This window comes from Pinus tabuliformis, chromosome X (assembly GCF_031772625.1).
Source record: "Pinus tabuliformis cultivar Carrire ecotype Pingquan chromosome X, CPIR1, whole genome shotgun sequence".
NCBI lineage: Eukaryota > Viridiplantae > Streptophyta > Pinopsida > Pinales > Pinaceae > Pinus > Pinus tabuliformis.
This window is the reverse complement of record NC_142308.1, coordinates 155724247-155796335: the sequence shown is the minus strand read 5'-3', so window position 1 is coordinate 155796335 and position 72089 is coordinate 155724247. Positions and strand designations below refer to the sequence as shown.

Sequence of the window (72089 nt, the reverse complement as noted above, 5' to 3'; positions counted from 1 at the left end):
AACAAGAAACAAATTTGTTTAAAACAAGCTAAAATGATGGAATGGATGTCTCTCGAAGACTTTATTAAATGTAATACTGCCACATATGTATGCATATAGACTATAATCAGAGAGAATTGAGTGATTCATGGAGAGGATTGATCGGATCCTTTCAGTGATCCGATTCAATATTCCTTATATATATATATATATATATGAGCCTACGTGTTCGTGTTCAATGAATGGATATAGAAGAATAGACAGTAAACTATGAGATATAGATATAATGTAGTCAAAGTTGAGCTTGTTCTAAGGCTGAAATGCCTTAGGATGTACTCATTCTGTGTATAATATAATACATGTGTGTTTGTGGGTTTCCGCATGCCTGTATATTTCAATTATGTTGTAGATATCCGTGAATGGTTTAAATCCATTTATAAGTGTCTTAATTGACCATCGACCACTGAAATGACCGATGGCAATCCAAATTATCATAGGTAATTATTGCCTGAGTGTTGTGCATGTCATAACAAAGAATGGCGAAGACTGTGGCAAAATTGTGTTTAACACAAAAATCCATCAAAAAACAAGCAAGATTAAGTTAAGGAGGAAGCAGGCAAGAATGCACAGCGACCATTGGATCTCACAGATCAATGGTTCAAATTATGTCACTGAGGAGCAGAGTGAAACATCGCATCGACAAAACCCTTTATGTGATATTAGAACCAACCTTTGAATTGGTGCAATTGTGATTGTGCGATCAAATGAGGACCGTCGGATCAGAACCAAGATCGACAGTCAAGATTTGGTCGTTGATCGCATTTTGACAAAACCAAGTGACAACGGACAGTGATTCAACGATGTTACAATTGCGATGGGCCGATACACCAATAGCGATAAAACACTGATCGACAATCAGAGCAATCACTTATCAAAGGTGGAAGGAGCACAACAATAATGGTTTGAAGTGAGACCCAAACCCGGCAATATTTATGAATGCAATTGTATAGTTTTTGAGTTCCGGCTTATGTGTTTCAAAGCAAGTTTTCTCGTGTTTCCTTTGTATTGCAATAAAGTGATGTAGCTCCAATTTCCAAAAAAAAAACCGAATAAATGTGTGGTCCATGGTTTAAAAGGCTTATGGAATACTCCCGATAACAAAATGTGCTCATAACCCATAGGCCCAAGATAGAATATTTATAATGAAAGGGGATTTTGCCTAACCCCCAAGATCTCTTGTCATCAAGTGATATCAAAGCAAGGAAAGTTTTCCTGCGAGAAAGAAAGAGTGTAAGCAAAAAGAGAAGAGGTACAGTTGATAAACACTAGAGAGTTATGGTCTTTATTGTCGTGCAAATAACAACAATAAAAGGTGAAAAGACTTGCAGTAACCTAGAGCAAGAAGTGCTCAATTGGTTCCAGAGAAGAGAACCAAAAAAATGTCAAAAGACTGAGTGAGGAGAGCTTGATGAAGTATCATGTAGCAAAGGAAGACTGTTATTGCAGAGGTTGATTGCAACTCACAAAAAATCATGAAGGCAATTCCAATGAAGAAGTGAAGTGGGTAGAATTGCTAAAGATAAGGAGAAGCATATGACCAAGAGGTCATAAATTTTTGTATCTTGAGAATCTGATGCAAGAGCATCTAACCCCCCTTAATCAAAAAAGGAATCCAAAGCAGAGAACAAGAAAACGTAGACCATCGAGCTGAACAAGGGACAAATCTGTTTAAAACAAACTAAAATGATGGAATGGATAAATCTCTCGAAGATTTTATTAAATGTAATACTGCCACATATGTATGCACGTAGACTAGAATCAAGAACAGTTGAGTGATTCATGGAGAGGATTGATTGAATCCTTTCAGTGATCCAATCCAATATATATATATATATATGAACCTGCTTGTTCAATGAATGGATATAGAGGAATAGACAATAAATTGTGAGATATAAATATAATGTAGTCAAAAGAAAGCTTGTTCTAAAACTTAAATGCCTTAGGATGTACTCATTCTGTGTATAATATAATACATGTGTGTTTGTGGGTTTCCACATGCCTGTATATTTCAATTATGTTGTAGATATCTGTGAATGGTTTAAATCCATTTAAGTGTCTTGATTGACCATCGACCACTGAAAGGATCAATGGCAATCCAAATTATCATAGTTAAATGTTGTGCGCGTCGGAGACTGAGGCAGAACTATGTTTAACACAGAAATCCATCAAAAAAATAAGCGAGATTAAGTCAAGGATGAAGCGGGCGAGAATGCACAACACCAGTTGGATCTCAGATATCAACAGTTCAAATTATGTCGCTGAGGAGCAAAGCAAAACACCGCATCGGCAAAACCCTTTATGCGATATCAAAACCAACCTTTGAATTAGTGCAATTGCAATTGTGTGATCAAATGAGGACCATCAAATCGGAACCAAGATTGTTGGTCAAGATTTGATCGCTGATCACATTTCAGCAAAGCCAAGTGGCAATGGACAGTGATTTGACAATGTTGCGATTGCAATGAGCTGATACACCAATAGCGATAAAGCGTTGATCGGCAATCGGAGCAATCGTTTATCAAAGGTCTAAAGAGCACAGCGATAATGCTTTGAAGTGAGAGCCGAACCCAACGATATTTATGAATGCAGCTGTATAGTTTTTGAGTTCCAGCTGTATAGTTTTTGAGTTCCAGCTTATGTGTTTCAAAGCGGCTTTTCCCATGTTTCCCTTTGTATAGCGATAAAATGATGTAGCTCCGGTTTTCAAATATGTAATCCATGGTTTAAAAAGTTTAAAGCCTTATGGAATACTCCCAATAACAAAATGGGCTTATAACCCATAGGCCCAAGATCAAATATTTATAGTGAAAGGGGATTTTGCCTAACCCCCAAGATCCCTTTTCATCAAGAACATAGTGAGTTAGGGAAGAACAAGCAGCCAGACAGGTCCAGCACAATCCCTGCAGCATCGAGGAGGAGAAAGCCCATCAAGTGTTCTAAACAGCAATCCAATATGCAGTCGGAGTTAGAGGGAAGATTATACAGAACACCATCATTAAATATTCAGACCAGGTCTTCATTGGCAGATTCAGCAGCACAGAGACCTCCAAAGGTTGGAATCAGCAACCTGGGGAAATAATTTAAGATATGTCCCAAAATTACATATGGGGTCGAGAGGTTTCATCACTTTCCTCTGGGAACTAGGAGGAAAGGGGAACAAGACCAACTGGGTTGCCATAACTTCAATCATGCCTCTTGCTTACATTTTACAGAATGGTAACCAGGTTTCAACCCAGTAAGCTAACAAATTTATTTCAAATATTCTTTATTTCAAAATGATGTAATTTTATCAATATTAAAATAGAATCCTCCTTAACGAAGTGCCAAGTTTTCCATAAAAACTTTAATTTACTATATTTGAGACAGCAAAAGCTTACAAATAGTGTCAAGAAAGCACAGATTTCATACTTTCTTTTGTCAAGGAGGCCATTTCAAGGAGAGGTGGCCAGGAATCAATATAATTGAAATGGAAAACAAATGTAAACCAGAACTATTTTCAACCCCATATTTGCATGGAGAAAACTACAAATAAACCAACTCAAACAAAATGGTGAGTTGGGTACTCCTGTTCATAGCCATTGTAATCATAATACAGTCTCTCTCCCTTCGCAATGTCCCTGATTGCCACAAGGAGAACCCTCGCCTGCCCATCCACGTCATATCTCACACACTTCAAGTTTTGTTTCTTTCTACCTTCCCTGCGTGTTGTTAAAGTAAAACGCACAACTTTAGATTTGGTGGATTCCAAAATCACATAAACAAACATTCCAAATGTACTGAAGCAAGTTGAAATCTGGACTTATTTCTGCCCACCAAGGAAAAATATTTGAACAGGTTAAGTTAAGGAGAGAAAGTTGAATGTTTAAGCAATGAGAAGAAATTCAGAAGCAGGTGTTGAATGAAAGATGAATGATAACAAGGATGCATTGACACTTACGGTGTGTGGTTGTTGATGCCATTGATAAAACGGGCTATATTGCTTCGCTTATCAGGGCAAACAACAAGAGTTGTAGATGGGTCTCCAGTAGAGAGAAGAGTCATCATACTGTCGCCCTCATCCTTTTCCCTATTTTTTAAATAATCCACATCACCCACATACTCGGTGATGATGGTCAAGTCCTTTATGCAGCCATCGGCCTCCACTGTAAATCTGTTATAAAACAAACAGCACTTTAACACCCAAACCCATCACATTGTTCACATCATCGATCCAACCTAAACAAAACCAGTCGAATACACAAATCATTACGAAAAAGATGAAAGAGAATACCCTTCGCAGGAATCAAAAACAACAAGCAATGGAGGCCATTCCCCTGCCTTACACATTGCTTGGCAGAGTTCCAATGAAGTTTTGTCCTCCCTGGACATAATCTGCAGGTAAAGTGCAGAAAAAAGTCAAAAATAGTAAATCATATCGTCATATGGCTCTTCACAGAAAATGCAGAACATTATTATCCTTACGAATTTTTACAAGGTCTCAGACAGCATCTAAATAGGCCCACTGAACTGTCGACAAGCCCAGACCATGTAAAGCCAGGTCTGATACACAATACCTAATCTATTCACTAGCCCATTTTCACATAAACATGGATCTGATATACACATACAGGCTACAAGCCAGGTCTGATACGCAATGCCTAATCTATTCACTAGCCCATTTTCACATAAACATGGATCTGATATACACATACAGGCTACAAAGCTCTAGGATAATATTTGATATGTTAGCCACTCAAAACCTGCATCCAGGTATGCAACCTGGATGGGTCTGGCAAGTATCCATGTTCAAAGCACCTAATGCACCACCTTCATTCAGTGTATCATTACACAAAGAATTGATCTATTAACCAATCCCCGACTAGGCTGTAGAGTATATTTCAGTTCTCTCATTGAAAAAATGCAATGTATTTTCACATACCTGCATGCCTCCTTTCTCCAGAGCAGGCCTGTTAGCAGACCTTGGAGCCATCCCAGGCATGTAAGTAAGTTTATCACTGAACTCCACTCCTGATGTAGTTAGGGCCGTGGCTAGAGAACCCATTTGTTGCAGCCTTCTAGCCTGATCCTTGCTCGGTGTGAAGGGCAATAGCCGTCTCTTTTTCTTCGAAACAATCAGACATGTAGAACGCTTTTTCCTTTTTCTCGACTCTGAAAACATAAATTGCCATCTTTCTTACTAAGTCGAACAAAAACCTAAAACCAAAACGCACATCCTAAAAGTTCAATACTTGACCATGTTTCTTACCAAGGAGGGATGTGTGTGCTGCTTGGGAAGACCTCTGAATGCGAAAGAAGTCGACAATTTTCGTCTGCACAAGAGGGAATTCTGCACCCATATGAAAGAAACAGGTTTAGAGCCATTCCAGACGGAGGATAAATAATGGAAGAAAAGCTTAATAGGAATGGAATGGAGAAATACCTTTGATGGGATCGGCCTTACAATTTGGGCAAAACCAGCTTCCTGCAGGAACTCTAGCAACAATAGGGCGAAGGCAATACATATGGTAACCTCTGTCACATTTGTCGCAGAGCAGCATTTCATTTTCACAATCGCCCAATCCACATTCTTCACAGACTATATTGCTCGTATCAACTCTGGTACAATGCTTGGAGCAGGAAGACTGTTGATCCAGCCGCCTAAGGGCTTGGGTGCGCTTTCTGAGACGATTACTCCGACCCATGGTTTGTTCCGCTGCCATCTTCATCTTACTCTTCTGCTTCAACCCCGGCTTAATCAATATGGAGCAGAAAACATTGAAACGTTACCAGTTACAAAGCCATACAGAACGAGCAGAGGTTTGGTTCGGCCAGTAGAAGAGCCGAACAGATTGAATGGGTGTGGAAAGTTTCGCAGGAACAAATAGCAGGTGAAATTTTGCAAACATTTGGAAGTTTCGCGCGCTTTACTGCGCGGGAAAATTCAGGTCCGCCCTTTCCAAAACTGAAAATGATAAAGATAATAATCATAATATGATGACCAGATAAAAAGTCATTCCTTAATTAAATTAATTTCCGATTCACCACAACAGGCCAACCACTGAAAAAATATTTATTGTCACCGAGGCTTCCGTTAATTGGATAGGTTATCCCTAAGAGAACCTTCACTTTGTTTAAGGATTACATCTAAGCCTTGCATCTTACATACAAGTAGAGAGCAACAATTTCATTGCAAGGGCTCGTTTGGGTATTCACTTTAGCCAAACTCTATTTCACAAACCTAAAGACTTTTGAATGCAACATGATGGAATTTATAAAACATAAACAAAGTATACAAATCCTCTCTGATATTGTTGTGGGGTTGTTGAGGCAATTGTTAGAGATTTCATAAGAATTTAGAATCTAACATACGTGGTCCACTTGTACAGAAAGGACTCTCCACCTTTGAGGAAAATGCATAAGAGGGTTTGGGAGCCTTGCTTTAGCGAGTGATCCTCTACCTTGTCTCTATCCCTATACTCAAGTTTCTATTAATCCTCTACCTTGTCTCTATCCCTATACTCAAGTTTCTATTAATTTAGGTCTTCAATAAATCATAGCTCTACTAATATTTGCTCCATGCCCCTAGCCATAATCAAAATGTGGCCAAAATAATTTCTTGAAAATTCCTTCCAACTCATCTCAAGTTGGTTGCAACGCCTATTCCTCAGTAATGGGGCTCCAACTCTATAATATCTCTAATATAAGTGTCATGGAACATGCCAAATTAGTAAAAGACAAGTTTTCATGTGATAGCAATTTCCCAGGGTTGTTGAACAAGCATTACAATAGAGATCGCAATGGTTGTCTATTGAGTTGGTGCATCATCGTTGAGTACCTAAATTTCAACTTCAACTTGTTTCTTCGTATTGTGGGCAATGGTGAACTGGGTCTACGCTTTCAATGCTAACATTTTGACTAGGTTGCACAGGTGCTTCCTCTAATCTTCGAGCACACCTTATGTTAACATGAGGTTTCAGGCCTCTTACATCTTACTATTGTTATATTCTTCCACAACTTTTGCATGGTCCTAATCATACTTCTCACAAGTGTTTCTCTATATGCTCCTCATTCTACTACATAAGTTCTACAACGAATTTGTTGAGCTTCTAAAACTTGGGCCACAATGTATGACATTTAATGCACAACTACTACAATTTATATAGTGACACGTGTCTGCCACAACTAGTTTGACTATAAAGGTAGTTCTCTTTATGTACCCTTCCATTCATGCCTTCTACTTACGCATCTTATTTGCTTTCTATCACACATCCTTTCTTTCTACTTTTGTTGTTGACTACGGTAATTGGGAGACTTATTTGGCTCACAAATGTGTTAAGTACACTATGCCAATAGGTTGGAGCTATAGTTGTAGAAAAAAATGAGATGTGTAAATGAGTATGATTAAATTCAAGTTTGTTACCTCCTTAATATGCAAAAAATGAAAAAAAATCGAGAGAAACATAAGGAACAAACCTATGAGCTCACCTTTGTTAGACTAGTTAATGTTATGGAGCAAGGAAAAGAGGATCAACTATAAGAAAAACATTTAGACCCCGCACCTAATGACAATCAACAAATCAACTATACAAATCTCTATATATTTTAGTAGGTTAGATTTTGATCTAGTAAAAGAAGATAACAATGCAATTCATATGCACTTCTTTAGTGGCATAGGTGGGGTAGAGGAAGAGAACTTGATATTTTATATTAATGAAAATTGGAAAAGAAGACCATAAACAAGAACAATTTCACCTAGAGGAAGGTGTGTCATTGGCCTTTGAGCTCTCTCATCTTAAGGGTTGTATCCTCTTGAAGGGTCTCCTATGAAATTGATGGAAACTAGAATAAACTTAATCATCGATGATGAAGAACATGAGCAATATCAACTCCTTTGAAATGCGATGAACTAATTGTAGCAAATGATTTAATCTCGTAATGGGGAGGGGAAGAGAACTTGATACTTTATATTGATGAAAAATGGAAAAGAAGTTCATAAACAAGAATAGTGTCACCTAGGAAAAAGGTGTCTTGGTGGTCTTTCAGCTTTGCCATCTAGATGGTCTTATCCTCTTCAAGGATTTCTCTCTAAACTTCATGGAAGTTAGAATAAACTCAATCATTTGTGAATGGGGGAATCAATAATTGTAGATGAGATAAACTAAGGATAGATCTAGTGAAATAATTGTAGCAAATGATTAATATCATGATGTAGTTGTGCAACATAACATTCCTTTTGTTATACTCATTTACCCCATGAGAGGCACTTGTATTTATAGGTTTTTATGTGGAGAATGTTATGTGTGGAAAGTGAAGTTCTTTCTCAAGATAAGCCATGCAATTTCCTCAGTAACTTTAGTACTTCATCACAACTCGTAAAAAATGTGATCTATTGAACTTTTCCTAGCATGAACTATACATGGAAATAATTTGTTTGCATAATTTAAAGAACTAATGATATACAAGAAGACTATGTGAGTATCAATTGTATCCTTGCACAACCTGTGTGACCTATAGAATTGATGTGCCACACAACCATAATTTTTTCCAATTGCATGATTTGATTTTGAATCTATATATAACTAAGAAAAATCTTTTTATTAGATTTTAAGCACAAGCACGGGATCTAGTTGTGACAAAAAAACTACATTAACAATTGCAAGACAAAAGAGAGAGAGAGAGAGAGAAACTAAGTAGTTGAAAGACCTATTTGAATTCACTTGTGTTAACTTGTTTAACTTGAGTATGATTAGATTTCAATCCCATAGAGAGGATCAATGCACAATGAATGTAGTTCCTTGTGCATGCACAGCCAATAGAAAAGCAATTATGCCTTTGTTTGAATTGATTGGGTCAAAATTAGAATTGGGGGATCTAAACTATAGTCAGTGTCAACAATATAGTTGACTAAGGATAGGATGAGCCATAAATAAGTGAGAACTGAAGAAAGAACTCACACATGCAACTCCTAACTTAGGAAATCAAGGAAAACTCCAAGAATGTTACTGAAAGTAAAAGGATAAGGTTTCCTAAAATAAAGGAATAAGTGGATAGGGTTTTGGATAAGGTTTATCCCCATGAATAGGAAGGAAGTTTGTGCTTGTGGATAGGGTGGCTAGGGATAAGGAAATGTGCATCAATGAATAAGAAATGATAATGTCATTACCTAATCACTTCCACGTGTCATCCTACATGGAAACCCTTTTTGAGAATAAGCATATTATGAATAGTAATTGCTAAAAGTAAAAGGACAACCTAAAGGGTAGGAAATATGTAAGGTTAAGTAGTGTGCATGTACCAGCACTTTTGTGGCATTGGTGAATGGTCATGATTGATATCTTTAGCAAAAAACATTTTCATTTACATGAGTGGATAGAATTGGTACAATAATAATAATCCTTTCCTATTCACAATAACCTATATTAAGGGTTGCGGCCACCTTATTAATGGTAATAACGATTGTTGGGTTATCTCAAATGCTTTCTACAATTGGGAGAGAACCTTCTTGAACCATGTTATGACCTCTTGTTGTATATTCCTACCTCTTCATGAATTGCAACCTTTGTCCCAAGCATCTAGGGCTTGTTTCCTCATGCTCTCCTATGTAGCCTTGGTTTCTTATGCTTGTGTCTTCTATCAAACTTCATTCTTCTAGGTTCAATCAAAATTGATCTGCAAGGATTCATTCTCTTCATTTAGTTTCTTCATATCTTCTTTGAACTTCAAGTTTTGCATGTACAATTCAACAATGTAATAGTCTCAATTGCTAAACCTCAATGATAGTTCATGATTGGAGTTTACTATAATATTAACTAATTCAGGAAGATTGAACCTCCTTAATTCCATCACATGTAAGGCGTGGACATGGTCCCCCTCTTACCTATACCAATGAATATGTTTCGCATAAAGTTTGAAAAGGTTTTGGCCTAATTCTCGCTTGACTTGTTGACTTAGTAGTCAACGTAAACATGAATCTATATCGTATTCCATAAAGCATGGTTATAGGTTTGTGCATTTTCCATGTTAATGATTTCTTTGTGGGCGGGCCCAATTCTAAGGTTGTTATCTTCATATTCATGCCAACTTATGGGTGGAGATGTAGATATTCATCCACCACTTCTCGTTTGGTCTCATCCATGACTGTAGCCCAACCAAACTTATTTCGTAGTGAAGCAATCAAGTTCTTGTCCTCTTTTATGATCATCTCTTTGTCCATTGTGCTAGCCTCATTAGCAAATCCAATAAGGGTTATTATTAAATTTAGAGCTTTATGTCATAATGGAGAAGTAAGGGTATGGGTTAACACTTCCTCAATTGTGGCCTTTGAATATGCTTCTTCAAGCAAGTCCCTCCTTGCATAAATTGATAAAGAAGGTGTTTGTAGGTAGGTTTACCTCCCTCTATTTACCTAACTATTCCAAGCATCAACTAAAGATGTCAAATCCCAACTCCTCAGTGGTCCTTTGTACAAGAATAATGACTATCTTGACCACTAGAGTAGCATGTGGCGAGGTTTGTAGTAGCACCCGCGGTTTCAATTTTGTGCAATGGTGTGTGGGAAGTTGTGCTACTCTTGTCTCCACTCATTGATAACTCGCTATTTTAATGTGTTTTCCATAGCAACATCAAAGATGACTATATTTCCACACTCATTTACAAGGAAAATTTAATGGCTTACTCATAAGAAGTTAAAGAATTTTCTCGTGGTGAAGTTGAGGTGTCAGGAAGCACCCAATTATTGAAGATGTCAACCATCAAGGTGGACATGGGGGTGTTATTCCCATTACTAGGTTAAATTCCATAGGAAAGATGAAAATAGACCCTGCCCTCTTCCTTATTTTTGAACCCTCCGTCTTTGAGGGTGTGATTGCCTCCTTTCCTTTCATAATGTCATGTGGTAATTTTCATAAACCTTTGTGAGAATTTCTTGATCTATACCAACATGTGGCATTTTTCTCTTCAAGTTTCCCTAGCTAGAATTTTAACGAGTTGTGCCTTTTCCGCACCTCTTTTGTAGCTCATTAGCTTCTTTAGCCCATGTTTTCGAAGTTATGTTCACTAGCTTGGGGCTTAGCATAAAGTTGAGGGAATCAAGTCCATATCCTTTTCCACACTTTTATCACATCTACATGACCACATATAACACAATATATCTCAATTTGGTACCATTGTTATATCTATTACCATGCCATTGATCTTGTGAGTCTTTTGGACTACATCCCACATGATGAAGTATTGGGCCTTAAAAATGTTGTCAAACATTACTTGTGTGGTCTTGTTCATGGGACAAGCTAATCCCTCACACTTTAGTCCAACAAACTTGTCTTCTAAGTCTATTGACCACATAGCTATTCATGTTGGATCACCCCACTATGAGAAAACTAGTAGAAGTATGAAGCTTCCATGTTCAAAAATCTTAGTTTTTCTCTTGCACATGTATGCATCTCTTGGTAATCTCATTAGTTAGGTAGGATACCCAAATCAACTTGATCCCATTTATGCACAAGCTTGTGACATGCATGGCCTACTTTGATATCTATTCTTCACAAGAATTTCATAACACTAGTTGTGTCATCATACACATTGGTAATCTATGATGGGGATCTTATACAACGACAAGCTTTTTTTTCTCATATTTTAGGTACATATATGTTTGAACCTCCTCAAAAACTAGTCTAGATGTGAACACCTATGTGACAACATACCCTTCTTGTAATGATCCCATGATAACTTAGATGTCATCTCAGTTTATGAAAATTATGTTGTTGAGTGAGATGTTGATCCAGGTGGATCTCTAAAAAGTACCAATGGCATGGTAGAAGACTCAAAACTCAAAGTGGCAGAAACTCTATAAAATTAGCATTAGATAGAAGTGCTTGTCATCCTGATTCCAACAGTGTGAACGACACTCAAATCCGAGTTCATATGAAGAAGATAGAGCAAGTCAAAGATTGAGTTTGACTTGGACAGGTGGCAGGAGGAAGATGGTGTGGCAAACACTCTCAACGAATGGGGAAATGCCAAGTGGTAGGCCGCCATTGGTTCTGCATATCACAGATCGCAGAAGGAAGTGGTCGGAGTTAAAGAAAATCAGCCCCAAGCAAGTCAGGGTTGCGATGTGATATATCGTAATCGCAGAGTCAGGTTGCGATGTGTGATATCACAATCACACATCACAAAAAGGGAAAGATTAAAAGAATCAGTCTGTGTTGGGATTTGAGATATTGCAATCGCAGTTTGCAAAGGGGAAACAATTGCGTATTGTACCAACCTTGGTTCCCGCTGATTGTGATATGAGCTTACGGACCTGATATCTTATATGTTGTGTTTAATACCCCGTTGGGTCCGCGGTCATTACAGGGTGCCTATTGTAAAGGCTTGGGTTTGTACGTCGATGGAAAACGTCGATTGTGATTTGGGATGGGTTATCAACGCCGATAAAGCCGTCAATTAAGGAGTGATCAGGTGCTCAGTATTTAGCTCAAAATTCAAAGTTCTCATATTGGCTCGAAAATTGTATGGTTGTGTCCATCTCGTCAAGACGATGGCAACACAATTCATTTCATTGAAAACAGAGTCCGGATGAAGGAGAAAAGGCCTGTTGTTTGTTTTCTTAAACAGTTAAAAAAATTGCAGAATAGGACAAAATGATGACATGGCAGTCCAGTCAACAAAGGGAATCTTCTTAAGTTTTTTTCCCAATGGAGTTGTGACAAGTGTCACCTCTAAATTCACCAATTTGGTTATGTGAAGGTGAAATTGCTTAAGTAATCTTAAAGTGAAATTTAAAATTAATTGTATTTAAATATTATTATATTATATATATAATTATTGTTTATATTATATAGTTTTTTTTATTAACTATACATTAGATTTAATATATATATTTTAAATACATTAAATTTAATTTAAACATTAATACCAAATCTGCATTTAAATATCACCAATTTGGTTATGTGAAGGTGAAATTGCTTAAGTAATCTTAAAGTGAAATTTAAAATTAATGGTATTTAAATATTATTATATTATATATATAATTATTGTTTATATTATTAGTTTTTTATTAACTATATATTTTATTTAATATATATATTATATATGTTTTAAATACATTTAATTTAATTTAAACATAATACCATTTAAATATCGTATGGATAAAGCCCAAAATATATCAAACTATATTCAAAGGCGAAAATGGATATGGTATAGAAAAGTTTTGTATGGGATGGGAGGGTTTGAAACTGCGACCTCCCCCTTCCAAAATTCCAGGAATTACCAATGTACCACGACGAATTCTTTGTAAAAGTTGGCCACGTTATTGCATTTAAAGAGATTGCGGAACTGACGGCGGGTTGCAGCGCCCACCCTATGCGACCATGCGCCCGAACCAGGAGCTAGGGGCCAACGTTAAGTGTGATTAGTGCGCCACTAATCACGATTAAATTTAATTAATTCGTTGATTAAGTTCGTAGAGTTTATGGCGGAGCCACCAAATCTGGAACCACCACCAAACTTGGTGGACTTAACTGGAGTTTCTCCAGATTTAGCGGGTTTTCCTAGGAAAAATTGAATGAGGCATAACTTACTCAATTTTCGACCAAATTAATATAAAAAAGAAGTTTTTTAGTTAATTTGGACCTTCTGAACAGATTGGTACAGGTATCAGGAGCCATAGAGCTTTGTAAATATCATTTTGGCTACATTGAGCTAATATAGAGGCCTAAGCCATGGGAGTTGAACCAAGGAGATGTAGCCCAGGAGGGGTGAACTCCTTCATCAAAACATTGTGTTAATGTGTCTCTTTGATGGTTTTCTACACTGTACATGTTTTTTGTTCATTATTAGTTTCTGGAGTTATTTTTCTCATGAATGTTTTGTTTAACTTAAGGAAATTTACCTGTTTGTAAGCACCAACAACTAAGGAAACCTCAACACAAAAAGAAAGAAGCAAGCACATGTTTATAAATCTGTAATTGTTATTAGCACAAAAAAACTAATCATACAAAAACATATCAAGTTGGTATCGGAGCACAAGGTTGAATTGCTTGAGTTTGTGCAATTAAGATTTTAATGGTTGCAAAATTGTGATGCTTACAAGGTTAAAGTTGCAAAGAGGAGAATGGAAGCTATTGGTTGCAAATTCAGAGTTAATGCCCAGAAGAAAGAGAGCCACAAGGCCACAATATCCACAACCCAAAGTTATAATTCCAGCTGCACTTGAAGCTTCTCAAATTTTGCCTTCAACTGAGATTGAAGAGGTATAATCAGTACAAATTTCTGAGCTTGAATCCATAGCCATTATGTCTGGAGAAAGAGAACCTGAAGATCCCTCTTCAGAAGAGGAAGAATTCAAGAAAGATTTCCATAATTTCACTGAGATAGTTAAAGTACTTTATGAAGAGAGGAACACTAGAATGGTTGGAGAGAGTTCTAAACCTCCACATGGAGAAGGAAGCTCAAAGGACAAAAAAGATGAGAAAAAGGATTCCAAAGGGAATGGTGGAAATCCACCTCCATCTCCACCATCCTCATCATCTTCCTCATCGTCTCCATCATCTCGCACAACATCATCTTCCACTACCACCACTAAAACTGCCCATACTCATTCCAAAAGCCGAAAAGGAAAAACTCCATTACTGAAATTGGACATAAAATTCGAACTTCCCATGTACAATGGAGAGGTGAATGCAAAAAAGTTGGACAATTGGATTCGATAGTTGGAGGTATACTGCAGAATTCATAACCTTCAAGAAGACAATATAAAGATCTAATTGCCTTCACTGAGGCTAGAAGGAGCGGCACTAGTTTGGTGGGAAGCAAAGACTCAAGAGGAAATGAGAATCCATGGTAAGATATCCATTACTTGGGTTGAATTCGTTTCTGCAATTAAAATATAGTTTTATCCTTTATCCTATATGCAAAAAGCCATTATGAGTTGGCAAAATTTTAGGCAGCTTAAAGGTCAAGCAGTCCAAGATTATAGATAGGAGTTTAGGAAAAGGGCTTTGTTATTAGGAGTGAATTTGAATTCTCAAGATACACTATTGAAATAAATTGGGGGTTTATATTCCTATCTGAAACATACTATTCTTATGTTCAATCCAACTAATTTAGATAAAGTATGTGTGCAAACCACACATCTTGAATCTAGAGGAAAGAACACTTGTGAAGAGAATAGTAATATAAAGCCACCTAAGGGTAAGGAGAAAGAAAAGTGTGGAAAATGGAAAGGGAAGAAAAATGCAAGTGTGAAGAAAGAAGGGGATAAAATCACATGTAAACATTGTTCCAAAGAGGGCATGATGAAGCCCACTGTCGGAAATTGCATCCAGAAATGAGACCAAATAAGTTCAAAAATAAAGGGAAATAGAAAACCATTGCTATCACTCAAGAAGATTTAGGTTCTGAATCAAGTGATGAAAACAAAATCACTATCATGGGAATCAAAGGAAAACAAGATATTGCAAGCACTAGTTCACAAAATTGTAACACTACTACTACTCCAGATGAAAAGAGACGAATTGAGTTATTTCATGTTAGGGTCATATCTAAACACACCAAGATTGACACACTCTTCGATAGTGGGTCACAAGCGAATCTAATCTCTGAAGACTTAGTCAACATATTGAATCTTGAAACTGTACCTCACCATAAACCATACCCTTTGGGATGGATAACAAGAGACACCAGTTTATAGGTTACAAGAAAATGTTTGTTTAAGTTTGCAATCACTGCAAATTTTGTTGACGAAGTAGAGTTAGATGTGGTACCGCTTGATATTTCAGGTGTGGTGTTGGGTAGTCCATATTTGTATGACCGGAAAGTAGTCTTTTATCACCATGAAAACAAGTATCACTTGTTCAAGGATGGTGCGGAGTACATAGTGAAAGCCCATCTCAAAACACTGAACTTTTCTTTGGTTAATGAAGGGGAGGCAAAAAGACTAGTGAATTCAAGTAAAAGTTTAGTACTTCTCATGTCCAAGCCAAATGATAATATTGTTTATGAAAAAATTGTTGCATGTAATGCAAGTTTCAATTCTAATTTGGTTGGTTCGGTTCATCAGAGTGATGAAGTATTTCAGGTTGTTAAAGAATCGTCCTTCAAGGAGAAAGAAATTTCACATGAAATATCTTTGCAGCAAGAGGTTTCTCTTTGTGATGTTAGCATGCAAGGGTTGACAATATTTCAAATTGTAGAGACAACAATGCAATGCAAAAGTTTGTTGAACAATGGACTCATTCAATCATCCCTTACGCCATGTTGTGCGCCAATGGTTATGGTGGCAAAGAGAAATGGTAAGTATTTCAAAAAAGAGGACAAAAGGAGTAGTTTTCGCCAAAGCAAAGTTGTAAAAAGAGGTTAGTGCAAGAATATACATAACACCAAACAAAAATGGTTTGTATGGCTTTTAATGTTGTATGTTCTTTGTAGCACTTCTACTACATACATGTATTTGAATTATGGCAAAAAAGAGTCATTTCTTGAAGAAATTGTCCACTTGGGTGACATAAACATGTTTAGAAAGTTTTCTTATGCACATGTCATCTATGAAGGAAAATTGTTTGATGTTTTGAAGATATCAAAGTACAAGTTGGGTTTCACTTCTTTGATGCATTTGGGCCATGATATTGGAGGAGGTAAGTTGAAGGCAAGCCTCTCCAAGTTGGATGCCATTGTTGATTGGTCAACGCCCAAGATTGTCATTTTGATAAGAGGTTTGTTGGGAGCAACCCAATGTTGGAGGAGAGTTGTTGTTGACATTTCTTCTTTCGAAGCTCCTTGGCATGCATTGTCATGTGTGTGCAAAGTCTTCTAGTGGGGAGGCAAACAACAAGAGGCATGTGTTTCTTCAAACCAAAAGATCAGTTCAATTCTTTTTTATGCTCTTTCAAACTTGAAAGGTTCATTTGAGTTTTAGGTTTATGCAAGCAACTTCACCATCTTATTTCATTAAGAAGATTTCAATGGTGTAAAAATCAAGTTGCAGTGATACATGCACTTTCATTGGATGAATACTTGTCAAAGAGTTCACTTGGTTCGAAGGTACAAAATAGATATAAGTAGCAAGTTCATTGTTATGCCTTTTAGGCCTATTGGTTATGTAGTTGTTGTATTCAAGCGTCATTATGTTTTACATGAAAGTTATGTTCAGAAAATTTCATACTTTCAAGATGTACAATCAGCTTGAGTCAAAAAAACGAAGTAGTGAAATTTGTCATCCATTTGCATTATATTTTGTTATGTCATCTTGGTAAGAATGATGTTTCTTTTGATGGTGACATGGACAAAACCATGAGTTTCTATGAACGACTGAAAATGGTGCAACAAACAGTGCAAGATCAACTTGAAAAGGGCAAAGACAAGTACAGGTATTATGTCAATCACAGGTTTCAAGTCGACGGTGCAAGATGGTGTCAGTTTTGCAAAAAGAGGCTTCAAGTTGTTGAACAAAGAGAGAATGTTCAGATTTCACATTCTGAATGCATTCCTACAGAATTTCTGAATCAGTTTCAACAAGATGCCATCCGTGACAGAAGAATGGGGTCCTCAAGGCAAGTGAATGTTGATTTCCTTAGAGAGGAGCTCAAGGAAACAAATTCATCAAAAGCCAATTGGATCGAGCTTGGAAAGGTGAGGGGGTTGTACCCTCATCTACTTGTCAGATAATAGTATCTTTTGGGGTCCAAAAGGCTTCTAGTGGGGAGGAATCATCAGATGCTCAAGATTTAGCTCAAAATTCAAAGTTCTCATATTGGCTCGAAAACTATATGGTTACATCCATCTCATCAAGACGATCACAACGCGATTCGTTTCACTGAAAACGGAGTCCAGATGAAGGAGAAAAGCCATATTGTTCGTTTTTATTAAATAGCTAAAAAAATTGCAGGATAAGACAGAATGATAACATGGCAGTCCAGTTAGCAAGAGGAATCTTCTTCAGTTTTTGCCCAATGGGGTTGTGACAAGTGTCACCTCTGGATTTTCCAATTTGGTTATGTGAAGGTGAAATTTCTTAGGTGGTCTTAAGGTGAAATTTGAAATTATATATATATATATATATATATAATTTAATTTAAACATTAATACCAAATCTACATTTAAATATCGTATGGATAAAGCCCGAAATATATCAAACTATATTCAAAGGTGAAAATCTATTTGATATAGCAAAACTTTGTATGAGATGGGCAGGTTTGAACCGATGACCTCCCTCTCCCAAACTCCATTTAAATATCATATGGATAAAGCCCGAAATATATCAAACTATATTCAAAGGTGAAAATCTATTTGATATAGCAAAACTTTGTATGAGATGGGCAGGTTTGAACCGATGACCTCCCTCTCCCAAACTCCATGAGTTACCAATGTACCATGAAAAATTCTTTGTAAATGTTGGCCATGTTGTTGCATTTAAGCGATTGTGGAACTAATGGCGGGGGTGGTGGGAGCCAGCCCTGCGGGCCCGCCCCCACCCCATGTGACCATGCGCCTAAACCAAGAGTTAGGGGCCAACGCTAAGTGTAATTAGTGTGCCACTAATCACGATTAAATTTAATTAATATGTTGATTAATTTGGCGGAATTTATGGCGAAGCCACCAAATCTAGAACCACCACCAAACTTGGCGGACTTAACTGGAGTTTCTCCAGATTTAGCGGGGTTTCCTAGGAAAAATTGAATGAGGCATAAGTTATTTAATTTTCGACCAAATTGAGATCAGAAAAAACAGTGTTTTGAGCTAATTTGGACCATCTGAACACATTGGTGCAGGTATCAGGAGCCATAGAGCCTTGTAAACAACATTTTTTCCACATTGAGCTAATATAGAGGCCCAATCCATGGAAGATGGACCAAGGAGATGTAGCCCAAGAGGGGTGAACTCCTTAATCAAAACATTGTGTTAATGTGTCTCTTTGATAGTTTGTCGCACTGTACATGTTTGTTGTTCATTATTAGTTTCTGAAGCTATTTTATTCATGAATGTTTTGTTTAACTTAAGAAAATTTATCTGTTTGTAAGCACCAACAACTAAGGAAACCTCAACACAAAAAGCAAAAACCAAGCACATGTTTATAAATCTATAATTGTTATTAGTACAACAAAACTAATCACACAAAAACAGATCAAGGAGTAAGTGTCGTTCCTTCGTAGTCATCCATCGTTTGCGGTTTAATGCGGTAAACAATCCATGGACTGTTCTTCCATGTTTGAAAGGGTTGTTGCCACATACTATTCAGGGGTCGAAGAATCTCTACATGAAACAAACTTGCCATCTAAAACTTGTCATATATTTGGAATTGTCGAGAAATTAAGGAGTTAGCCACCATCATATATATATTGGATTGTCCGCATAGGAAAAGGAGGAGGAGACTAGCTGATAGTTCAGAACATTGTACGCAACAGTAACCCGACCTGGTAGGAGGGGTCAGAACCTCGCCTTAAGGAGCAGGGAGGTTCCGAGAGGGTGCATAAATCCAGATTATTCGAATTGGGTGTTCGGATATGCGCTTTTGCATGATTTTTCGCCAGGATTTCGGTGGTATTTTCTGTTTCTGAAGTTGGGCTCTCCATTCTTCGTCCATAATCCAACTTGGAGGTATAAGGATTGTAATTGAATGTTACTTGTACTTTTATCACTTTTCATGCCACTTAATGAAAGAAGGCCTCCCCACTATTGAGCAGGGACCAAATACGTAGTCTAAATTAGACGAACTCCGTAATCAAATCTTTGGGTCATGGTTTCTTGCTTATCATGTTATTTCCACTTTGTTTTATGTGATTTTTAAGTTCGCTAGTTTATAAGCTTCGTTTCATTCAATTCTGATGCATCTATAAGTAAAAGATCTTGGATCAAGTTTGGTATCAGAGTATATGCTAACTCGGAACAAGTTGTGAAAAGGTGAAGGAAAGCTTGAGTCCTTTGATCCCGAAGCAGGACGTGCACAACGAAGAAGAAACATGGAAAATTAAGAAGTTCGTTGGGAAGAGGAACAAAATTTCCACAAGGTATTCTACAATATGGCAAAGAAAGTGGACAAGTTGTTTTTAGAGTATGAGGAGGCACTTGGGCACAAGAAGGAAGATGTTGATGACAATTGATCAAAAAATCATGAAGGTGGTGGAGAAGAGCCTCCTCCCTCTCCTTCTTCAAGTGATAGTTCTCATCACTCTAATCACGATTCTAAACATACATCTAAGAAATCGTTCTTCAAGCTAGATTTAAAGTTTGACCTACCCATGTATAATGGCGAGTGTAGTGCAGAAAAACTTAATATTTGGATAAGGCAGATAGAGGTCTATTGCCGGATTCAATAGATCTAAGAAGATGAGGCAAAGGTCTAGTTAGCATCTCTTCAGCTGAGTGGCACTGCTCTTGTTTGGTGGGAAAGTAAGTTGCAGAAGCACAACAAAAAGTCGGGTAACCTTCTTTCCTCTTGGTCCAATTTTATTTTTGCATTGAAAGACCAATTTTACCCTTTGGGTTATAAACAAAATGAATTAATGGAATGAAAATATTTAAGACAAGGTAAAGGCCAAAATGTGCAAAACTTCACTAAAGAATTTCAGAAACAAACATTGAATTTGGGCATCTCATTAGATTCGCCCAAGACTGTAACTAAGTATGTTGGTGTGCTACATAGTTACATAAGACACTCACTGTTATTGTTTGAGCCTATTACAATTGATGTGGCTAGCGTAAAGGCGATTCATCTTGAAAGCCGAGGCAAGAATGACAGAGATGATCAAGCCAAGAAAACACCGTTCAACCCTTAGCATGGAAAATTCCATAAGAAAGGAAAGGGGAAGACTAAGAAGACCTTTGCAACCAAGAAAGAGGACGAAGCAACACCATCTTGCACACATTGCAAGAGAGAAGGTCATGACGAGGACCATTGTTGGAAGCTACATCCGAAGCTGAGACCAAAGACCAACTCTATTAATTAAGGGTAACACAAGCTAGACATACACGAAGACCTTATAAATTGCTCCAAAATTTTAATTCATAAGACTTTTAGAGGTACTCAAATTTGACTTTTCAAAACCCTTCACAATAGTCAAGCAAGGCCTTTCATGACAAATTAGACAAAGCAAGTCAACATGGAAACACATAATATAAAAGAGATGACCAAATCGACAAAGTAAGTTGACATGGAAGAAATTATGGAAAAGACCTTACTTATAGATTCTACTTTTGCTCGAAGTAAAGAATATTTATATTCATACAATGAATATATATGTTGCTATCCTTGAGGACTGATCAAAAGAATTATAAAAACATTCATAGATTGAGTAGCTTACCATGCAAGCTTTCCTACCAATTCTTAACAAACTTATGTAGTCTTCCTTAAAGAAGATCAAGCACCTATTGTTATAAAAAGCATAGTATGGATTGTCTACACTATAGACACAAGCTTTAACATTTAGTCTTATCATCATTCATACAACTTTACAAAAATTACATATATCATGCTTTCATATTATTTCATAAGCTTAGGCTAGAAATGAAGTTCCATGACTCCTTGTTGCACTCCATCTCAAAACTTGCAAAAAACAAAGAACCCTTCTACCAAAATGAGAACTTGTTCTAACAATTTGTTAAGCTCCCTATAGACATGAGAAAAGGAGGTCCATTCAAAAGTTGAGAGTGATGATTTCCCGAAAAAGATGCTTCATACCAGCTATCACAATGTTGTTTTTTTTAATAGCCTAGTCAATGACTACTTTAGAGTGTCCCATCACATGCATTAATGTTATATTTGGTTGGAAGAAATAAAAATACGTATATGATAAAATGGTTCATTAAATTTTATATAAAAATACATATATACATGTTCAAACCTTAAAAATATCCAATTCAAAAAATATAGCTAAATAAATAAAATGAAAATAATAAATTTAATACCAGTAAAAAAAAGAACTTAAAAATCAATCTCCTAAAAATACATTATAATTATAATATAATTATTTGTACTTTAATATATAGTATAGCAATTTTTTTTTATAACATTCAATTATTGTATCATGTAACTTAATTAACTCTCAACCTAATTTAATATTATACATTCAAAATAACGTTAAAAAATAATAAAAATACAAATTAATATACTCTCATTTAAAATAATATAATAAAAATATAATTTCAGAACATCATTACATAACTTCCCAATGAATAAAAAGGTTCACAAACAATTTGAAAAAATAAAACATTTCATTCCAAACATATAAGCTTTGCTCTCCCATTGCAAATTGAAGGTCAAATGCACTATCCATGAGAGGTTGAACTCAACCTCTATCGTAGACCCATTTTGATTTATTCATTTGGAAAATTATGATACAAGTCATTTATATATATATATATATATATATAAATAAAGCTTTTATTAATAGAATTATATTTTGTATAAAAATTTTATTAAAAAAATAAAATGCAATATTTGAAATTAGAATTGAATTTAAGAGTTAAGAATGTGTGTTTCTTCTCAGTAAGTTATAAATTCAAATTCAAAGTAAAGAAGAATATGTATATTTTTATAGACTTCAACAACAAATTTGAGTGGATTTGGGTTGGCCATGACCTTCCATGCATTAACAAGTAACGTTCAAATCTGATGGTTATATATGAAAAGGTGTTAATAATGAAAATCCACCTTATATACAATATTAATAATAAGTATATGTGTGTAGAGAGAAAGAGAATCAACATGGATCCATTTTAATTCTAGATTTATTGATTTATAATATATCAAGAGGAATCAAATATATCAAGGTGCAAAGCTCTTTTTAAAATGCAAAACTTAAAGAAAGATTTCCAACTCGAAAGCTTTGATCTCTCTATGCACATGATAAATCCAAAATTGAAATGGACCTATACTAATTAATTTGAAAAAAATTATTATCTATCAAGAAGAATCAAATATATCAAGGTGCAAACCTCTTTTTAAAATGCAAGAAAGATTTCCAACTCCAAAGCTTTGATCCCTCTATGCACATGATAAATCCAAAATTGAAATGAACCTATATTAATTAAATTGAAAAAATAATAAACATTAGCATCATAATATACCCAAACCAAATTAACTATCAAATTTTACTTACTTCCACTAATATTTATTATCATTATATGATAATAGCTCATAATGATTGTCTTCAGAGTTTTTGTTCCATTACATGAAAGCAATTTTAAGTGAAATATTTTACTCATCATCAAAGTTAACAATAAAGAGTAATGAACAATATTGCTAGTGATAAAACAAACTACATATAATACAGTGTTGGAAGAAAGAACCAAAGTTAAACCTTGTATTTATGGTAAGTTGTGGCAGGTTGATTGGTATCTCCTTTTTTATGTTTCTATTGCATATATGTTGGCTTTTACATAAAAATTACAATTTTTATTCTCAGAAAATTATAATTAAAAAATTTGAAAACAGTTGCAATTATTAAGCTAAAGTCATGTTTACAACTTTTCTAATAAAAGATATAACTACTCTGCTAGAATGAAGCATAATAATCTTTATCTAAGAGTCAAGTCAACCATAATTATACAAAGCCAAGAATAAATTTAACTATATATAACATTCATTAAAAATAATACAATATTTAAGTTACAACATTTTAAAAATTTTATAATAAAAAATGTCAAAACTGAAATTAACAAAGATTATACTAAGCCAATGATACATCTTATTGGCATTATTTTCGTAGGTAAATGACACATAACAAAACACATGGTATTGTTCATGTTCATCCAAAAAGCACAAAATCATTATCCTTGGTTAAAAATGCCTCCTACAGACTGTCATCTTATTTAATTCGTATTTTTAATCCAGGTTAACCAATTTATACGTACATCCAAAAAACACAAAATCATTATCCTTACTTAAAGATACCTCCTACTTACTGTAATCTTATTTGACTCACATTTTTAATCCAAGTCAACCCATTTATACCTATCATGATGATTAGATGCTAAAAGCTAAGTAATTTTGAAAGAAAAAAAACTTCAACGACAAAACATGAACATATTATAAAAACTCGATACTAAAAAACTCTGCCTCAAATATTTGATGTCCATGACCAAAATCAAGTTGTGACAAATAGTGCCATGGACATTGACATTTGATATTCATATTCTACAGTTAACTTCAAAATATTTAGTGAATTCTTGAAAGGGTTTTATCCCAACATTTAAAAATCATGGTCATAGATGATGCTAAGTAAAGCAACACACTTCATATTGTTTGTTTTACATGTAAAATTTCAAATTTCAAATGTTGTTGAGAAATTGTGAAGCTTCATAGATTGTGAAAGAAAATTAAATTTCACTGAGATGCTTTATAGATTGTAAAAGAAAATTAAATTTCACAGAGATACCAAGTTTAGTCGTAAATTTTAAAAAACACTCGTATTATTTATTAAAATGACTTTACTTTTTCAAATAAAAATTTATAGTAAAATATTAAATTCTTTTATTTATAAATTTGTTCATAACATAACTTCTAATTAAATTAAAGTCTCAATGGTTGCCTCAGTTGATCGAGTTTCTGTTGCTAAGTACTTCACCAGTTGGGAGGTCACGGGGCAAATTTTCTTGACACCCTTGGAGTTAGGCCCTGCTTGTTTGGCCAGTGGATAGATCCCTTCGAGTTGATCAGTTGGATTTTTCCCATAAATGTAGTGGCCACCCAGCTTCCATAAACCACTCTTAAAAAACATCTAATTGAGTTATTGAGAAATATGTTTTGTAGATATGTTTTTGCAAAATGAAAAGACTTAAAAAAAAGACACACACTACATATACATTGACTTCAGCGTAGGACAGCAATCAATTTGCGATTCCATATTCATGTGTAAGTTCGCCCTGTAAAAGTATTGATATAGATAATTCTTCATATGTATTTCACAACCATAAAGCAAATTTTCAACAATTTAGCGCTCTGTTCTTGCATTTGATCTTAAATATTTAACTTTTCAGAGCCTAATGTCATAGTCCGTCTTCAGGAATAAGCAAAGATCTGAACGGCAATTAACAGCCTAATCACTTTTATCCACAGCAAATTTGTTTTCGGAGAGAGATTCATAAATTTATTTTTTCCCTGTCTCAACGTGGAAGAGACAGAGATAAGTTTTTGCAAAATGAAAAGACTTAAAAAAAAGACACACACTACATATACATTGACTTCAGCGTAGGACAGCAATCAATTTGCGATTCCATATTCATGTGTAAGTTCGCCCTGTAAAAGTATTGATATAGATAATTCTTCATATGTATTTCACAACCATAAAGCAAATTTTCAACAATTTAGCGCTCTGTTCTTGCATTTGATCTTAAATATTTAACTTTTCAGAGCCTAATGTCATAGTCCGTCTTCAGGAATAAGCAAAGATCTGAACGGCAATTAACAGCCTAATCACTTTTATCCACAGCAAATTTGTTTTCGGAGAGAGATTCATAAATTTATTTTTTCCCTGTCTCAACGTGGAAGAGACAGAGATAAGTAACATTACATAAAAAAAATTTCCCCATGGAAGACAAAGAGATGGAGTAACATTCAATGCATGAAAGGTGCCACTTTGAGATTTATAAATTAAAGAAAATATTATAAAGGAGGTCTATAAAGAAATCAAGTCAAGCATCCAATGCACGTAAGGCTAGAAATATTGAAATTTAAAGATTAAAGGACATCAATTAAAATAAACCTATCGTAAAGGCCAGAAATATTGAACTTTAAAATAAAATAACATCACTCATCCTAAAGTAAAGTAAAGATTACGATTCTTCTATGTCATGGTTTGCTATCATAAAACTCATTTACTGGTAGTAAGATTATTTCTGCCATACAATTCACATAGATCCATCTTAACCTGGATCTTTTCAACACCAAGAAGGATAAAAAATACCAAGTGCAAACCTCTAAACATTTACAAGAGACATTGTTAAAACGATAATTTAATTAAAAAGAAATAAAATGTGAATCATGATCCGTGCATTTTCTTTTCTTTTTTTACAAACTTGCCAACTTATTTTTCATTTTAGTTTTGATGGTACACGACATATCTCTTCAATGGCAACGCTGTGAAAGCACCTTGCTTCTTTCCAAATTATTATTTTATTATAAAATAAATTTTTAAAACTTGCTTCAAGAAACACACCCCAGAATCGAGTGTTGCACCAAATAACCCAGATTTCTTCAGCTGAAGTTCAAAGTCTACGGGTATGTATTCCACCAAATTCACCTAGAACTTGCAGTTGATCTCATCCTTTTTTACATGCCGATACGGCAGCAGAGACGAAAACAAAAATTGAACCCTGATGTACAACTTGATTCTTCAACAACCTAACCAGTAAACCAAAATCCAAAATCCCATTGGCAACCATACCATTATCTTTTCAAATATTCTATGACTCATCATTTTCTTTGTCCAATACAAAAAATATATGCTGAAATGGCTAAAGGAGTCTCCCAAAATGAACCCAATACTTGCAACACTAACAAGTTGCAACATATCACTAAAATAGTGTAACACAATCAGCAGTGAGAATTGACTGTCCTAAACACTGATCGAAATATAGTATATCAACCATGGGAGGTGTTGCCAGCAAAGCAAGCATCATTTGCAGTGTGTACACACCAATCTAGAACATGTGTTTCCTTGTAAGAGGTCACAGACTCAAATCCAAAGGTGGGTAGAGTATGTACACCTCCATAGACTTTAGCAGTCAAAATCACTGTGAGGTGAGGGTCCCTTGTCCCACAAACAAGAGGGTTCCATATACCAATTTGGTGTCTCGCTTAGATTATTATTATTATTATAATAATGCATTCCGTTTCATTATAAACTAGCTGCCAACTGATTTTGATATAAAGCTCCTGAATGTTTATCTAGGACTGTCCCGGACACCCATCATCTGAGTCTGGACTATATATCTAATTTGCTGCAGCAACGTTGTCATGTAACCTGCACAAGTTGAAGGGATTGAGCCAGGGTACCTCCACTTAAAGTTCTTTCCATTAAACTCGAGATAAAAAAGCTGTACAATACAAAGACTGACTAGACCATCATTTTGGAAGATATATATTATAAACAAGAGGTACCATAAAGTTGACAAGTAGAGCAATTGATTTAACAGGAATGGGATGCCTACATATAAAAAAAAATTGCAGATTCAGCATCATTTAATTATGTGCTCACATGTCTGCAATTACTTCCAAATCTGGGTCAACATTCCACTGGCCGATATAAACTAGTAAACCCTGACTCAGCTTAAATGACACTAATTCCTTTCAGCTTACTGTTTAAAGGAGGAGAATGAAGATTACACTGCTGAATCCAGTTATTTTTTAAACAAATAAAAGAAATTTTAATTCTAGCCTGTTTTATGCTTGCATTTTTGGAGAGTTCGATCTAACAGAATGCTTGACAAGATTCCAAGTCTAAAAGCAGAAAATTTAACACGGTCCGTGATCATGAACGATGTTGTCCTTTCAATCATGAAATTGGATTCCTTACAAAGACGTTAAATACAAATTCAGGTTCAAAATGATGTTCATATTTGATGCTTGGTTACACTTTGAATTAAGAAAATATAAAGCAAGAGTTTACAGGTTCAAAAATTTTCAATTGATTGCAACTACAACTATCGTTGGTTTTATCCGTTAATATGTACAGGATTGGTTGGTGCCTGGTATCCACCTGGGCCTTTCGTATAGAAATTGAATAACTTCAATCTTTGAAAACTTGTTGAACTTCAAAATGTGAAATCAAGCTTGCTTGATTTTCTCTTTTGCAGCCAAAATATACCTCCTAAGTCCGACCATCACAACCCAAGTGCTGCGAGATGTTTTCTCTTTGATCATCAATAATAAAGCTGCACTCAAGACTGTCTTCAAAATTTGGGCATGTACCCCCTTGTAGAAACCTAAAGGGCCCTCGTTTTTCCAAATGATTTTCAAAGCGTCTGCCATTTGTCTAGGTGGTTTATCTCGATTTTCACCATTCATTATTAATGCGTCATCTTTATCTGGTTCTGCAGCTTGAATCATAACCTTGCATCTGCATAAAGAAATTGCTCAGATTCTTTGTTATAAAATAGGAACCTTACTGATTTAATTGGTAAAAACATCAAACTGACTCAAAGATCGGACACTAGAAAACGGATATCATGCTGAGCTTCATATATGAAAGCTTTCAGTTGAATACTAAGTTAATAATTACATCTCTATGCTAACCATTGAAAATCCACTACATAGACCTATATTGTTTCTACTCCGTTCTCACATGTAGTGATACGAAAAGAGATATGAAAACACCTTATTGCAGGATATGTCAGGACTGTTGCTATTGTCTTTGAAAATGCACCCAACAAGAATGCAGCAAACGCTGAGATGACAATTGGAGAGGACTCTGCCGTAACTGAATCATTTCTATTTCTCTTTTGTCGCCTCAACAACCTCTGTTTCAACTGCTCAAATACTGTATACTGAAATAAAACATCACATGTGCCAGATTAGGGCAAAAAAATATCAACACCATCATCCATGATGCAATAACTGCAGGAAAAAGGAGAAAGATGCAGCCTACAGAAGCGTTGTTTCTAAATATACTACGAGATCATTCAAAGCATTTGTTGAATTTTTTGACACTTATTTCCATGTCAATCATGAGTAAAACAATTTTCCAACCATGAAATAATAGAAGAAGCTACTAATTGGTAATAGGTCAGGTAGTGTGCTAGAAACACAGAACCTAGAAGAAGATATTGAACAAACCAATCATTAAGTTGTTTATTATAGGTTTTTCTTGGATTTTGCACCAAGATCAGATAATATCATTTTGTTAATGTCCAACAACGGACCAACTGGAAGGTCGATGGGACTTGAAAAAACAATCAGTGAAACCAATCTGTCTACCGCAAAAACAGAAGAAAAATATAACATGATCAACAAGCAAACATGAACTAAATACTAAATATTACAGACAAGTTTGACACGTTTAGCATCTGGCCAGCATCAAATACTCAACTAAAAACGACTTTCAAAACAACAAATGAAGAAAGATAAATTTCATACAACCGTGATTAAAAGAGAAGTTTAGGCTGTAATTGAAGAACAAAAATAGAGATAACCCTCTTTGATCTAAAAATTTCACATGTGCCTTGATTAACTGCAAATTCTATCGTATTTCCCAAATTCTATATTCGTGATTTGCAATTTTATATATAATTTTTCCAAAGTAGCCAGGAGCAGATCCATGTGTGCAGTTCCAGAAGCAGGTGCAGTTGGAAGTAGGAACAGCACACAACCAAAGTTACCATACTGTTTCTAGACTTGGAATAGGAAAAAAAGTGAAGAATTTGAATCAAATCAAGAAAAAATCAGCAAATATAAATATGAAAAAAAAAAGATACACATTGGAATTAAAAAAAACACTACGATGCCCTAGATGTCCAGCAGAGTCGGTGGATGGCCTTGGGTGGATTACTTTCCTCTTGTAGCACTGTTGGTCATTGTTTTTCTCTTGGCAGAGGAGAAACAAGCTCAAACAGATAAAGAAAAATGACTGAAAACACACAAAAATTGTTTTTTAAAGACAAACTCGGTCCTGATCAAATTCAAGTCGTGAATCAAAGTCACCGAGAAGAGCTGAAATCATGGGTAAATGCAGCAAAGTACCTAGGAATTTCGCCACAAGGTTTTCCTTAGGGAGATCAAAAACAAAAACAATATATATATATATATATATATATAATGTGTGTATTGTCTATGGATATATATTGTGTATGCACATTTGTACATACACACACATATTTGTGTATATATATACACATGCCCAGTGGGTTGGCTCGAGTGGTTGAGTGATATGATTTGGAGGCAAGGGTCATGGCATTGAGTCCCCAGGCTAGCTACCTCTAACATGTTGATATTTTAATACTCGATGTCCTCATAGGGTCAGATGCACTATATTCCATGTCAACAGTTTAACTTGGTTACCACTTGTCAATGGCAATGAAGTCTCCAAGGATTTCATCACCATGGATTATAATATATATATATGGTGTTCAAGAACCAATTGTGCATACATAAATTTCAAAATAGTCATGCTCATACATGCAGCTCATGACTATAAAAGTGATTTAATGATGTCAAGATTCAATATTAGATATAATGATGTTAAGATTCAATATCAGAGTTTAAAGTCTAGACAAATGCCAAATGACAATAACAGAAAATTTGAGAAGAAGAAACAATATGGTCACTTGTTATCATAATCTCCACCTTCTACCATTGAAATCCACATCCTCTACATTAGTGCCAACTTGTTGATAAGAATCAGATTTGAAAGCAAGTGTACAACCAGAGGCCAAACCACTGCCAACTACTAAAGACTGCCATAGCCGATACCTTGAAGCAAGGCTGCTCAGGAGCGGGAGCGGAAGCGGAAGCGGGGAGTGACATTTTCAAAATCTCCCGGTTTGGAAGCGAATCGGGAGCGAATTTTTATATATTTTGATGGATATATGTCAACAAAAGCATGTAGAATGATGAATTAGATATAAAAAGCATAAAAACATGGATTAAACCATTTAAAATCACGCTTATATAGCATGTAAGAGTGCACATAACCAAAATGGCATCAAGTGCAATACATCTTTGAACCGAAAATAAATCAACAAATAGGTTGTAGATTGTTGGAATTTCTAAGTCTAACTGTTAGAAATCCTTCCTGTACTTTCTGATTTATTTCTTTCTACTTGTTTTGTTAATTAACAAGTTATTTACCATGTAAATATTGAAAATAAATACAAGTACAGTCTCAACACTTTTAGATCGTCAACTGAAGGAAAAACAAGCACACAAGTGACACCGTTATTTTTGGACTAATGTCTCCGGAAAAACCCAATGTGGGAAAACTGGTGCAGCTATCTGAGTACCTCTCAGTCAGAGACAGATATCAGCCCCAATCTGCCCCACGAAATCTCCCAGCATCAACCTCTAGGGTTTGCGTCGGCCTCTCTAGGCTCTGCGTCAGCCTCTGGAGCCTCTGCGTCTCCCAAGCTGGCCCTCCTCAGGCTCTGCACAGCTCCTGGTTGCCTTTGCGTGGCCTCTAGCTAACTTTGTGCCAACCCTCTTTTGGCTTCTGCGCTGATGCTCCCGGTACTATCTTTGTCTCTCTGCCACTGCATTCACTGCCCCTCAGCTGCAACTCTGATCACTCCTTCGATTTCCTCAGCAAGCCCTGCCCTAGAAAATCGAATTCTTGATCAATTTGGTGTATTCTCCAAGTGACCCTCAAGCCTTCTCTTATACTTTTCTCGTTGACAATTCAATGACCGAGATTAAGTCCCTAATCAATGGCTAAGATTAGATCTGGCTTGATCCATGACTTTTGGACCATTCTAACTTAGTTTTATATTAATTCACATTAATATTTTATTTTCCCTAAGTTTAGACTTAGGGACTCCTTTAAAAATATTGATTATTTTGATATCTTCCAAACTGGTTAGATTATGCTCAAACCATTTCTGGGTATTGGAGATCTCATGTGCTTTAGTCTCTCCACCAGTTTTCGTGGCTAGAGCACATCCGATGCTACCCCAAATCAACATAGATGGCCTCTAGCATCCAAAAAAATCATGCTACAACAAATACCTACATATCATCAAAATCATTGCCTATCTTGGGATCTTTGTCATTAATATCACCCTCTAAGCATTAACATAAGATAGAAAAAAGCGTAGCATGTCAAGTCAAGATTTTGTTTGAGTGATAGGCACATTTTTAGTAGAGTCATGATAGAGGACTTCGACAACCAATGTCACTAACATCAAGGTACATAGAGGGCTTGGTGCTCTTGATTAAATACGAGTTCCATAGTACATACCCTAATACACAGCAAAATCCAATGGAAACATGGCAACCCCCCAATCCTGAAATCCTAAAAAATTGATAAGTTTGTTGGATTTTGAGTGAGATCTTAAATTCTAACTTCTCTATATGAAATCAAATGAGGTCGGAACCACTCTCAAACATTCGGAGTCATTTCATGGTAATGTTAAAAAAATTTACTTTAAGAATTTAACATTACCATGAATAGCACATGAATACTAGAGTCATAGGCTTGAATATTAGGTTGTCCCACTCAAAAATTCTTGTTTCTTTGAAAAAAATTACGTTTGGATCGTGTTTGCGAACTTTTTTATGATTAAAAAACTAGGGAGCAATTTTTTTTTTATGGGAGCGCGCTTTGGGAGCATATTTGAAGGGTTTGGGGGGGGGGGGGGCGGCATTCCACCACAACCTTGCCTTGGAGTGTTGACATCCTAAGACTTGTAAGGCCCCTCTTTGATCTTTGTGCACAAAAGAACAAAATGTTCATGTACATATATACCATATATATCCTTGGAAGACCCTAACTTGTTTCTAAATTAATGAGTGAAGTTCAAACTTCAAACTGATATGTACTCCAAATCCTTTGTATAACCTGAGAGACCACTTTAAAAATAACCCAAGCAAAAATGAACTAGAGCTTGGGTGCCTCAAAACCTTCACATGGCAACTAAACCATGTAATCAATCTCTCCCCAGATAAAAGTGCCTACAAGACACTAACGCATATGGATAAGATAAAGCAATTGTATTAATCTCCAACAAATGATCACTAAAGTAGGTCAATGGCAAAATTGGGTACAATGATGTCAATGCAAAGCAGGAGCACTCATAATGGATCCTATTCAAAGAGATATCCAAAAAGTGTTGCACGAATCCAATCCAAATCCTAGAAATCCAACTCCAAATATGGAGAGACAATACACAAGAGAGATGTACAAGGCGATGCTTGACTAAGGTCAAGACACAATTTATGCTTGTTTCAAGCTTTCTTATTGGTAATGAGATTCATTAGAGAGAGAGAGTGGAACCAACCAGCAAAATCCTAAAGCTGCAATAAGATGAAAAACCAAAACTACAGTGAAACAAATCTAGAGAGGAAAAATAAATGTTAAAATTGGCAACTAGGGCCAAACTCCATGTGGGTCATCTTACTTATAGCAGCTGATATTTTTCTTGGATCCCTCTCATCGAGAGGTGCAGGATTGATCTAAAGATCATCCAATTCCGATAAGTATTCATGGAGTTATGAATTTATTTGTGTTATAAGACAATTCGTCAAGGTCGGCCAGCGACCAAATAAACCCCACATGTGCTCAATGTTTTAGTATAAAAGGAGATGACTTGAGAGTCATTTCACACACACTTCTATCTTGATTTCTCTCCACTTGTCTTGGGTTATTGTAGAAGAGAAATCTAGGAGTGGAAGCCCTAGACGTTGGAGGAAAAGAGGTTGCCCTAGCCATAGCTAAGTAGGCAACCCTAACCTATACGTTGGTCTCTACGCAATCAAGAAGGAGGCCTATAGCCCTATATGCTGGTCCCTACAAAGACACGATCAAGGGGGATAATAGCATGCCCTAGCCACAACATTAGGAGGCTGCCCTAGACAGCGTGGAAGGGCTGTATGGACAACGTATCTCTGAGGTAAGTTTAAGGGCTAAACACAGTTAGTTTAAGGCCTGTTTTAGGGTGAAGGAGGGTCGAGTTACCTTGCTGGAAGAGCTGCAGTCATAGGACTGATTTGAGGGCACTTTGGAGGAGTGCAGATCCATGGAAGGGCAGCCGCAACCCTACACCGTCTTGTTGTAGGGTGCCGTAGTAATTACAGGCAAACTGAGGTTGTTAAAGAGGGCTCGACTGCCCAGAACCACAAGAAGCAAGGTCAACCTCCTAAAAAAGGGCAACCGCACTCCTTAACAGCAGATCTGGGCAGAATTGAAGGCTGGATATGGGACTATAATGATGCCCTAACCAGGTCTATGTGGCAGCATAGGGGTGGACCTTGAATAGTGCAATAGATGGTATTTTGGCGATGAGGATGCTAATGGATGAGGGTCCTATGAAATTATGCAGCAATGTTCAATGGGACAGTAGCATGTTGGGACAACAATGACATTGTGCAGCAATGGCACAATGGGACAGTAATGACATTGTGCAACAGAGACACATGGGACAACAGCAAGGTATGGCAAGGCTATTGGGACAACAACAAGGTATAACAAGCTGTGATGGGACAACAAGCAAACATGCAATGGCACATGGGACAATAGTGCAGCATAAGGTGCAGTAGTATGATGTGTACAACATGGTCATGAGGTCCAGCGTTGTGATAATGGGTGCAGCATGGTGCAACACGATGAGCTGTAGCATGATGACGAGATGTAACACAATGATAGGTGAAGGAGTCACCTTGAGAATTAGTTGAAGTAACATGTCTTCAACTGATCTCATGTATCATCTTCTTAGAGATGATCTATGCTCTTATCTAGATAATTCAAAGTGTTGACTTTTGTTGTAAATGTACTATCTCTCTCTCTCTCTCTCTGCTGAACTATTGAATAACATATAAGAAGAATTGATCAAGGGTTTCCCCACATTAGGGTTTGTCCCTGGCTAGCGCCACATCTTGTGTCCTCTTGTCTTGGCTTGTCTTCTGCGATTTATGTTTATGTTCTATCTTCAATTTACTACTATGCTAATGTGATTGCTAATCTGGAAAAGATATTGAGCTAATTGTGAAAATTGAAATAAATTGCTCTAAGCATAGAACATACCTAAACTTAACAATAAACCTAAGAATAAGTCACCTAAAAGAGCAATAATCCAAGAACAAGTGCATTAGAAAGAGAAATAAACCAAGCACAATTGACCGCAACATTTTGATAGTGCCCTTAGGCATGATACTTTATCGATAATGGAAAAGAATGCATCTGAATTAATATTACAATATGAAAGTTGGTGTGTATATGCACAACTTGAGGGGCGGGGCATTTTTCCCAAAAGTCATTATAAACCTACATTGGATAGGTTGGCCTTAACCAAACACAAATATAATAGATGATACAATCTAGAGTCAAGCATCACCGAAAGTGAAGCTCACATCATTCTCAACATTCCCCCCACTTTAAGGTTGAGCATTGTTGAAACACAAACGAGAGTGGGTTTATTACCAAACTCTATATAAGGTTAGTCATGGCCAAAATACAAACGAGAGTTGATTGATGAATACCCAACTCAATCAATAGATAGTAGATTGTAGCTAAAAATGAAGATCACAACCATGTATTCAACACCCCCCCCTTAAATTGAATAGGAGGCCATAGAGAGAAGACACTACATCACAAAATCTACATCCTCTCCTCAAAGTTGAATAAGGGGAAAATAGAGAAGATATTACATATAATACCCCTTAAACATTATATCTATCACACTATATGGCCCACAAGCTAATGAAGATGACCTCTAGTACAAATTTTGTAAAGATGTTGGCAAGTTGGTCCACTAAAGGGTACAAAAATGGACACAAGTTGTCCCTAGGAATGAAGCTTAGAATGAAATGGAGCAAGACCAAATAGAATTCTAAAGGTGGCATTTAAGCAAGTCATAAACAAGGCCTTTGTGATCAACATCTCTATGCTTAATCACTATAGGAATAACATCCTAATGTGGAAAAGAAAAAAATGTTTCCCTACAAAAGTTGGCAAAAATGGACCAACATCATCAAGAGAAAGAACTACTAAAACATGTTGAGAATTATCTTTAGGCAAACCATCAATAAGAAGCAATGGGAAAAATCTTAACCTATGAGCATGCACTTCATCAATATCGCCAACAATCACTTTCCCTGCACTGTGTTGTTGATAATCAAAGAGAATACACCCATACACAGAGTGCATAACTAGATGTACATTGCAAGATAATTCCATCATGTTCAATAACAAACACAAAGATGAAATCTCTACAAATTCTTCAACATTTCACTTTGATAGGCTTAGAGAAAGAGATGTACCAACATTTTCTAGGGAAGGAAAAGAAAAATTGCCACCACTTGTCATAGGACAAAGGAAGAAAGAGTGTTGGACTTGAAAAATACTTTAAACCCTAGAAAAAGTGCACAAGCCGCGAAGGAAAGTTTAAACAGTAGGAAACCCTAGGAAAAAACGTGTTATCGTTAACAAGGATTTTAAAACCTACGAAACCTCGGAAAAAAATTCGCTTACCTTGAACAAGGACTTGAACTTTGGGAAAAAATAAAAAATATGATCCAAAAACCCTAGTTACATGGCCCTTAGGTAGTGCCAATAGACAAAAAATTTGGATCAATAACTGAATTAAGTGAGGTTCACTCTCACTATCATGCCATGTAAGATATATAAGAGAGAGGGAGATAAGATAATATAATATAATTATATTTGTGTCCAACTAATGACCCCAAAGTAGGTCAAAGCGACTGTTGAGTACAATGATGTCCATAAAATGCGAGAGAACCCAACGGTCTCCTATAAAAAATACAATGCATGAATATAAAAGGTACAATGTAGGAACATAAAAGATACAATGTATGGAATTCCCTAATGGAGAAGATCCAAGGGCTAATGGGTCTGAGGATCAGACCCATCTCTCCTAACATTCGAGGTTGACTGAAGAACATTGGAACCAATGGAACCAAACAACAAAACCCTAATTTTGTAAGAAAGAGAAGAAACCAAATTGTAGCAAAATAACCCTAGTGAGAGGAAATAAACCCAAGCATAAGTGCACAAGAGAGAGAAAAATAAACCATGCATGCAAGCAGTGAAGAGAAAAATAAACCAAGCACAAGGGAGTGCAACACTTTAATGGAGCCCTTAGGTAATTCACTTTATTAATAATGGAGAAATTCCACTTTAATGAATATTGCAAAATAAAAGTCCATGCATAAATACACAAGTCAAGGGTAGGGGGTGCTTTCCCTAGTAAGGGTTATGAGCTTACATTGACTAGATCATCCTTAACCAAACCTAAATATAATAAATCATACAATGTATGTCGATTGTGATTAAAACTTAAAAGAGAACCATACACAATTCTCAACAATTACCTCTAAATTCATAACACATTTGTTCCTTGAACACTAGTTATGCCCCTATTGTTGCCATCTTCCCTTCAAGCCCTCGACCATGGATCTAACCTCAAGAGGGGGACCCCCCCCCCAAAACACCTAACCCCAAAGCAACAACCCTTAGGCCCCCACTATATCTCTTGAAAAAACTACTCAAAAATTGCAAACTCAACAGTCTAAATACATTAAGAATATGGACATGATCGTTGATGTTAATCTTCCTATAGCTACTTCCTGGAAAAAGGGCTTTGGCTCTGGCTAATATAGGTCTAATTGATGAATTCATACGAATCCAACCCTCTCCAAGATCAATGAACATTTGGGTGAATAAAAATTGGATAACACTAATTAAAGGAAAGCTTACATACTACTTCTGTGGAAGGGAGCTTTATACATTCGTATTCAAGCTTAACGAAGATTGAAATCTCATATTTAGAAACAAGCCATATTTTTGGAATAAGGGTTATGTATCTCAGCCTATAGACTTTGGATTTTAATCCAAAACTTGACATCACTTAAGCGATTCAAGTTTGGGTTCATTTGTTGCACCTTCCCTTGCATTGTAGGAATGAATCCTTGCATGCGCAAGAATATGTGTGCAAGATGATATGATGTGGAAAATGTCTTCTTTGAAGTCGTTGCAAAATCTTGACTATGAACAACTATTGTTCAAGCATAAATCTTGCCATGAATGCAACCATTTTTCCATGCATTGTAAGAAAGCAACTCTATCACAAGTATATGCTAAAATATGAGAATTTTAAGAAGAATTGATCAAGTGTTTCCCCACATTGGGGTTTGTCCCTGGTTGGTGCCATATCTTGTGTCCTCTTGTATTGGCATGTCTTCTATTGTTCTTGTTTATGTTCTATCTACATTTTACTATCATGTTGATGTGATTGTTATACTGGATATGATATGATATTGGGCTAATAAAGAAAATTAAAGTAAAATTGCTCTAAGCATAGACCATACCATTGTTATCCTAAAATTAACACATGTCCATGGTAATCCATACTTAACACTTTCCATTTTTTCCTTTTATCCATGTCTCATCTTCCATTCGGTTTCTATTTGTCACTAGTATTGGTTCCTTGTTTCCCTCATCTCTAAGTAGAGGCCTGGAAACGTTGCCTTGATACATTGATGCAAAAGAAAGAAAGAAAAAAGCATGTGCCATAATGATAAAATGCAAAATCCCGACAGAGATAAATGAAAGTGCAAGGACAAAAGCCTAGAGGCCCTAGACTAAGCTCTACCCCCTTCATTAGCCCTCGCCCAGATCAAGGCTAATACATGAACCATCTAATTAAAAGGAACCTTAATTATCCCAACCCCCACGAGCAACGAAACACTTCAACTTTAAGATCAATGATGAATCAATTAAAGCTTGTAACCCAAGCTAGATCAGCAAAAGTAAGGAAAATCAATGAAGAAAGAGGCGCACAAGAGGGGTGGTAGAAATTGTCCCATTGAGATTCTTGAACCACTTCAACAACATCCTACCTACGTCTACCATAGAAAATTAAAAGCACAATCATAAAACTCAAGTCTCACAATTACTCACTCTTCACATCATAACACTCGAGGATGATGGAATTTCATAGCTAGTTCAAAGACTGTGGTATACTCCATGAAGTCAACCCCTACCATGGAACTAACCACTTGCATCTGATAATTGATGGTTGGCTTATGAATTGTTCCTCCCCTTAGGGTTGGAAACACCTAATAGGGCCTTTTGATAACCCTCCCATATCTAAACATGGTAACTTGTTTACAAATCATAAACTAGGAAGGCAGTTGAAGATGACGCTTGTGACAAGTTTCTTGATGCCTTCTGCATTACATATGGCCCACTCTAAAACTCTTATGGTTTTTGCACCTATGATGTTTATCTCACTTGATTTTGTTTGTATGTTTCACATGTTTTCTCTCACATACAACTGCCATCCCTTGCAGGGTTGTATGATGCTTCTCTAGGACTTTAGAGAGGGCGTCCAATCCTATTTGATGACCATATTAGACACCAAACCCAGGATGTTGATCACTTATTGAGGAGCATTGATCTTGGGATATATCCAGTGTTGTTGATGACCCTCTCCTCTCCACCTAGAGCCTGAAATGTTGCACTTCTAAGCTAGGACGTTACCTAGAGAGTTGATGTACCCATAAACCACAAAACAACCTCACGCTAGCATTACACATCCTTGATGGATGTTGCCATGTTTTTGAGTTGATTTGATGATGCCATAGCCTTTTGACGTCATCTTCATGTGGCTGGGGTTGATGACGTCAACTTGATTCATGATGATATCATGTTGAAGGAGCTCTTGCTTGATGAGGAGATGTGGTTTTTGATGAGTTTATGGCATATTTTGATTTGAGACATGCACTTCAGAGGATCACATCAACTATGGGGGACTCTTTGCTCACACATGTGAGTTAGAACGAGGCTTATTGTAATGTTTGATCATTGAGATAGATATCTTTGAGGTCAACTTGTCACCTGCTTAAATTGTAACCACATATTTTATTATTTTTAGGGCTTTTAGTCACAAACTAAACTAACTCCACTTGGTTGTCCTCATATAAATAGAGGAAAGTCAATTTCATGTAGATGATTGTAACACACTCACTCACACATTTGGAGAGTGTGCACTAGTTGTCTTTTTTCTCTTGGTCGTTATGGAACATTGATTGAGTGAATTGTCTTGGGGAGGACATTGTGATTGGAAGAAATGTCCTCTTGGATGATAAATGTAATTCTATGGTGATTTTGTGCAAGTTTATTGTATCTTATTCCAACTTGTAATTGTTGTAGAACTAGGGTTTCACTAAAATTTTCACCAGATGTGTTGAATCTTTTATGGCTTTAACATCTCCTTTTGCAAGATTATCTTCAAGTTTCCATGAAGAAACCTTAGTATAGCTTCCTTGCCTTTTTATCTCCAATTCATTGAAAGTAGCTAGGATTTGATGAAGAGAAACCTCATTGTAGCCTTTTCTCTCTCGTAACTCTTTTCAATTGGTCCTCTTCCATAGACCTCACCTTTGACTCCATTAGCCCCTTGATTGAGAAAGGCACTAGTCAATTCGCAAGTCAATCATATTAAAATAAAACTTAAAACCCCTATTTTTTAAAGGTAAATTGGGCTTAGATTACAACAAAATATGCATTTAATAACATACAATACCTTGGACCTTATAGGCCTAGGGTTAAGTTGTGCATGTACTAGATTGGAAAAGTATAAATATCATTTTTCATGCATTTTTCAACGATTAATTAGGCCTAACATCTAGGGTTATATTGTTGTTTTATGCATTTTAAACCATTGAAAATCTTTGTAATATATTTCCTAGTTTATCCATTAAGTAGCCTTTGCTTCCATTTGTTTATTATCAATTTTTGGTTATTTTCTTTATTGTTGTTGTAAATTTTGCATGTTGTTAATTGTGTTGCAAGAAACCCTAATTTATAAGAGCAATTGGTAATCTAAAGGTAGCATGAGTTTGGAAACCTATTTGAACCTCTCCATGACTGTTTGAGCCCTATAAACTTAGCCATAGGGTTCACTGAACTCGTTACCTTGGAATTACATCTCATATCACCCAAAGCCTTATTGAACATTATCCTTAGAGAGTATTTAACCTAGGAATTATGAGCTTATCTAATCTTTCTATTGGAGAAGCCACCCTTGTGGGGATAAACCACAAAACAATCAAGGAATAGTTGCTACAGAGACAAGGGTGATCGATTCCATTGTTGCCCTTGACCTAAAGTACTTAGTGAGGCTTTGTACTAAAGTGTTATATCTTGCAATAACATGTATCACAAAACTTTGTTACTATGATAGTTTATTAGCATATACACTTGTGAATTTCAATGTAATTCCTCAAGAAAAACATAATTGTTGCCATAGTAGTAAGCTCAATTCAATTTTGTTTACTTTTAGAACTGGAGGCATATGAAAATACTTCTTTTTTGTACCCTAATTTGCCATATCACTTCATTTGGTGCTTTAAATGGCTTTACCTGGCCTCTTATCCTAGCCAAGTGTTGTTTCAACCTGTCTCCTCCAACATATTTTTGGCAATATTTGCAGGTCATTTTGTCATTAATCATATCAAAATGAGCCCATGCAGTACCCTTGGCTTTTGGGGCCATGGTGGCTAATGAAATGTTTGAAATTTGTAAAGGAAATAAATCCGCAAATTAAAGAAAAAAAATAGATAAGTAAAATGGAAAACCTAAAATAAATTTGAAAAAAATGGGGTAGATTTAGCCTACAAAAAACCTAAAATTTAAAGCTTGAAAATTGAAAATTGAAACTTGAAAGAACCAAAAAAAAAAAGTTAAATATATGCACAACAATGAAATATGGATTTTTCCAAGGGAAAAGCCTTACTTGGAGATGAAAACTCATTGCCTCAACCTCCTTTTGAAGATGCCAACTCCACTAGATTTCTCCATGCAGCTGCAAGATGACAAACACAACCCAAACTCTCTGTTGTTACACTACTCCTTAGCACTCTCCAAGCTCACAATGAAGCTCACACAAACTCCAATTGAGATGTGTGAGGCAAATGAGAGGGACAAAATGATTTTATAGGTTTGGAGGGGTTGTTTTTGGTGGGAAACGGCCCATACTTTCCCAAAAAGCCACTCACAACCACCCAAAACAGCTTGGCATGGTTCCATGGCCGCACAAGTAGGAGTTATTAGTGACTCGACCAGGTTATATCGATTCATGTCGGTTTGGTACCAAACCCGCTGGTCCATGGCCAGTTTGGTACTAAACTAGGGTCTACTTGGCCCAAACCAGGATCATTGGCCAGGTTGACCTCTGTGCCTAACGAACCAACTAGTTTGACTGCGTAGCGATTCAACCTGGCCAGGTTTTAAAACCATGCTCCCAATCACAAATATCTTCTACTGAATACGGAAATAAAAAAACGCATTGCAAGAGCTCAAGACCAAAAGCTCACTAACCAACATAGCAATGCACCCTACATCTCCTTATAGAAGAGGAAGACAAGGGAAGACAAAATGTATCTAGTCACATGCATTAAGTTCTTGAGGTGACTTAGTCAAACCCTAACCCTATTCTAATCATCCCATGTACCTTAGCTACATGTAAGTGTGTCAAGTAAATGTGTCTCAACTAGGAGATGACCTAAAACCAAAGTCACCAGGTTCATGTTCGAGTTCAAGTTTGACGACCTTGAAATTCGAATAAAGTTCGGCAACTAAAATTTTGCCGATAAAGTTCGACATATAGAAATTCAAAAAAAAAATGTATATATATATATATATATAAAAATCAATTTAAAGTATAATGTGTAATGTTGTCTGTTCGTCATCAAAATTTAAATTTGCTCAAATCAATTAAAATATATATTTTTTAAATCTAAAAATAAAAATAAATAAATAACTATACAAAACCTTTAGGCTTTAGCTAATATCAATTCATAAAAAAATGCACATAAATAAATCTTTCTGTCTTAACTCTATTAAACGCACTTACAAGTGATATACATCGTTTGATTGCATTGGAGGTCATAAATATGGAGCAACCCTATTACTTTTCATAGTCCGATGAGAAAGTTTTTAATGCATTAAAATTTATATAAACTCCTCTAAAAAAATGTTTTATCGTGGTATATGTGAAATATCACCTTATAAGACACACGAGAAAATATAAATCATATTAAAATGAGGAGTTAAGGATAAAAAGCATTTTAATAAATCCATTTCTTAAAATTTTATTAAATTAACATGTGAAAACGTGGGTGATGTAAATCTCATCGGGTCAAATTAGAGAATTAATTCATGAGCTTGTTTTCATCTGATATTAAATACCCACGGCCCACAACCCGTCGAAAAAGTCGTCCGGAACCTGTCGAAAACCCTGTTGAACGATGAAAACCTGTGGCCCATCACTGTAGTCTGTATGTTGCTCACGCAGATTGGTAGTTCGGTTGAGGTCATTGGTAGACTGGTAGTGTATCAAATCTAACCCTCCACAAACAATGAAACCTAACCCTCCAGTGTCCGCAAAGAATGAAACCAAAAGCAAAACGTGCCCGCGGGCCGCAATTCATTTCGAAATTTTTTTAAAACAGGAAAAAAATATCGAACCAAAACAAATTTCATCGAACCAAAAATGAATTTAATCGATTTTGTTCGCAAAAAAATTCAAGTTCGGCTTTAAATTCGAGTTCGACGAACTTGAACGAATAAGTTCGTATTTGTTTGAAGTTCGGCGAATTTCGAACTTATTTGTTCAAATTCGCCGAACTTGGTGACTAAGCCTAAAACATGTAAACATGCATCCTCTTCCTTTAGAACTACAACCTTAACCTAAACTAGAACCTTATCATGCAAGAACACTTTAATAAACTAGTAAGGCCTCCTGATAACAGATTATGCATGTTGAACTATATTGAACCGAATTGGAACTAGAAATTGAACTACACTAAAGCAAAATTGGAATTGCTAAATCTGAAACAACGTACAAACTAGAATTATCTAAAGGTGTCAAAACTAGAAACAGACTATGATAGGTACATGCATGCACCTTCTACTCTCCTACATAATTATCCCTCCGTCATACTCTATTGGACACAAGAACCAAGACAAATCGTTGCCATTCATGTTATTGTATGGATGTGCAATATGTGTGCCCTTCTTGCCACTGTATGGATGTGTTGGAGAAGACTCTCAGACCTAAACAAAGTAAAAATCTAACACTCCCTCTTAGTGACAAACGCATTCTCCACCAAACCCAATATCTCCTTAAACATCTCAAACTTTCCCTCTACCAAGGGCCTAGTCAAGATATCCACAATTTGCTAATCTATCTGAACTTGCTCTAGAGTCACTACTTCCTTTTGAGCCTACCCTGAATAAAGTGATGTCAATGTTCATATAAAATGCCAATTGACATGTACATCAATTATAGGGTTACCCCAACTATAAAACCCTTCAAACTAGAGGGTTAAAGCTTCATTCTCTTCTCCTCTAGAACTTGAATGTAAATTGGACTCCCAAACACCCTCAAATGAGAAACATCGAGTTTCTCCCCTGCGAAAGCATTCTCTAGAGTCTTGTCTTTCAACACTCTATGAGGACATGCCTCATACCCAAAGAAACGTAGGTCAACGATTCTATGACATGCCTCTACCCAAAGAAACATAGGTAGATCCAAGTCATGAACCATAGACTTAGCACTCTCTACTATGGACCTGTTCTTTCTTCCTATAACCCCATTATACAGTGTATTGTAGGGCATTATAAACTCCCTCTTTATTCTTTGCAAACGGATCAAAATTATTGGAGGTAGACTCCCCTCATTGCCCGATCCAATACCTAGATCTTCCTACTTGTCTAGTTATTAATAAGAGCTTTAAACTTCCTAAAAGTGTTAAACACCTCATCCTTGGTCTTCATAAAATATACCTAGGTTTTCCTAGAAAAAACATAAATGAGAGTTGCATGATAAAGATTACCTATCAACGAAGTTGATAAAACAGGTCCATATACATTTGAATGTATCAAATCAAGAATCCTTCTTGATCTGTGCTCACCACTTAGGAAAACAATCTCAACATGCTTTTCAAATGCACATCCCTCACATGCTCCTCTCCTCCCCACCTTGAAATCAAGGTTCAACCACTATACTTTTCAAAAGAGGCAAAAATCCACAGTTCAAGTGAACAAATCGTCTATGCCAAGACACCCACAAATTGTCAGTACTAATCAACAAGGCTTTCTACTTCATAGGATCTACTAACAATCTGTAAAGTCCACCCTCACTTAACTCCATTGGCCAAAATTTGACCAATATCAGGGCTATGACTTTTGATGATCAGTCCCTAATCATCAAACTTAACACTGCACTTCAAATGTATTAGACAAGAAACCAAACACAGATTTTGTCATACTGGAAACATACAGTGCTTCATGGAGCTCCAAAACTTCACTTGCTAGCATGTGAAATGAGATAGGGCCCAGCCCAATTGCTGGGTCCTTGCCATCATCACCAAGCTACCCTGCGCATCAATAACTTGTCCTCTAAATTGAAAAAAGCTAATTTGTTTACTGTCATGTTTTGAGGCTCCACTTATCAACATACCATCAACACTTGAAACAGTGTTGGTGGAAAGGCATGACACCATGGCAAAGATTTTACCACACCTATCAATGAATTTGTACACACCTGAAGCTTCTGGACTTCCTGCAAACTACTTCCACTGATGTTGTCGCTTACCCTTCCCCTTCTTCTTAGAACACTAAGAAGCATAGTGGCCATCCATACTTGAAGCTTCTACACTTCTTGCAAACTATTTTACTGTTATTGTTGCTTACCCTTCCCCTACTTCTCAAGATATTGAGAAGCATATTGGCCATGCTTCTTGCACTTGATATGGCTCAAATTCTTCTTCTGCTGGTTAGAAGACCTTGAATCTTCCTTCTTCTTCTAACCCTTCACATATCCTATTTTCTTTCCTCCTTTTCTCACCCTCCTGATGAAGGCTAGCTCTGGCAAATCCTCATCACTGACTGAAACTATCTTCAATCTCATCTCCTCCTTGATAAATGCATCTCACAAACTTTTGATTGAGGGTAGCTTCTCACAAGCACATACGGATTCTACAAAATGGTGCCAAGATGGACCAAAGCCATTCAAACTGGTCCGGATTCCAAATTAGCCCATTCTCTTCTACCTTGTCACCAAGCGCAGCACGTTGATCTGTCAACTATTGATCTTTATCAGATAGCTAGCTACTGTAGCAGTGTTGCTTGTGCAGGTAATGGACAATTTCTTCATCAAGAGCATTCTCCTAGACATGTTCTCGCTCCAATAATGCATTTCCATATCCATCTTCTTCTCTACAATGAAAGGGATTAGATGATCCTTCACCAAATACAAAACTATGCATTCCAGTTTGACCAATTTCAAATTATGCTCAGCCAACTCCTTGGTATCTGTAGAAAGTACGACCTCCTTCTCCACGAGGTACCACAGTTCAACATCTTTCCAAGAGATGCTGCAGTCTGAACTATAATGATATAGAGGTGGAAGTGCCCTCTAACATGTGACAATCCTAGAGACACTGACTACTCGTGATTACAACTCTTCAATCAAAAATGAAAACATATCAAGAACTAAGAATCAAACCTGCAACCTCTTATAGGTGGAGGCCACCTTTCGCAAACACACAAAACAACACTCCAATCCCTGGAGCAACTGGGACATCACACCCCATGGCCACAATCCTTTACCCGGTTGAAATCTGCTTCACTTACCAAAGCTCGAGCATCCCACCCTTGAAACCCTTCAACAACTCCCTCTAACAAGTTGCAATCCTATCCATGCACAGCTTCCTATTAGTTTCAGTGAAAGTGCTCTGATACCATGTATTTCAGACAATAGTAAGTAAATTTTGCACTAAAAGAATAATCCTAAGATCCTAGGTAATTTAAAGCCTTAATGTGTATACCAGAATCTACAAAAACGCACTGCAGAAAAATATAAGAGCATGTAGACGGATCTGAACTCTCAATCACATCTATTTTCTATTGAATGCAGAGCAAAGAAAATACACTGCAATACCTCAAAACCAAAAACTCACTAACCAACACAGTCAAACCCTAACCCAACTCTACTCATCTAGTGCACCCTAGCTGCATGGATAAGTGTGCCAGGTAAGTGCATCTCAACTGGAAGACAAACAGAAGCATGCATCCCCTTCCTTAAGAACTGTGCCCCCTACTAGATTGGAACATTATCATGCAAAAGCACTATGATTAACCAGGGGTCTGCACCCTCCAAATATTATATCATTCATGCAGAACTGAACTGAACAAGCAAAACTGGAAATGATAAATCTTAAACAGCATGCAAACTGAAATTAACCGAGGGTAGCAAAACTGGAAATATGCCCTCTACTCTCCTATTAGTTTCAGTGAAAGTGCTCTGATACCATGTATTTCAGACAATAGTAAGTAAATTTTGCACTAAAAGAATAATCCTAAGATCCTAGGTAATTTAAAGCCTTAATGTGTATACCAGAATCTACAAAAACGCACTGCAGAAAAATATAAGAGCATGTAGACGGATCTGAACTCTCAATCACATCTATTTTCTATTGAATGCAGAGCAAAGAAAATACACTGCAATACCTCAAAACCAAAAACTCACTAACCAACACAGTCAAACCCTAACCCAACTCTACTAATCTAGTGCACCCTAGCTGCATGGATAAGTGTGCCAGGTAAGTGCATCTCAACTGGAAGACAAACAGAATCATGCATCCCCTTCCTTAAGAACTGTGCCCCCTACTAGATTGGAACATTATCATGCAAAAGCACTATGATTAACCAGGGGTCTGCACCCTCCAAATATTATATCATTCATGCAGAACTGAACTGAACAAGCAAAACTGGAAATGATAAATCTTAAACAGCATGCAAACTGAAATTAACCGAGGGTAGCAAAACTGGAAATATGCCCTCTACTCTCCTACATAACAGCACCTCCTTCATACTATAATTCACACAGGAACCATGACAAACTGCTGCCATTATTGCTGCTGTACAGACCTGCAAAAAGTAAGCCCTTACTACTGCAGTACCTGCTGACTGAGCGCACCCTGGTACTGTGGAGAAGGCTGTCAGAGTTAAACAAGGTAGAAAATCTAACAAAGGATATGAATGTTTATGTAGCTCCTTGTGATGATCCCATGTGTAGTAGTGGTGATTAAAAAAATACTACCATAGAGATAAATTGAATCATTAAAAGAGTGACTAGAGTGGGAAGGCACAGAGTTGAGTCAAACAAAGTATGGATCGAATAGTGATTCAATACACTACATTATTTAACGTTTTTTGCAGAAATGTCTGCCATAGATAACACAAAATCTACTGCATGATTCTAAGAAAATTCATCTCAATGGGAAAATAAAATTGTTTCAAACCCCAAGATTGAAAGGAAATTGACTTAATGTACAGCAAAATGTTGGTATTTTTTTAAGTCACATCTACAGTTACTCAGAGATGTTGATTTGATGCTATATAATCTTAAAGTCATGTTCAACCTACAATGAGTCTATTGTTAAAGTTGCAGGCTTATTTTAGCAAAGCCATAGGCTTTGATCATGACGAAATATAGTTAAAGGGTTTCTTTCTGGATTATATATTTTTGACAGTTTAGTTTCAGATATGCATTTGCCCATACCAAGCAAGAAATAAAACAAACCATTAGCAGACAAAAAAGAACATATCAATCAGGGCTAAACATGTAAAATAGAATGGATAAAGGCTATATAAATGCAGAATGGAAAGTTTTAACTCAGAAACTGCATAGACAGTGTGGTGTTAACAGTACCTGTATAGCAGGATTTGATGTCAGAAGTAAAGACACACCAAGTCCATCGAATGCCTCTTTCCAAGAACCCTCACTGAGAGTTTGCCAAAGTCCTTTTGATTTCCCAAATTCACTAGTTTGCATCCGAGCAGAAGCTGTGTCCAGTGGCTTTCCAAAACAAAAATAAACCACCACATAGCAAAGTGTTGTTGTATAAATTTGCACAAGAAATATTCAAGTCAAAATACCAAAATTTGGCTAGAAAATCCAAATCACTAAGACAATACAGGAAGAAAAGGAGCTTTACCTGTGTTATCAAAGCTGTGCAAGCTCCAGCTGCAGCAGCTACAGCCAAATTTGCCTGTGTTCCCATATACTTCTTCCTACTTTGTTTCAAGTAAAATCTCTTAAAATAACTATAGCTATAAAAGTAAATAAATTGAGATATGAATGATTGTAAATTTTTGGTTCCAAGGCCCTGATACAAAGAATGAATTTGCCTAGTGGAAACGGCTTCCCACAACACATCAGATAGATGTCTGCACATTCAAGCACAAAATATAATGAGAATCAGTAAAAAGTGCAGCTTCTGTTTACAATTCATTTCCATAAGGGCAATTGCAGACTATGATAATAATGACTCATATTTACAGTGGGGTTCTAGAGTTATAGTACTTTTCATCAATGCATGGCTGTTCTACAAGCCTATGGTAGGGGAGAAGAACCAGCTGCATATCTAACCGTGACTAGAACCAAAAACGGATCGGACCGGATCGAACCAGATTCAATAAACAAGAATTGAAAAAAATACATATAATGGTTATAAACCATGATTCCAAACCATTAGAGACAAAATATAGAAAGTCTTCTCATCTATATACCATGTAAGGGTGCATATATCAAAATAGCACCAGGTGCAACACATATCAATGATATCATCAACAAAATACGTAACCAATGAGGCTCTAAATGGCCTATAGAGTACAAAAACAATGCTACAATGAGGCTCTAAATGGCCTCCAATGTCAAAAACAATGCTACAACTCGAGCTACTACGCCACTAACCTACTAAAATCATTGATCAACATGATCACTCATCAAACCCATCACCACTACTACACATGGGATCATCACAAGGAGCTACATAAACATCATTTGGCTCAGGGTCTGAGGACTCCTCAAACTCCTCTCTCACCTCAATAGTTGTACTAGTAGTAGCATAAGCAACAACATTAGGCCTAGCAGAAGTTAGAACGAGAAGCACGAGTTTGCTGAGCTACATGACTACTGCTTCCCTCACGAGTCACCATGTGCCATGCTTGGTCTTGGTGGTTTGCTTCCTTCAGCACCTTGTTCAACTACCAGATTTGCATTGGGATCAACACCCCCAACTCCACTAGACAGCACCAAACCAGCTCCAAGACGACAAAGAGCCTCCAAACTTACTGTCGTTGCTCCAAAACTCAATGTTGTTGCAGAACTGTCCAATCTTTCATATGCTCACAGACACTAGAAATCAAATGTGTGAGGCAAATAGGAGCTTAGGCATCATTTTATAAGCTTAGAGATGCAGATTTAGGAGGGAACCTGCCATGGTTTGCCAAAAACCACCTGCAGGTCCCGTCAACATACCCAGCCATGTGGCTTCCTTACAAGCCGGTTTTTTACAAAATTCACTGGTTACAACCAGTTTGGTACCTAATTGGTCCTGACCGGCCAACAAATCAGATTTATTGGGCTGGTTTGATATTTCAGGGAACTAACCAGCCAGTTTGACCGGACCGGATTTTAAAGCTATGCTATTGATACATATTACAGGTAATAGAAAAGAACGTTATCAAACTGTCTGAACAGTTTTACTATAAAATATTTTGCAACTTTTGATCAAATTGTGGAGCGCTATCTTAAGATTTGTCCCCAAACATAGGCAACAAAGACTTATGTCTCTCGTGCTGAAAATTACTACTAATCGAACTGTATGACTAAGCACACTAAAACAGAAGTAAAGAAACCATGCAAACGGCAATAACTGCAGGTTAAGACAAACAAACAATGTTAATAAATCATTTTTTGGGTCTTCACAAGAACACTTGGTACTACCAAAAATCTGTCTGGAATGTCTGGCAGGTAATCAAGACAGTTGCCCTCCGTTTCCTATGGCAAAATAGATCTGACAGGAATTTTGAAGATTTGCCCAAAGAAAGGGCAGCTAGAATTATAAGTTCTTGATTTTGGATTCTGCAGTTATTCAATGTTCCACTCAATTGATTGCCTTGAGAAAAAACTACAACGAGCTAGACAGGTGAGCTAAATTTCATGCAGGCCACACTTGCATAGGGGTAGGTAGGGATGATGCTATTTTGATGTAATGATGGCTTGGCATGTAATATTTGAAGAGATGACAATTATATCCCTTTCAGTGATATAAGTATTGGGTTTTTTCCAAAATAGATAAATAACTAAATTATTATTTTATAAACCATTAACTTTGAAGAAAGCCTCGTACTCCTGAAAATTCAAAAATTATAACATCTGTTATTTATCCAAAATAGTAAAATACTATATACAGTTTGGCCACCGACATTGCTCTGAGCAATGAATTCACCTAGAAGGCACACTTGTGGATCTAAGACACTCAATTTGAGTGAGATTATGGATTTAAATCAAGGGGTTCAATGACCAAGTTCCTGAAAAGGATGCATCATTTTCCATGGTGAGACTATCTGTTGGATATCTTTGGGGAGGGTAATTCAATGAATTCCCAAGATCACGATGACCATTTAGAGCAAAATCCTAGGCAGATACACCATGACGATCAAAGCTTCAAAAGTGGCCAACGCAAGCTTCTTAAGACACACTAACAATTTGGGTGTCTGATCAGCATGGAGTTACCTTTAAGCCCCAACCTTTGCCAATTCAGAGTAAAATGTGGTAGTCAAGGTGTTCAAGGACCTAACTCTTAAAATATATGCATCCTCTTACATAGTGAAAGCAATTATTGGATCCTTTTGGAGAGGCTGATTTGGAAAGTACCATGGGTTACTGTGACTATTATGGATAAAATACTAAGCAGATAGGCTACGATGGTCAAAAATGTTGAAAATGTAGCGAGCAAGGTCTTCTGGCTTGTGCCTTAGCCAGTGAAGACCTCAAATTGTCCTCATGAGTTAGACTTCTGTTAGGATGAGTTATTTCCAGTTTACTAGAATAATCATCAAGTTAACATGTGTAGAGTTGGAGCTTCAGTTAAGTGGAAGTCTTCACAATTTGACTACAGAACAAGGTGGCAGATCGAGTTTAGTTAGAACGAGTTGGGTCTTTAGTCTTGATTGAAGGAAGCGCGAGTTAGGTCTCCAATGTTGATTGGAGAGAGCATGAGTTAACAACTCCAGTGATGATTCGAGGAGAGAGAGTAACACTCTCAGTTAACTCGCTATCACAACTGGAGTTCTAAATTTGAACTAGCCTAATTTAGTATGGATTGAATCTATAAAGGAAGGACAAAGGCATGAGTAAATTCAATTGTTTTGTGCCCGAAGGATTGTGACAAGATAAAACTCACGAGTTAGTGCGAGAGAACCTTGACTGTGGAGCGCAGGAATTGTGTCCTAAAGAATAGGAGCACTAGTGTGATAGGATTTAGGAGCATATTGGTTGTGCGCAAAAAGGAGCTGGAGTGCGCTAAGAAATAGGGCCTGGAAGTGCGCTAGGAAATAGGAGATAAGTGCAAGGGATAAGGAGGCCAAGGAAGAGCAGAATTGAGGCAAGACAACAGGGTTTGCAGAGCAAGTCAAGGAGGCAGCAGAGGATCAATTTGTGCAGGAACCAAGATTAATTGTATTTACTATTAGCTGAGATTTGTGTAAGAAGCAGAACACCTTCTCAAGAGAGACAGATTGCTCTGTAATAGATTCAATTGCTCCAAAGACAATCAATAAAATAGCCACATCAAGCAAGCAGGTTATCTCTGTTGGGTTTCCTGAGAAAAGTGTGTCAATTTGTGCATGTGCTTTTATCTTTGTGTTTTTTATTCTGCTGCATATGAATTATTGAGAGACACTGTATTTTGGTGAATGTAAACTAGACTTCAGTTTCAGATATTAATCTAAGTAGTTACAGAGTTTCATGGTAAGTTAAAAAAAAAACCTATAAGCAAACATTACAGCCCTCTTAAACCATGGTGAGAATATAGATGCCTAATTAGCATGGGATTACTTTTAATCCCTATACTTTGCCAGCTCAAAAACAAAAGGTGGTGAATCCATGGACCTATTAATTCTATACGAAAGCTGAACGACTAGACAATTCTTTTTCACAGACTCAAAAGCAAGGGAAACACACACAAATGCCATATTGGCACGATAAATCCTAGATCAGCAACCATACCTGGGGACAATTAACAAAATATATAGGTTGCATGGATTTCAATCACAGTCAGGCTTTAATCTTCAAAGCGGAATGAATGATTATTGGCACAGAACCATCTACACCAAGGTCTTATGTCCATCTTGGCGTTGCACCTATCTCTAATATTTGAATGTCGGCCATTTTTCTGAATTCGAGATATGCAGGGTTTAGATGGGTCAGTTCTAGTGTCCATATTCAATGCACCCAATAATCCGTTTAGATTCAATGCATTCATACAGGAGGATCAGCCCCACCAATTCCGATCACACTAACCCAAGGATCCAATGACCCAAATTGCAACCAGAAACAGTATTGTAATACAAAACCGATTTCAAAAAAACTCAACCCAGATGATTTCTAAGACAATATATGTGTTAGATACTGAATCCTGCAAAACCCATTGAAGAAAAAAAAAACCCAGATTATTTGTAAGGCAAATATGCGCTGGAGCTACACACCTGTATTTCTGTCGACCCCCGGCTTGAACCTCTGCCTGGTACTTTGTCTTACATGTATCTAAGGGATACAATATCGTAGTGCTGACGAGCCCCCCTATGGCTCCTGAAGTTGCCTCTGTCACAGATTCAAAATCAACCGCCATTGCATATAAATTCCACCGAATAAGATCTCTGATCTGCTATATATCTGTCTACGGTGGGGATGTATAATCAGGTATTCAGAACCCAATTTGAAATTTGCATTCCTAGTGCAAAGGCAGACAATTGATGATTGATGCTGGGGTCCAACAATAAGAAGTTGGGTTGCTCACGACTGAGATCCCAAATCAAGACTAAAAAGCTCGCCAAAGGATTAGAACGGAGAAAAATTAGCGTATTTAATGTACCGAACGTATGGGGATTTGACGCAAGAGATGACGCCAGCTCTTGACTTATCCGGCTATCAGTTACGATGAAGGTCAGATTGCAGCCGCTATTGACCAATTTGACCGTGTGGTACACGGTAGCATTGGAAATTTGGTGTTTCAATTAACCAAGCTGCGAAAATTTCGTCAGCGATGCCGGTTCGGGTCTGGACTCTGGATCGAAGTTAGAGCTCTTTGATGAAGCTAAGCGTAAAATTGGGTGGGACTGCTCTATCTGATTAATTAGGTGGTTCACTGTGCACTAGCTGAGTGGAATTGGAATGTGACATCGGTACTATCTTAAATTTGGATTAATCAAGTCTCGAAAGATTAAAAATGTGGATTATTTATATATTAAGAGATTAAAAATTATTTATTTTAAATCTAGATAAATTAGATATGGATGGATTAAAAATTTAGGTTAATTAAAAGATTAAAAATGTTTAAATAGATTAGATTTTTTTTTATAGGTATGATCTAAAATTGTTTTTATTTGGGTAAGTGGTAGTTTTTTTGGTATGTAAGGTAATATGTTAACCGCCTAAGATTTAGAGGTATTTGGTAGTGTTAAAAGTTTGGGTAAGTGGTAGTCTTTTTGGTATGTAAGGCAATATGTTAATGGCCTAAGATTTAGAGGTATTTGGTAGTGTTGAAAGTTTGTCCCCTTATGCACCACCATTGGGTTATTTGTGGCTTTTCTTGAATCACCGTGATGAATAACTCTGCATTGTCTGGTTTGACAAGTGAATTATGATAAAAATTAAAAATAAATAAATAAATAAATTTCTTATTTATAAATTGTGAGAAGAATAAATTTTGTATGTATATTTTTTTAATTTTTTAATATTGATTTGTGTTATGTTTTTTTAATTTAAATTTATTTTGAATTTAGATGAATAAAATATAGAAATAAATTTAAATTTTTATATATAATTTTTTTAATAATTTAATTTTATGGATTAATAAAATATGAAAATAAATTTAATTTTTTATATATAATTGTTTTAATAATTTAATTTTATATGGAATTTACATGTAAAAAATTTCATCTCTTCATATGAGCATTAATAAAGTATTGAAATAGCATTAATAAAGTATGGAAAGAAATTTAATTTTTTATATATAATTTTTTAAATCATTTAATTTTATTTGTAAAATATTTAAAATGGATCTAGTTTATTTTGTTAAGGTTAATATAGACATTATTTATTATTTAAAATTTTACATCTTTTCATTTTAAATTCGAACTTTCAATGCAACATGTGTGTTAAATTCCGGCCTGGAGTATGCCGTAAAACTGCTTCTGCTTGGCTAAGAGCTCGTCTTCCTCGGACGTAAGGAAACAGGTTAACGGCCCAAGACCCAGAGGCATCTGGCAGGAGTGAGAGCCTGCTCCCGATTACGGACCACCAGCAGGGTTATGCCAGGTGGCGTGGTTTTCCTATTTAACAGTGATGAGTCAAACCCAGCATTCGCGGATAGCAGCCAGAGATGGCTGTCCTCACTGTTGGTTTGACACCTGAGTTGATAGGTTTTACCACCTTCGGAAAAAAAAAAAAAAAAAAAAAAAAAACATGTGTGTTAAATTTAATTGATGCAGTATTAATTTAATTAAAAATATAATAATAATGCGATTAAAATTAAAGTAGTAAATGTAAAAAAGTAGGTCATAATTAAATATTGGATATAAGTTTTAAATTAGGTTTCATTACTAGCTGGATGAAATATAAGAATGGAATTTGATATATATATCTTTTTGGTTTGTTACGAAGCATTTTGATAATTAAAATGGTAAAAAAACTTGCTCACTCAAAACTTAAAATATATATTTCATTAAATTGTAATGTTTTATGAAAACTATGTATTTGGCAATGTTTTATGAAAACTATGTATTTGGCCAGTGGATAGATTTATTCTATGAAAATTATGTATTTGGCAAGTGGATGACTTATTTTATGAAAATTATGTATTTGGCAAGTGGATTACTTTTCGAATTCTAACCCTGATGGGAAGGCAATGAGCCTCAATTCCTCCTCTACTACCTACAGTCAAGATTTTCACATGCATGGATGACTTAATGCCTTCTCACGAGTGACTCTACCTACCCAAGTGGCCTTCCACCACTATCTACTCCCCAACATGTGATCTTGAGGAACCCTTCTCCTCTCCTATAAGGAGTTTGAAGCCTACATCTAGCAAGTGAAATGTGTTCCCTTCAACCATGGTGCATGGATGCACTTGAAGCAAGGCCAACCTAACATCCTAGTTGCCTCTTTTAAAGTTGTGGTTCTCTGATGCCAAGAGAAAGGGTTTGAATCAGTAAATGTTAATACTAGTGTAGTGTTAGTGACTTTTGCCACCCCTCCTTCCTTATGTTTGGAAAAATCCACAAATATCCCTAGTTTTATATTGGATACTAAGTGGGTTGCAGTGGATATTGAATGTAATGAGGATCAAGTTGTGATTTGTCAATTCAATGTCATACGGTCATCCTTGTGAAGTCAATAGGCATGACTATTTTGGAATAGAGCTTCTAGAATTTTATTTTAATTATCAATAATTATTAGGTAGATAGTAGGGATTTAACCACCATAAAATATTCTAGAATATTCATAAAAGTATACACAAATCAATGTTTGATATTTATATCCAAGGTAGTTATGTTCATTTTACCCTTTTATTGAATTGGTCAATTAAAAAAAATGTCATATGAAAAAGTGCCATCTTAAGTGAGTAATGTTTTTTTTTAGTATGTGGTATTGATAAAGTCGTGGTATTGTAACAAAGCTTATTTGTAGATTAAGAATCTCCACGGTAAAGTGGGGGTAAATCTCCATGGTTAAGAATCTTGTTCCATGTTTTTTTAAATGTATATATGTTTAACTTATATATTAATTATTTTTATAATTAATATTAATTTAAAATAAAGTTATAATTTATTTATTTTTTAGAATTTTTTTAACTTTAGCAAAGTGAGACGTATCATGAAGTAAGTTTTCTTTATGTTTTATGTGGATTGATGCCTATTGACATTAACCAACCATTTAATTTATATGGCTACATTATTAATAGTGATGCATGTATCTAAGCATCATATGTATACTTTCTCATGGATCCATGACCATTCAACCCATCACCCAAGCTTGTTGGGTGCTTGAGTTTGGTCCTTTTAAAGATTTAGTAAGAAGTGGTGAAGAGGGTACCATGGTTCATTGGAGGGGCATTCACCTTTATGGAGACTTGGAACCCTAACTTCAACCTTTACATTGAGTTTCTTTATTTGGTTCCACTATGGGTTCATTTATCAAGCCTCCCTCTAGAATTTTGTGGTACCAATGTCTACCTTGGAGCCTATCAATAATGTGCTCAAAAGCTTCATTTCTCTCTACCCAACTATAACAAGAAATTTTTTAACTACCTTTGAGGGCCTTTTATATTTATGTTGACATGCGTAAAGGGATCAAATAGTGATGCACTATGGTCATCACCATTAGACATAAGTGGTGGATTGTGAGCATATAATGTTCTCGTGCAAATTATGCTTTGTACATGGACACATGGTGGCCTCATGCCCAAGGACAAAGGACCATAAGAGGTAAAGGAACTCTTTCGACTCCACCATGGTGAAAGAAGTTAGCAAGTTCTCCTCACATGGTTCACCCTCCAAAGCCCATGAACATTATTACTGCTACTTATCGAGTCTCCATTAAATTTATTGTTGAGATCTTTCCTAGAATGCCAAGTTCCTTGTAGTCCTTCCTAAGGAAGGGGTCATCACTTCATATTCTTAGCAATGCACTTAATCGTCCTTAGATGTGACATGTTCCTCCCTAGTGGCTAACAAAAAGAGGTTTGACTCAATTTTTTTCTAGCTAAGATGACGCAATGTGGTTCCTTGAAGCAAGGAATACATTTTCTTGCACGAGGGCAATGCCTTGCCTTTGCCAAGAAGTGGACAAGGGAAAAATGCAAACAAGGTAGAGCTTGATCTCCTCATACAATTGCTAGTATTGTTTTAGATTGTGTTTTTATTGCAAGGGTAACCCACTATTGCAGTTCTCATTTTCGGCTTGATAGCTTAGTATGTGACATTGCCTCTAGTGGCTATATGTGCAACTTACTTTTTTTTAATAAAACCTCATATATATCATTTTATTAATAGTCAAAGAAAGCTTAGCTCACAACAGTACACATATTACCCTATTTGGGAGTTGTTGAGTGTTTACTAGTTTATGATCCAAGTTCAACTCTCGATAGTTACATTAGTCTACCTCATAGTGTCAATTTTAACCAAGGGTGGGTCAAGTTTATAGTGGTGACTATAAGATTATCAATTCAAAGATATGCTATGATAGTAGTTACCAATTATGTTATTGTAGAAAACTAATTTAAAAACAAAAAATGGTCGAAGGAAACTTTTCATAAAAATAATTACCAAATCCAATACTTTGTTAATACAAAAATACCATTACCAATAGTTAAGAATGACTAATAATAATTATATTGAAATATTATTATTTTGGATATTATTTATACTAAGTAACTATAATTTCTTGCAAGTTGTCTTTCAATGTAATTTTTTGAAAAAAAAATCGGTTTACTTTCCGATCTAATTTGTTGAATCCGACAAGGATTCATTGAAATCACATGTTTGATAGGTGAACTCTACACAAGCAAAGTGCCCTAGGGGGTTTTCAAGGAAACAACACAAATCAAGATCTAACCACAAATCCTTTTCGTTGAATTGCAGACAAAAAATTGAAATCACATGTTTGATAGGTGAACTCTACACAAGCAAAGTGCCCTAGGGGGTTTTCAAGGAAACAACACAAATCAAAATCTAACCGCAAATCCTTTTCGTTGAATTCCAGACAAATTTTCAGAAACTCCAAAAAATCTCACTTAAAACAACTCCAATTTTTTTAAAAATCATTTATCTCTTTATATATTTATCAACAATTTTAAAATTAATTTAACTTAAATACATGTAACAATGAAATTTTTTCTTCCATCAAACTTAATTTATTGTCTAATTTACAGAACTTTAATAAATATTATTTTATAAAGTTTATTTTCAAATTTTAAAATATTTTATTTAAATTTTAAAATACAATTTTTACAAATAATAATAATTATACGACTAATATAAATTAAATTTTGCCCGTAAATAAATAATATATAATTTATATAAATGAAATTAATCATTTCAAAAATGATTAAAATCTTCTCAAATTTGTTGTTTGATTTTTGCGAATTATAATACATGTGATCTTTCCAATAAAATCAAAATGCAGCCCAACACAAGATTTATATGATAGGGATAGTTTAAAACGACCCACATAACACAAAGATGAATATAAATAGGATTGAAAGTCTTCCTAAAGAGTTATATCATGAAAGGTACCTTGATGTGAGATTCATTTCTCATGAGATCTCCATAAGTTAGCGTACAAATTTGAGTTGAATTTATATTCCTGGAAAAGGAAAACTATATTGGTATGAGAATTTGATTGATATAATATTGGTATGAGAATTTGATTGATATAATATTGGTATGAGAATTTGATTGATATATTATCTGTTAGATGTATATAACTAATCATAATAATAATAATAGTAGTATCATTTTTAAGGTCACAGCCAAGCTAGACACCAAATTAGTGTATGAGACTCCATTGTTTGTGGGACAAGGGACCCACTTCCGCGCAGCAATTTGACTGCTAAGTCTACGAAGGCATACATACTCTAACCCACTCTGGTTTTGAACCTGTGACCTCTTACGATATAATTTTGTTAATGTAATTAGTTTTGAAGGGTTTTGTATTGTATATTCATTTGAGTTGGAATTTTGTGGTAGTAAAAAGAGACACATAAAATTTAGTTATGTTAAGGGTTGGTGTGGCTCAAGCCAAGTATAATTTCTAGGTGTTTTTGATGATTTAGATATCTTAGGATTGTGATTTGTTAAACCAAAAATTAATTTACAAATCATGGACAAACCAGCAAACAAAAGAAAATAATTTTTAATAAATATTATTTTTAAAATTAGTATAAATTGAACTTCAATTAAAAAAACCGTAAAAAAAAAAGGTATTGTCATTGAATCGTAGAATGAATTAGATACAAAATTTGGAGCAGTAGAATTGTTTCAAAAGCCTAATTTTTTTCAAGATCTATATAAAATTGCTCATTGATTGTTCTTTTCTTGTCGTTCTAGAACAAAGGCTAATTAGATGACTCGTCTACTTCTAAATACACTTGTTTAGTAACAAAACTATTTAAAAAAACATTTGAAGAGTTTTACATGATTTTGTTGTCATACCCACTTCGGGTAATCTTTTGATTTCTAGCTCTTAAGGAGAGGAATGTTGAGGATCTTTTGATTTCTAGCTCTTAAGGAGAGGAATGTTGAGGCTACTTGATATGCTTAGAATAAACTCTAATGGGTTGTCTCCTCCTCATTAGCTTCCATATGATCTAAGCCAAGAGATTCAACTAATATTATTGGAGATGCTATCTTATTAAGTTCTTCAAGTCCTCTCCTTTGTTCTAGCTGCAATTGCACATTTCCATCCTACAACTTTCTTATTTTATCATATGTTTCTAGAAGCTTTTCTTTATTATTGCCTTCTTCTATTTCTATCATTATTTGCTTTCCTTGCAACTTCTCAATTCAGGCATCATGATTGATACTTTGTCTGAAGCATTTATATATCTTACATGCTTATGCTCCTAGCATTTGGTCCTTGGTTCTCATCTCCTCTCACACACTACTAAGCATTTTCATTCCTCAATCCAATGCCTTTTACATCTTTTGAAAATGATTTGGAATTATACTATATCACAACATGCACACCTATTAGGGTGCTCATGTTGATTATTCATTTCTCTTATTGCTAGACCTACATACGTGAAGCAAAATATATACATGGATTTGAAATTACCTTGTTTTCTTACAACTATCCAAATGACTATGGACTTTGCCTTTGCTGGATTTCCTAATTTCAAGGTCTAAGGATGAATTTGCACTATAAAGCCATAAAATGACCTAAGTCCTTTCTCAAATCATTACCTCTAGTGTGTTCCATCCATATAAACTTTGTCATTCTCTATAGCCAATAAACAAGCCTAAGATTTCTTTAGTGGCATATAACAACACCTAATTACAAATAGATAATCTAACCATAAAGAATGTTTCTCAAGCCATTCTCCATACCAATGGAATGGGGTGTGATTTGTAAACTATGATATGTAATAAATCTCCCTTACTTCACCTTCAACCCACATTGATTTGACATTCCCATCACTCTATAATTGGATCGAACTTGCAATGAGTATGCACAATCCCAAGGCTTGTGTTTAATAACATTGTTTTTGAAAACTAATGATGCCACTTGTCCCTTGACACCATTAGATATGCTACACTTTATAATAAATTCATAAGATATGGTATATAGATATTTTAGTGCCTCTCTTTCTTGAAAAACTCATTTATAATTTGAAAGTTAAGTTGGCCTTTTTATCTACTAATACATTGAGACCTAACTTTAAAAAATATAATAGAACTCCATCATTGTGAAACTTCTTAACATTTGTTGAGTCCCTATCATCATTTTTCTAAATTAAATGTCATGCAATAAAATGATGAGATGGACCATGTGACAAATTATTGCCATTAAATCTCCTACCATCCTTAACTTTATCATTTTCATTTACTTTTAAATAAAAAAATATTTACTTCACTGTTAAAATCTTTAACTTAATTATTAATTACTTCACTATATATATTTATATATTTTAACTTAAATATTAATTACTTTAATAATTTCATATATATATATATAACTCCAATATAATTCTTTTACCTTTATAGCTTTTATATTAAATTTTAACATTAATATATAACATTTTTTCATTATAATAAATGTGTATATTGAAGGTGTTGTTATTAAAAATACCATAAAAGTCTAAGCAACATCTCAAGTATGAACTTGAGAGAGCAACTGCACCAACTTTCCACCTTCGGATTATACGTTGATGCAAAAGAAATAGTAAGGAGATTTTCAAGTACCATTATAGATATCCTCAAGGATAGTTCGTATGTCAAATTGTTTGTTTGTGCATGTTTTGGAATATGAAAAAAAAAAGGTTTATTTTGTTTTGGTGATGTAGAAGTTGACACCTAAAATATCGTAGCAACTTGCTTGTTGACTTGACTAGTAGAGTAACGTGCTTTATTTCAGTTTTTTAATTGTTGACTTGACTGTTACAGTAACTGTTTTATTAATTATAATTTAATAGCCTTAATTCATTATGTATCCATGAAATTGAGGTTGGTGGACAAGTGGCAAGATGCTTAAGAGGAAGTGGGATAGATCAAAACTCTTAAATGTGTAGCATTATTTTGGTTATAGAACTTGAAGTTGTAGAGCATTGTGAACTTTGAAGGGTGTAGAAATGTGGTATTAATTAGTAATTGTTTCAAAAGATGTAAAAAGAGGTCGATAGAAATGTTAGATTGAAAGAATTGTATTTTGGTTTAAAATAATAAATGTTATAATAATTCAATTATTCAAACTAAACTTAATTAATAAATTGCTCAAAATAAAATAAATAATAATAATGTGTATTTCAAATTAATTTAAATATATTATATTTTTTAAGAAATTTAAATTTTTATATTGAATTATATGATATTTATTTTTATAATTACATATTAATCTATAATTTTATTTAAAAAATGTGTTTTTCATCACATATAATAAATATAAAATTGTAATTTTTAATTGAAATTAATTCATTATAATTATAAGTTATAAAAATGTTTTTTTTTTTTTCATTCAATATAATAAATTAAAATTTACATATAAAATTGTAAAGTTTAATTGAAATTAATCCATTATAATTATAAGTTATAAAAATGTTTTTGTCATCAAATATAATAAATATAAAATTGTAAATTTTAATTGAAATTAATCCATTATATTATAATAACTGACTGTTTTAGGTACACGATGAACTGATGTAACCAACACAACAATGAATGACAGATGTAACCAGCACATCACAACAATGACAACAATGTCAACAATGACAACAATGACAATGACAGACGTAACCAACAACAAAAAGGTAGACCGGCTTAACTAATTATTACTTGCAATTGCCCTTGCCCCAAAAAGTGCAAAACATACCGATAGGTTGTTTTTTAAATTGGACAAGGAACGCATTTGTACATTGGTTTTGTTTTTTAAATTGGAAAAATTGTAGAGGTTTTTTAAATTGGACAAGGAACACATTTGTACATTGGTTTTGGTTTCCAAGTGTGAGAGCTGAGAGCTTAATGGATGTTTTTTAAATTAGAAAAATTGTAAAGGTTTTTTAAATTGGACAAGGAACACATTTGTACATTGGTTTCCAAATGTGAGATCTTAATGGATATTTTGAAGCACACATTACATTGGTTTCCAAATGTGAGATCTTAATGGATATTTTGAAGCACACATCGTTCATCGTATCGTTCATTTCGTTCATCATATCGTTCATCGTTGTTGATTGATCACCTTGAACAACATAATACCTTCCAGACCACAACATAATACCTTCGTTGTTGACTGATCACCTTGAACAACATAATACCTTCCAGTAGACAACAACATAATACCTTCCAACATAATAGTATTTCTGTGGGGAAAATTAGTCTTTGACTCTTGCCAAATGAGCTTAGAGACCTATAGAAGCCAAATGGTTTTAAAGACATACTACACTACTATGATCTGTTCTTTGTTAATTCCCGCAATGTACTTAGTAGATTGTCACACCCTTGCTAGAAATGACAGACATTCAATTAAACTTGAAGGTTATAATAATTCACGGTGTTATGTTACAACAAATGTTAGTGAATTACTCAATGTTGTGTACCTTTTAATCAAATTTTATAAATTAAAATCTCATTGGGTTTATTTCTCCGGTTAGAGTGCCTTCCAATTTTCAATTGGTTATCGATTTTGTGCATGAACTTATATAACATAATTGTCCCATAGTAATCAATGAAGTTGTGCATGAACTTATATAACATAATTGTCCCATAGTAATCAATGAAGCGATCAATTATCATATTCTCCTTCTCTTCTTTTGTGAGTTCATGTCCACTTTATTTTCTCTCATGAGTCTTTTTTTGTGTGTTGTCTCAAAAATCAACATGGTTGTAATGCAATCTTCTAGAATAAACTATGGAAGTTTACAAACATCCTAATGTTTTGAGTGGACACTCCATCCATCATCAAGGGATCCAACTAAAGCTTTTTAAAAAATGGAAAAGAATGAGCCGTTAAATGGAATAAATAAGAAATGAAAAAACTAGTCATTAGGAATTAGTTATAAAATATTAATACTATTAAAAAGTGGTCTATTAATATTAATACTATTAATAATTTAGATGGAATAATAGAAATTAAATAGAAAGAGAAAGGATGAAAGAGAGGGCAAGTTAAGCAGAGCAATTACTGATTTCCTATTTATTTGGTTTAAGGTCTCACTCTTTTCTATCCTTCAAAACGCTTTAATTTGATCCCCGATGATGACCGTGATGTCCACTCAAAACATCGAAATGTTTCTAAACTCCAACACATTTAATTCCAGAAAATCACATTACATTTATTACTCACCGTGAAAACCTTCATGCTCAAAATCAATGTGGTATCACAGCTACAACGATGGTAGAGATATCATTTCCAACAAAAATCTTCTGCAGCTGATTGTCATGATGTGCAGACCTTTTGTCAGCCTATCAGTGGCATTTATTGGAGCCAACATATTGAAGATTGGCGCAGCAGCATCAGTAATGATATGTTTGAGCTGTACGTTTGAGCTAAGAAGAATTGCATGGCTTAATTTATTGCAGACACTAACATTGCTTTTCCATTAAATTATTGCAGTTGTTTGTATTTTTATTACCATTATGATGCTTGGAAATCGTACTATCATTTTGTAAGCTGCACAGATGAATAGATTAATAGTATAATGTATGGATGTTGTATGCATTTGCCACATAAACACTGCAACAGATGAAATGATGCTGTAAGAATGCTGAGGTGACATTGCGTTTTTTATGTGCTGGATAAATTGTGTTTACTACAACTTTTTTGCATCTGTTGGATACTTGTGTGGTTTTCCAATTGGTGTGGCTGTTGATTTTGTGGTTGTTCATTGCAAAATTTTGAAGAAAAATCCTTCCAGGTGTAGAATTTGATGATGTCACACAAAGCATTTCTCCGGATTTGAGGTTTCCTTACCACTGCTATTGAATCTGCCACTTCTGCTAAATTTGCTGCTTTTTCATGAAAAGTTAACATAACTAGGGAACCATTTTTGCTTTAGAATATGAAACATTGAAGAGACCACTCCAGAAGATGATGTTGCTGCCATCATGAAGAAGTAGTTAATGGTAATAAGAATACATTTCTGCTGAAAAAAATCATCATTTTGGTTTGGAGGCTTTTGTGACCAGATGCCGATTACACAAGTTCATTGTTGCTCTTGTCCAACGACTGCTATTGATGTTTGTTGTTATTTGAAGGCAACATGTTGTCTCTTAGGATTCCAGGTATTCTTAAAACTTGATCATCAAAAAAACAAAGAGGAAAAAGTTGAAGGTAGAGTTCGTTGTTGCTCCTGTCCTTGGATTCTATTCATGTTTACTGTTATCTGGAGGCAATAGGTCGTATCTTCAGATTAACGGTATTCTTAAAACTTTATCATCAAGAAAACAAAGAGGAAAAATATGAAGGTATCGTATATGTTATTTTCATGCTGCTGATTGGAGAAAATCATTGTTGTTTGTAGCATTGGAAGATTGCTAGTATGATAAGAGAGTAAATTTATTAAACGGAAAGTGTTCTTTGGTTTGCTGGTCACACATTGAAACCTCTGGTTGAAAGGGTAAAACAGTTCATTAAATGTTCCCTCAGTACGACCAACAAAAACTGGGTTTTGGTGTTTGAAGTTAGGACTAGATTCTCTGTCCTTGCTTTTCTCCAAAGAGTTGAAACTGACACACAGGGTTGAGAGTTTATTAAAACTGATATGCGTCTAGGAAGGAGCAGTTATGGCAGGACTTACACAAGGAGGAATGCTTTCTGACTGCCATAAATTACATGGGAAGAATTACGTTGTTAGGGAATAAAGGATGAAGACAATTCATACATACCACAATTTAAGAGAGGCTTTGACGATTGTCACCCTATCAATTGCAGACGACATTATTCCCCATGTCCAGGATGTTGAGGATACCCTTCAAGATTGGGAAAAGCTTTTAGTAGTACATGAAACTCTCAAATTGTGACGCTTGATAATTTAAGAAGAAGGTTCAATAACCAATCAACTGACATGTTAGAGATCAGTAAATTGCAGGTTGACAGAGGATAGAAGAGAGCATTGACCTTAATTATTTTAAGTAGTTTGCCTTGTTCTTTCAAAGATTTTGCAACGACTTTGACAATTATAGTAACAACACTGTCTTTGTCCTTTGAAGAGCTTGAAGAGCTCTCGCTGCAAAATGAGCAGCACAATAAACAATTTTGAGGAGGAAAACAACCAAGGAAAATGATAATGATTTTGTTTCCAAACCGACAGAAAAGGAAAAAGAAAGCAGAAAATATTTCAGAACAATGTAAGAAGGAAAATTTCAGACCAAGATATGACAGAAAACCCAATCAGAAACAAATAAAGCAGGAGAGAAAAATTTCATTCAAATTAGAATAATGTTTGATTTATTTCTATTGTGGTGAGACAAGATATTTGAAGAAGAATGTAGGGAAAACCTATATGATCTTTCATGTGAAAAGTTTAATAGACAAAAATAATTATGTCGATAATAATTTAGTTGATAGGAAAGAGTCAAAGGACACATGGTACAACTCAGGTGCCACACAACACATAACAAACATAAAAGAATGGTTCACTTATCTTTTATGGACACAAGTGTAGAGAAGAGGACTGGTTCTTGTCCAACCATTTGAGTGCCTCCTTCAATGCTGCATCTATTTTCTCCTTATCATCGGAGTCGATTTTGTCAGCAAGCTTGCCCTGGTCGTTAATTGTGTTTTTCATGTTATAAACATATGTTTCCAAACCGTTACGGGCATCAATACGTTCCTTGACCTTTTTGTCCTCCTCTGCAAACTCTTCAGCCTCTCTCACCATTCTTTCAATTTCCTCTTGGCTCAGTGTTCCTTTGTCATTTGTGACGGTGATTTTCTTAGATTTTTCGATGCCCTTATCCTCTGCTTTAACATTCAAGATACCATTGGCATCCACTTCAAATGTAACTTCAATTTGAGGAACTCCCCTGCCAACATATTATAGGTTTGATTCTCCTGTCCACCAGACTCGACTCACCAAAAACAGAAACATGAACAAAGGAATAGAAACAAACCTTGGAGCTGGAGGAATTCCAGAGAGCTCAAATCTCCCAAGCCGGAGGAATTCCAGAGAGCTCAAATCTCCCAAGTTCTCTACAATATTTTGTTAAACTTCGTTCACCTTCGAAGACCTGCAAAGGAAAATGACTGAGTCAATCATCCTCCCTACGCCCGTGCTATTGTAAAAATTGAAATAACCCATCAGGTAGCTTTTAGAAGAACGATATAAAAGATTTTAGACCAACCTGAATTGACACGGTTGTTTGTTGGTCCTGATAGGTTGTAAACACCTGAGACTTCTTTGTAGGAATAACAGTGTTCCTTGGAATTAGCTTTGTCATCACTCCACCAACAGTCTCAATACCCAAGGTTAGAGGAGCCACATCCAGTAAAAGTATTTATGCACATAAATAAGAGAAACAAGATTTCAAATCGCTGGATAAAAAACCAAAAAATTCATTCAGAACTGAACAATATAAAATGCAGAAACTGTGGACCTACTTTACCTTTAGTTTCTTCTCCACCTTCTCCACTAAGAATGCTACCTTGCACTTCTATTGGGTGTGGAGCCTGATTATCTTTTGCATTCAAAGGTTTCAGCTAGATGTATACCCCAGGAAGATTGTACACCCCCCCACGCTTGGGGGGGGGGCTTTTCCCCCCCGCGAGGGTTCGGGGGGGCCCATCCTCCCTGACTGGGGGGTCCAGGGGCCAGCGGTCCCCCTGCGGGGGTTCAGGGGCAACGCCCCCGAAGTTAAAAACATATGTAAAATTGCCTTGTAAAAGTCTAGTAATTTCTAGTCAATCTAGGCCATTCATTAGGCGGATGATCTGACGGTAGAAGTTATGTTTAATTTAGGGTTTTTTTCCTAGAAGGCAACCCCTCACTATATATGAGGGAATTGCATTGCGTCTATGTAGATCTGTATTCTAAGTGAGGAAGAGAGAGGAGATTGAGAGCGAAGAGGGAGTTATAGCGGATCTGCTGTAGGTTGTATCTCTTCAGTTTGCTGGATAAAATATAATAAGAAGGACTGGTTGTTCTCCGTGGACGTAGCCCAAACTGGGTGAACCACGTATATCTGTGTCTCTCTTGTTTTATGCGTTTTCTGTGTTTATATTTCTACAATATTTTATGTGTTCCATTGCTCCGTAATATATAATTTTCTAACAACTGGTATCAGAGTCGAAGGTCTATTTGGTTGATTAACTCGTAGGAGAGAAAGGTTCCTGGTTTGAGTGGGAGCAATGGCAGAAGATGGTAGGTTTAGGGTTGAAAAATTCAAAGACCAAAACTACCAGCTGTGGAAGATGCAAATGGAATATTATCTGTATCAGAGAGATCTGTACCTACCATTGAGCAGAAATACAAAGAAGACGACGAGTATGACAGACACAGAATGGGATATTCTTGACAGAAAGGCACTTGGAGCAATACGGTTGTGCCTAGCGGCATTGGTAGCGTTTGATATTTCAAAGGAAATGACAACAGAGGGTTTAATGTCGGCATTGGCCAAACTATATGAAAAACCCTCGGCCTCAAGTAAGGTATTTCTTATGAAGCATTTATTTAATATGAAGATGTCAGAAGGTGGATTTGTTGCAGACCATTTAAATGATTTTAGTACAGTTACAAGTCAGTTAAGTTCTGTAGGGGTAAATTTTGATGATGAAGTTAGGGCTTTGTTATTTTTGTGCTCGTTGCCAAAAAGTTGGAATGGTTTAGTTATGGCCATTAGTAACTCTGTCTCTGGATCTAGTACTTTAAAGTTTGATCATGTTGTTGGTGCCAATACTTAGCGAGGAAATGCGACGGAAAAGCTCCGGTGAGACATCAGGTAATGCTTTGACTGCAGAGACTAGGGGAAGAAAAATGGAAGTTGGAAAGAGCCCAGGATATCGCAGTAAGTCCAGAAAAGCCAGATCCAAGTCCAGATCGGGGATAGTGTGCTGGAAATGCAAGAAGAAAGGACACCTGAAGAAAGACTGCAAGTCTCGGAAGGGAAAAGAAGGAGATGTGCAACAAGAAACTAATCATGAAGCGAATGTAACATGTGATGTATTGCAAGATGCTTTGATTCTTTCATTAGAAAATATTATTGATGCCTTGCAAGATGCTTTGATTCTTTCATTAGAAAATATTATTGATGCCTGGGTGGTAGATTCAGGGGCCTCATTCCATGCCACACCTGATAGGAAACATTTTTATGATTATGTTCAAGGAGATTTTGGACAAGTTCGATTGGGTGATGATAAACCCTGTAAAATCATTGGAATGGGTACAATTTTCATAAAACAAAAAAATGGAAATCAGTGGCTATTGAAGGAGGTAAGGCATGTTCCAGATCTGAAGAAAAATTTGATTTCAACAGGGCAGTTGGGAGGTGAAGGTTGCGTAACTACTTTCACAGATAAAACCTGGAAGGTCAATAAAGGATCCCTGGTAATAGTGAAAGAAGGAAATGTTGGTACATTGTATTTATGCAATGGTATTTCTAATTCTGTTAATGCTCTAACCTCTATAGGAGAAGATACGACATTGTGGCATCATGGGCTCGGGCACATGAGTGAGAATGGGATGCAGATTCTTCACTCAAGAAATTTGTTGCCAGGTTTGAAGCATGTTGATTTAAAATTCTGTGAGAATTGTGTTTATGGAAAATAGAAGAGAGTCAAATTCCTTAGAGTTCGGAAAGAAAAGAAGAGCGAAAAATTAGAGCTTGTGCGTATAGATGTATGGAGACCTGCTCAGGTATCATCTCTTGGTGGCTCTCGTTATTATGTTACTTTTATTGATGATGCAACCAGAAAAACCTGGATTTATTGTATTCGAAATAAATCTGATGTATTTGATACTTTCAAGAAATGGAAAGCTTTGGTTGAAAATGAGACAGGGAAAAGGTTGAAGTGTCTCAGATCAGATAATGGAGGTGAATATTGCAGCGAAGAGTTTGATAGGTACTGTTCAGAGAATGGAATTCATGGAGAGAGGATAGTTCCAGGAACACCACAAGAAAATGGCATGTCAAAAAGGACGAACAGGACAAATGGAGCATGCAAGGTGCATGAGATTGCATGTAGGATTGCCTTTACAATTTTGGGCAAATGCTGTAGATATTGTTGTTTATCTAATAAACAGAGGCCTTCAAGTTCCTTGGATGATGGGATTCCATAGGAGGCATGGACAGGTAAAAAGGTAAACTACTCTTTTTTAAAGGCTTTTGGTTGTGAAGCATTTGTCCACATTAACAAAGAAAATATAACAAAGCTTGAGGCAAAATCAAAGAAATGTACCTTTATTGGATATGGTATTAATGATTTTGGTTATCGCTTTTATGATTATGAAAAACATAAAATCATTAGGAACAGAGATGTCATATTCAATGAAAAGGTTTTGTATAAGGATTAGCTGCAGGAAAAGAAACAGGAAAAAGAAAACAAAGAATACACAGTGCTTGACAAGATCACAGGAAAAGTGATGGTGCTTGAAAATCATAATGATCAACAGCCAAAACAACAACCACAGCAGCAACAAGCACTTCAAACACCTAAAAGTGGTGTTAGAAGATCTACCAGGATGAGTAGACCCCCTGAACGATACTCTCCTTCATTATATTATTCATAGTTGACTGATTCTGGTGAACTAGAATGTTATGAAGAAGCAGTGTAGGTAGAAACCAAGAAGAAGTGGGAGCAAGCCATGAAAGAAGAGATGGACTCCTTAGCACATAACCAGACTTGGGACTTAGTCAGGTTGCCTGCAAGTAAAACAACATTGCAAAATAAATGGGTTTACAAGTTGAAGGAAGAAGATGGAGGTAGAAAAAGGTAAAAAGCTAGACTTGTGGTGAAAGGGTTTGCACAGAAGAAAGGTATTGATTTTGATGAAATATTTTCTCTTGTTGTTAAAATGACTTAAATCAGAACTATTTTAAGTCTAGTAGCAGCTGAAGATTTGCATCTTGAGCAGTTAGATGTAAAGACAATCTTTCTCCATGGGGATTTGGAGGAAGATATATATATATATATATATATATATATATATATATATATATATATATGTATGTATATATATATATATGCAGGTTGAAGAAGAGCTTGTATGGCTTAAAACAGTCTCCAAGGCAGTGGTATCTAAAATTTGACAGGTTTATGTCTGAACAAGGTTATACTAGGTGTCACTCTGATCATTGTGTTTATCTCAAAAGTCAAAATGATGGCAGCTATATTATACTGTTATTGTATGTAGATGACATGCTTGTTGTAGGTTCTAACATGCAAGAAATAAATGTGCTCAAAAGGAAATTGACAAACTCATTTGCAATGAAGGATTTGGGTGCTGCAAAACAAATCCTTGGTATGAGAATAGCTAGAGACAGGAAGAATCGCAAATTAACATTGTCTCAAAGTGAGTACATAGAAAAGGTGTTGAAAAGGTTTAATATGCAGAATGCAAAACCAGTTAGTATACCTTTGGCTAGCCATTTAAAATTAAGTAAGGAGGCGTGTCCAAAGACTCGAGAAGAAATGGCTCATATGTCTAAAGTTCCATATGCATCAACAGTTGGAAGTTTAATGTATGCAATGGTTTGCACAAGGCCTGATATTGCACACGTAGTGCGAGTTGTAAGCAGGTACATGAACAATCCACGAAAAGAACATTGGATGGCGGTCAAGTGGATTCTCAGGTATTTGAGAGGTACCACAAATCAAGCATTATGCTTTGGTGGTTCAAACATTGCTCTACAGGGATATGTTGTTGTAGATATGGCAGGTGACAGAGACAACAAGAGGAGCACTACATGATATGTATTTACTGTAGGTGGAACAACTTTCAGTTTGGTTTTAAAAAATCCAAAGTGTTGTTGCACTTTCAACAAAAGAAGGAGAGTATGTTGCTGCTACAGAAGCTACTAAAGAAATGATTTGGTTACAAAGGTTTCTGGATGAATTGGGTAAGAAGCAGGAGTTGGGCAAGTTATACAGTGATAGTCGGAGTGCCATACATCTTGAAAAGAACT

General features: G+C 35.7%; 2 protein-coding genes across 2 annotated transcripts; both read right to left on the bottom strand.

The window, feature by feature from the left end:
* Window positions 1–3364: 3364 nt before the first annotated feature.
* ATXR6 (TRITHORAX-RELATED PROTEIN 6) lies at window positions 3365–5912 on the bottom strand. The gene is made up of 6 exons (XM_089447617.1): window positions 5459–5912; window positions 5285–5365; window positions 4958–5187; window positions 4310–4410; window positions 3977–4189; window positions 3365–3737 (listed from the first exon to the last, which is right to left on the bottom strand). The coding sequence occupies exons 1-6, from the start codon at window positions 5742–5744 to the stop codon at window positions 3578–3580; spliced, it is 1071 nt and encodes a 356-aa protein (XP_089303743.1). The 5' UTR covers window positions 5745–5912; the 3' UTR covers window positions 3365–3577.
* A 21570-nt stretch (window positions 5913–27482) lies between these two features.
* LOC149138920 (peroxisomal adenine nucleotide carrier 1-like) lies at window positions 27483–53604 on the bottom strand. Its single transcript, XM_089449720.1, has 5 exons — window positions 53244–53604; window positions 48686–48917; window positions 48400–48546; window positions 28331–28500; window positions 27483–28073 (listed from the first exon to the last, which is right to left on the bottom strand). The coding sequence occupies exons 1-5, from the start codon at window positions 53384–53386 to the stop codon at window positions 27782–27784; spliced, it is 984 nt and encodes a 327-aa protein (XP_089305846.1). The 5' UTR covers window positions 53387–53604; the 3' UTR covers window positions 27483–27781.
* Window positions 53605–72089: the final 18485 nt, after the last annotated feature.

What these genes read in the sequence shown, in the direction of transcription:
- ATXR6 (XM_089447617.1), bottom strand. Translation starts at nt 5,744, where the DNA reads ATGAAGATGGCAGCGGAACAAACCATGGGTCGGAGTAATCGTCTCAGA. An exon ending in TAAGGCCGATCCCATCAAAG is followed by an intron (nt 5,366 to 5,458) that starts GTATTTCTCCAT and finishes ATATGGGTGCAG; the next exon opens with AATTCCCTCTTGTGCAGACG. An exon ending in GGCATCAACAACCACACACC is followed by an intron (nt 3,738 to 3,976) that starts GTAAGTGTCAAT and finishes AACAACACGCAG; the next exon opens with GGAAGGTAGAAAGAAACAAA.
- LOC149138920 (XM_089449720.1), bottom strand. Translation starts at nt 53,386, where the DNA reads ATGGCGGTTGATTTTGAATCTGTGACAGAGGCAACTTCAGGAGCCATA. An exon ending in CATCAAATCCTGCTATACAG is followed by an intron (nt 28,501 to 48,399) that starts GTACTGTTAACA and finishes GTTTTATTTCAG; the next exon opens with TATACAGTATTTGAGCAGTT. An exon ending in CTGACATATCCTGCAATAAG is followed by an intron (nt 28,074 to 28,330) that starts GTGTTTTCATAT and finishes TTCTTTATGCAG; the next exon opens with ATGCAAGGTTATGATTCAAG.